Genomic DNA, 53,102 nt, shown 5'->3' with positions numbered 1-53,102 from the left:
CTTCTTCTTCTTCTTCTTCTTCTTTAGTGTTTATTGGCGGTTGGCAAACCAACTTGTAGGTGCATTACCGCCACCAACTGGACTGGAGTGTGGACAAGAGACTAAGCAGAAAACAATAAACAAAACAAACAAAACAAAGAACCAAAACTCTAGATTATTTTACATTTATCAATTTCTCTTAGAAACGTAATAATCTCACAATATATATTGCCTGATGTTTTCCCTAACAGCCCTGAAAGTGACAAGTCATGGAATTTTTCTTTCTTCAGTGTCTGGAAAAGCACATTTCTCTGAGTACTATATTTCCTGCAAAGCAGTAAAACATGCTCAACCGTTTCTGGCTGGCTACAGTGTATACACTTTCCGGTTGGATGCTTTGCTATTATACTTAAAGTATGATTGAGACCTGTATTATACTTAATGTATGATTGAGACCTGTATTATACTTAAAGTATGATTGAGACCTGTTATACTTAAAGTATGATTGAGACCTGTATTATACTTAAAGTATGATTGAGACCTGTATTATACTTAAAGTATGATTGAGACCTGTATTATACTTAAAGTATGATTCAGACCTGTATTATACTTAAAGTATGATTGAGACCTGTATTATACTTAATGTATGATTGAGACCTGTATTATACTTAATGTATGATTGAGACCTGTATTATACTTAAAGTATGATTGAGACCTGTATTATACTTAAAGTATGATTGAGACCTGTATTATACTTAAAGTATGATTGAGACCTGTATTATACTTAAAGTATGATTGAGACCTGTATTATACTTAAAGTATGATTGAGACCTGTATTATACTTAATGTATGATTGAGACCTGTATTAGACTTAATGTATGATTGAGACCTGTATGACCTATTCTCATCCGAGAAATGACATTTTCCTCCCTTCTTTTAAACCCTACCTTCCTTCCATCCCCCACATACCTTTGAATTTTATAAAGATGTCTTCCTGTATCACTAAGGTCCCAATGATCTTGCCATGTTGTTTGTGCATATTTCTGAATGAATGTTTGAACCTCCGCTTTGCTGAGTGGAACTTCTATGTCTATGTTCATACTTCTGAGTGTTTGTTTGGCCAGAATATCCACCTGTTCATTTCCCTCCACACCAACATGAGCAGGAACCCAGATGAAACGAGTTGCTATGCCTTTGATTTGCATTTGATATAACATTAGAAATATTTCATTTATGATGTCCATTCTAGATGAAGATCTGCCTGATCGTATACTCGATAATACTGAAAAGCTGTCAGATGCAATTACACTGTTATGTATTTCTTTCTCCTCTATCCATTTCAATGACAGTACCAATGCCAACAACTCTGTGGTGTATACTGACACATGGTCTGTTACCCTTTTCTTTATATGTGTATTACTCACTGGGATATACACTGCTGCCCCTGCACGCCCTGTCTCTGGATCTTTGGAGCCATCTGTAAATATGATTGTTGAGTCTGAGTGATATCTTGCAAAGTGATTCTGGACTATGCGCCATACTGGTAGTTCTTTCTTTCCCTTTAACTCCTCTCGTATATTGAGGTCTGCACTTGGCAATGGGAACAACCAGGGTGGAATGGACGAGATTGGAGCTTTGGGGCAATACTGTATTTGATTCAAACCTATACTTGCTGCTTTAACATCGCCAATCCATCCAAAACTTGTTAAATGTGACTCATTGTGCTCCCAGCAATCTTTCAAAAATACTTTTCGCAGGATGACTATCACTGTGCCCCTGAAGGTTTACCCAGAATGCCAACATTAACTTCACTCTTCTTTTCCTTAAAGGCATTTCTCCCATTTCCACCTGTATTGCTGATACTGCAGATGTTTTAAAAGCTCCACTACAAATTCTCAGGGCCTGAGCTTGTAGGACATCCAGCTTTTTAAGGTTTGATTCTGCTGCTGCCATGAACGCTATACACCCATAATCGAATACAGGTCTCATGAGTGCCCAATATATATTCAGAAGTGATGACCTACTCGCTCCCCACTCCTGCCCCGCCAAACACGAAGTACATTGTTGACCTTTTTACATTTATTTTGAACTTTTCCTATATGACTGCTCCATGTTAGCTTTCCGTCAAACCAAACACCAAGAAATATTATTGTATTAACCTGTTCAAGAGGTTGCTCATACCATTTTAACGATATAGGAGCAATGTTCTGCCGTTTTGTAAAACAAATGACCTGCGTCTTAGCTACTGACAGTTTGAATCCCCATGTATTTGTCCATTTCTCCACTTCAACTATTGCAGCTTGTATTTTCTTTCCAACATGTGCTACATTGCGGCCTTTTGCCCACAAAGCCCCATCATCTGCATACAAAGATTTCCCCACACTTGGATGAACTTGATTAAAGATGTCATGTATCATTATATTGAGCAGCAACGGACTACACACACTACCTTGCGGAGTACCATTTTCCACAGCATAAACACTTGAATATTCTGCACCTACTCTTACTTGTATTTTCCTGTCCAGTAAAAAAATTCATAACCCAATTATATGCTTTACCACCAATTCCCAATGATTTGAACTTGATTAGTAGTCCTTCCTTCCAGAGCATGTCATAAGCCTTTTCAATATCAAAGAAGACTGCAATCACTACTTCCTTGTTGGTCTGTGCTTTCCTGATGTCTGATTCTAAGCACAATATAGAATCCATTGTATTCCGACCCCTCTGGAACCCACTTTGATATGGGGACAACAGAGCTTTACTTTCTAAGATATATGTTAACCTTTCTGTAACCATTCTCTCCATGATTTTGCATAAATGAGATGTCAGGGCAATAGGCCTGTAGCTAGATGGATCTGAAGGCTCTTTCCCTGGCTTTAGGATGGGCACTATTATCGCTTGTTTCCACTCTGAAGGAAGTTGGCCAGAATCCCACACCCTATTAAACAACCTTAACACAATGACTAGAGAGTTATCTGTCATGTGTTTCAGCATTTTGTAACAAACACCATCTTTCCCAGGAGTGGTTTGTCGAGCACTAATAATTGCTCTTCTCAACTCAAACGTACTAAAATGCAGCGACGTGCAGGGGGCAGAGCCTCCCCTGTCATACTCCAATGTAATGGAAAAACAACTAAAGAAAAACTAAATAGTAATAATAATAAAATGTCTCCACTGATATGTGTTGTAAATGTGATTTCTGTTTGATTCCAATCGCTTTTTATAGTCAAAATCAGCAAATTTGTCGAGCTCCGCTACAACTACGGGTAGCGATGAGAAGTGAGGCAGGGACGAGCTCTGCCTCTCGTAAGCCCACAGTAACTGGCTGGAGCGTGGGCACTAATTTAACGCGGGCACTTATTTTGTGAGCACGCTCAAGCCAGTTACTGTGGGGTGAGGTGAGGCACAGATGAGATCTGCCTCACCTCAGAATGCGTCACCCCACAGAAACTGGCTGGAAAGCGGGCACTAAGCGCATGCCTGCACCATCTCACTGTAGGTCACCAATGTAATGTTTGTAGATCCCTTTATTACATTTATCCTCGCCATCCATAGTCTCTAAATAACTCATTTCACGTATATATGATATTTAGGCTCGCTGGTCTCATCATACAACGGCAATGAAAAAAGCACCAGGGGAGGCAGCCATAACCTCTGCCGCACTGAAGGGGGCGCACGTGAGCCCACAGGTTCTTGTTGCTACTGTTATTTTACGCAGAGACGGTAGACCCAAACAACAAACTAGACTTTTGAAACTACAGAAAGATAAGGAGGACTTTTACAAAACAGTAAGAGATTGTTGTCCAGAAGGATAGCATGGACTTCATCTTCAAGTCAAGGTAAGACCCCAATTGTAATGAAAATGGGATCTTACTAAGAAAGAACAATCCAATATTTAGATGTTGGGTATCCTTTTGTTGAACGGTCTTTTTTAAATGAATCGAAGCATCAGACTAAAAAAGCTTTTGAAAATAACCGAATATTTCGATTAAGGTAAAAATATAATATTTGTAAATCTGACTCTGAAAGAGTCAGTGCCTCACCAGCCATGAACCTCACTGCACGTCACTGCTAAAATGCAGGTCCAACTGATCCCCTAACACTTCTATTCTATCCAATATTCTCTGGTTTTCCATTCGTGTATTATTTCTGCACTGCCTGGCTTCCTCTGTAAGGTTATCTGAACTATGAACTTTCCTAAATGTTTGAGCTAGAAGTTCCGCCTTTCCTAAGTTTGTGACAGCCATTATGTCCCCTCAAAACTGGCAACTCATAATTCCTTCGAATTCCCCCCATTCTCCTAATCATGCCCCAAACATCTGCAAGCTGTACTTCTCTTCCAATACTATTGCAATATTGCCTCCAAAAAGTGCGTTTTTGCATTCTTATTGTTCTCCTTACTATAGCCTGGGCCCTTTTATCCTGATTCAAAGCTTCCTGAGAATGGAGTTGTTTGAGTTGCCTGAATGCTTTATTCCTGTCTTTAATGGATTTACTACATTCACCATTCCACCAGGGTACACTCTTGGTACGCCTAACTCCTGCAATTTCCGGAATTGTTTCTTTAGCTGAATGAATGATAACCTTAACCAGCTCATCATTGAATTTATTTATATCATCATAATTTTCCTCTTGAAGTGTTTTACATCTATTCGTACTTACAACTTGGAAGGCATCCCAATTAGCCTTTCCCAATTTCCATCTAGGAATTTTCTTTTCCTTTTCAAACCTTATGTTGGTCCCAACTTTAATCATTACCGGATAATGATCGCTGCCCACTGTAGTATGCTTTACCACATTCCATGTACTTATACCTGCTAAAGCACTAGATACAAATGTCAGATCGAGTACTGCTTCTATATTCTTCGTGCAATTATATCGTGTTCCTTCTCCAGTGTTAATACACACTAGCCCGAGGTCATCTATAAATTCCTCAACTACTGCACCATTTGCATCTGTGCTACTGCTTCCCCATAGCGAGCTATGTGAATTAAAATCCCCACACCATATTACTTTGTCTTGCAGTGAACCCCCAGCATCCTCTAATATACTTTGATCTAATTTCCCACATGGATTATAATAATTTACTATATCTATAGGTCCTCTATCATTCCATACCCTTATAACTATTGCTTCATGATCTTTACAGCTCAAATCCGGAGGTACTTGTCATCACTGAGTCTTGGCTGAAGAAGAATATCCCAGACTCTGACATCGACATCGCTGGTTATAATGTATTTAGGCAGGATAGATCATCTAAAGCTGGTGGAGTAGTTATATTCACAAAGCAACACCTCCAGTGTTCTATCGCCACTAGTAAATCTGTCCCCAAACAATTTGACTTACTTATCGTAACAATTAAACTGGCCAATAACTCTACACTGACAGTCGCTGGCTGCTATCGCCCACCCTCTGCCCCAGCATATACCCTACCTGCTCTCAGCACCCTCCTGGCACCCCACACTCATTCTGAGTTTGTGCTACTGGGGGATCTAAACTGGGACATGCTCAACCCTCCTGCACAGGTCCAAAAACAATGGGACTCTCTTAATCTCTCGCAGATTATCCTTACTCCTACACGGTATGACACCAAAAATCCAGAAAAAGCCACCCTCCTTGATGTCATCCTCACAAATAACCCTGACAGGTACAAAACTGGCGTCTTCTGTAGCGATCTCAGTGACCACTGTCTTATTGGCTGCATTCGTAATGGTGGCATAATTAAACAGCCAGTTCTTACCACTCACAGACGAATACTGAAACATTTCAACGAACAAGCCTTCCTCTACGACCTGGCTGCTATCAAGTGGGACAGAATTAGCTTGATCCCTGACATCGATGCTGCATGGTCCTTCTTTTATGACTCCTTTAGTATGGTAATCAATAAACATGCTCCCATACAAAAAATGAGGATAAAAAACCGATGCAGTCCTTGGTTTAACCGAGATTTAGCTGAACTGCTTCACCTCAAGAACTCCACCTGGCGCAGGGCTCGTCACTCAAAATCCCACGACGATTGGCTATCATTCAGGAGAATTAGAAATAAATCTATACAGGCTATCCGCAAAGCCAAGGTTGATTACTTCCATAATCAATTCAACCTCTGTGGATCCAATCCAAGGACATTCTGGAAAACAGTGAAAGAGATGGAGAATAAACCCCCATCCTCTCATCTCCCTAACTCCCTCGTTATTGAGGACACAGTAGTCACCGGTAATGAACGCATAGCAGAGCTCTTTAATCAGCACTTTGTTAAATGTGGGAACCTATGTGGCTCTATAGCGCCTCCTAAGCCCCCCACCAACACTCCGCCACCCAGCCCCTCTAGCGCAGCCCCATGTCACAGCTTCTGCCTACAGGAAGTTAGTGAGAACGATGTGCTGGAGGTCCTTAGCAAACTTGACCCCAACAAACCTGCAGGTCTTGATGGGCTAGACCCCTTCTTTTTTAAAGTTGCAGCCCCGATTATTGCAGAAGCTATCTCCCACCTTTGTAATCTGTCCATACAGACAGCGGTGCTACCTTCTGCCTGGAAGGCAGCCTCAGTGCAACCTTTGTTTAAAGGGGGAAACCATGCTGACCCCAACTGCTATCGTCCAATATCCATTCTACCCTGTATAGCGAAAGTGTTCGAAAAGTTAGTTTGCAAACAGCTAACATGGTTTCTGAAGACTTACAACATACTATCTGACATGGAGTCTGGGTTCCGTGCAGGACATGGGTGTGAGACGGCGACTCTCAAAGTCCTAAATGATATCATCAATGCCCTTGACTCCAGACAATACTGTGCTGCCATTTTCATCGATCTTGCCAAAGCCTTCGACACTGTAGATCACCAACTGCTTCTGGGAAAGCTTAGATGCATTGGTGTCACTAACCAATCGATAGCCTGGTTTGAAAACTACCTGTCCATGCGCAGCCAGTGTGTAAAATCTGAAAATCTGATGACACAGCCCCTATCCATCTCTAAGGGAGTACCTCAAGGCTCTATTCTAGCACCCATCCTATTCTCAATATATATAAATGACATGGAGAAATCAGTGGGCAACTCCTCTATCCACCTATATGCTGATGACACGATTCTGTACACTGCTGGCCCTTCCCCGGATACTGTCCTGGAAACTCTTCAGGATAGTTTTCAGAGAATCCAGTCACATCTCTCTGCCCTTGGCCTGGTCCTGAACACCACTAAAACCAAGATCATGTGGTTTGGCCGCAGTGGTGCCTCCCAAACTGGCACTATTGTGACCGCCGATGGCCGGGATCTCGAAATAGTTAAATCCTATAAATACCTTGGATTTTGGATTGACAGCAATCTGTCATTCTCAGAACATCTCTCCAAAGTTCAGACCAAGGTTAAAGCTAGACTCAGCTTTCTATATAGGAATCGCTCCTCATTCACTTCATCTGCTAAACTCTCTCAGGTCCAGATGACTGTCCTTCCTCTGTTCGACTACGGTGATACCATCTACCGCTCGGCGTAAAAGGAGCTCTCGATCATTTAGATGTTCTGTATCACTCCGCCATCCGCTTCGCCACCAACGCCCACTACAGGACACACCACTGTGACCTGTACTCTCTGGCTAACTGGCCCTCTCTTGAGACCAGACGCAACATCCACTGGCTGATGTTTGTTTACAAAACACTCCTAGGCCTCACCCCCTTCTACCTCACACAATTACTGCAAATCCGCACACCCCCGACGCACAACACCCGGTCAGCTACAAGCATCCTGTTAAAGATCCCCAAAGCCCATACATCCTTTGGCCGCTCCGCCTTTCAGTTTGCAGCAGCTGATAGCTGGAATGTCTTTCAAAAAACTTTGAAAATGAAAACCTTTGTCTCCCCCCGCACCTTCAATGTCACTATTATTGACACCCTGGTACACACATGTAGCTGCTTTGCCTGATGCTGATTTTAATGACTGACTGAACCACAGCAATATTGTTTTAGAGTTTTTATATGTTTAACTGCTATGCCTGTCATCTTTGCTCTATGTGTTTGTGTTGTCTCCTGGGTTCTGTAGTGCCCGGAGTCTGTCTTTTTATTTATTTTTCCTCCCAAACCCCATCCCCTCAGGAAGCCTTTGCCTCTTGTCAGGTCATCATTTTAAATAAGAATTTGTTCTTAATTGATTTTCCTGGATAAATAAAGGTTCTACTACTACTACTACTACTACTTTACTTACATGCATAACTTTGTAACTTATACCACTCTGTATGAATGTTGCAACTCCTCCCCCTCTGCCAGAGTCCCTATATCTCGTCTAACTGAAGTATATCCCTTCACAATACAATCCAGTTGTGGTTTCAGCCATGTTTCCTGAATACAAAGAACATTAGGTTTCTCTCCCAGGTTGTCAATATATTGTTTGAACTCTTGTCCATTTGCAATTAAACTTCTAGCATTCCACTGCAGTACAATTACCACCATCAGGATGATCCAGTCCATGTCTGAGGTTGTTGGACGTCATCATTGCGGATATCTTTCACGTTTCCCCAGTGCATCCCTTTCACATCAAGGTACTTTTCAGCTAATTTGACAATTATTTTGATTCTTTCATTCCGGCTTGTAGTCTGCGCTGAACAGCCATAAACAGTACAAACTCTCTTTTACTCACTATCAGAGTGTCCTCCTTCAACTTAACACAGTTGTGGACTTTTCCTGTGTCTTTGCTCTTATTGTTGTTTCCCATTTTAACCTGCGTTCCTCCTGAAACTGTCTTTGCTGCCTCTGCATAGCTAACTCCCTGCGTCATCCTGACTCGCTGCACCTCTTCTGCTTTCTTGCCAACCTCACATCCCCGGTACGCTGAGCTATGCTCCCCTCCGCAATTGCAATATTTCAGCTTTGCCCCTTCTTCGCATTTGCCGTATTCATGATCTCCACCACATCTGCCACACCTTTGTTTTCCCTTGCACACTGCCGCCACGTGTCCAAATCTCTGACATTTAAAACATCTTAGCGGTGGTGGAACATACGGTCTCACATCATAACACATATATCCAATAAGTCTCTTTTCCGGAAGCCTTTTTTCATCAAAGTTGATCAGAACCAAAAGACTATCTTCTTTAATCCCATTGCGGTTTGCTTTTGATAGCTTTGTTCGTTATTCTCGCATCCAGGAGAGAAGCCTTAAAAAAGGAGACTAATGGAGTCTCTGAAAAGGTTCAAATGGGTACTTTAATTAAAATGGCGAGGTAATGTTACAAGCAGAAGATGGTTCAGAGAGAGGGAAGAGAAAAGCTCCCTCTCTGTGTGTCGGCCGAGCAGAAGAGGCTCTCCACACATTCGTCTTTCCCGCTTGCTGGCTGTAAGCTCCTCCTTTCTGGGGGCTGTGGTGACATAGGGGACTTCCCCCCTCGTTGTTCTGTGTCCGATATTTCGTTAAACAGAGGATTTCGACATTTTACATTCATTGCTTACGTCCACATGCCTTTTCTCCTCCTTATCTCTTTCATAACTGTATATGTAATAACGGCGTCAATAGCCACTTTAATGATACTAATGGATGGTAGTCCCGGATGTCGTCATGAAGGATTTTCAGAATAAAAGCTTGGTATTAAGATTGTGCGAGAACTTCCGTTTTTTTTCAGAATAAAATAGCATTTAAACTGATGGTATGTTCTAACTAAATTATACCATAAAACATTGATTTTAATTTCTAACACTTTCATGCGTTTGACATCACTTATTTTTGCATTTGTTATATTCCCTTTCACATCATCAGCTGCTATTCTGACGGGGATTCCTGTCACAACTCCCCTGACTAGCTTTCTACCACTGAACAGTGAACATTCCACTTTCTTACCCTCCACGGTACTCATCTTTATTGCTCTCCCCTGTTGCTCTCTATCCCTACATTTGATCAACATTGATCCATTCCTCAATACTTTAGCATTCATTACCTCCTCGATGTCTTTACTGATGGATTTAGTTAACCGTATAGGGTTCCACACGCCGAACGAAGCTCCCTCTTGTGCAAGTTTCACAACCACCATGAATTCCTGTTGCCTATTTCCGACTACTCTTTCTCTCCTTTAGGATGCTTCAAAAGTTGTATAATTTTGCAAGGACGCCAGGACCAGTGAACAATTTGACATTCTGGAGTCAATGGGTTAAAATTGTCCAAGGTGCTCGCTAGCGTCACCTATGAAAAACCCATTTCGGAATACATTTACAAAGTCGCACTGTAAGTCCGTTTGACCTGACATTTTGCACACTTATCTAGGTGGACCTGCTCTACATTTGGTCCTCTTGAACCTCTAAGCTCCGCCTACTTTGATTTTTTTTTATTAGCATAATCTTCAAAACAGTGAAATATTCACTTAAATTTCAATTTAAAGTTTTTCGACGCCAAACTTAGTATACAGCATTGGTAGAGGGTCACACACATAACCCTAGGAAATGAGCATGTTTAGTTGATAAATATGGCCACCAATAATCAAAACGTATTTTCAAAAAGGCGGGGCTTCGAAAGAAATGCTCATAACTCATCAACAATGTATCCAAATATCACAGATGTTGGTGGACGCAAAACTTTGGACACACGTCACAGCCCACGACCTTTTGGACAATGTAAAAAAAAAAAGAAAAGAAGCTCAGTTGCACAGACATTCCTCATGGAATTGCAGACATATTTCTAGATGGCTTCCATTACCCCCAGAAAGTCAGCCATTTTGAAAAATGTGCGCATTTCCAGCGTCAGTAGAGTATACATTTTTGCGAACTCTTCCTAGGGAAATGATCGAAAAAATTCAAATCAAAGACAAGTTCAGCCCATATCCAATGTGATGCAAAATTGCAAAGAAAATAGTTGCTAGCTCAATCGGGGAGATCGTAAGCTAACAGCGAATATACAATTTTTGAAGATTTAGATGTCACAAATTGCTCCAAACTACTCGCATAGTTTTTCCGATATTCACGAAACACAGTATACACATTGCTATTATGATTGCACACATATTTTAAATTGCCTTCCATTAGCCTTACTTAGGCTAACGGAGAATGTACAATTTTTGACCATTTATATGTCAAATAAGCTACTGAGACCAGCCTGTCTGCCTGGCGCATCAACTCTCTCTCTCACACACTCACACACACACACACACACACACACACACACACACACACACACACACACACACACACACACACACACACACACACACACACACACACACACACACACACACACACACACACACACACACACACACACACACACACACACACACACACACACACACACACACACACACACACACACACACACACACTGTTGGCAAGTCTGTTGACTGTTAGTCCAGCAAGGCCCTCTGCTGGCGGCACATTCAATTACAACAGACACCTATACACTCCACAACACACACATACAGCTCCTAAATCATATAATATATATCAGGCTACAGCCCTTGTATATTTTATTATGTGAAGCAATATATGGTTTCATGAAAAATATCTACTGTTTATTTGTAGATATCTACTAAAGCATACAAGTATTAGTTCATTCAAAGAAAGGCTACATCATGCCTGTGATTTGGCCCGTGAGTCGCTCCGGACCGCCCAGTTTAAAATGAAAGCCCGGTATGACAAAAAGTCAGTTGTTCAGGAATTCCAAACCGGTGACCGAGTATTAGTTCTGCTACCGAACTGGTTGGTTCGGCCCTGCAAGCAAAGTTTTCCGACCTGTATGAGGTGGGCCGTAAGCTCAGTGGAACGGATTATAAAATCGCACTCCGGATCGTAGAAAAAAACGTGTGTGTGTCACATAAACATGCTTAAAATGTATGTTGATTGTAAAAGTGGCGCCGCTCAATCTCCGATAGTAACGCCTATTGCCTCTGTGTCTGTTAATCAGCCACAGTGATGATGGGCTGAGCGACAGGCGCGCTTCTGTGTCCTGTGCGCGCCTCGGTAATTCAGCGATATTGTCCAACCTGAATGAATTTTTAGCACATCTGTCCTACTCGCCCTCGGCTGATATTCGCAGGCTTACTCACACACAGCCACACAGACACAGGAGGAGGAAGAAATATCTGCACACAAATTACATAACGACCCAGGGTCGTAACAGTTACCCTTGGTTATAGCTCCTCCAGAGAGACCTCTCTCCTCTAAATCAGTGTATCCTCGGTTACGGCTCCAACAGACTGCCTCCTCGATAATCGATCCTTGATGAGCCTTAAGAGAAATGTGTTTTCCTTCAAGACGGCGCCCCGACATCCATTTCCGGGTCGCTGCCGGAGGATCGCGGAGTCGAGGACGCGAACATTTGAGAAATGACAAACGGCTCATTTCAGAGGACTCGCGTGTGTCGACTTGACGCCGAGCCGACCAGCCCCGACAGGCGCAAAGATGTGAGGGCCCGTCCACAACTGTGCATGACTGTGACCGCAGTTTTAATTAGTTTTATTATTCAAATTTAAAATATATTTTCAGTGTTTATGTATTGATCACATATATTTGTTTTTCTGTCTACAGCCATATTTATACATTTATTTGGGAGTGTGTATGGATAGTCTTTATATATAATTTTTTATTTATCTATGTTTAATTGTATTGTTTATATATATTTATGTTTATTATTTATTTGTGATGTTTATATTATATTATATTTGTGATATAATTTTAGTCTTTTTTACATTAGGTTCTAACTTTTTAATATATTTGTTATATATTTAGTTTTATTGTTTAAACCTTTATTATCATCTGTTTTAAATATTATACGTTTTTATGCAGTTTTATTTTTTTTCAGTGTTTTTTTCAATAAATGTTTAATTGTTAGTGTTTATATATGTAGTATATTTTTGTATCCTTACCCAGGTTGAACCTATATTATTATTGTCTGCAGGTAGAGACTGTGAGCAGGTCAACCCGTTGGGCGAGTCCTCTCCGGACGACCACCGCTCAGAGGGACAGGGGCGCCCCGGGACAGAAACAAACACACCTCCAGCTGCAGAGAGGGGTATCTGATGTAGCGTCTACTAATTTAAATAATGATTCACTGACAGATTAACATAACATCATAACACAGAATATAGATGTGTGAAATGGGTTGGTACTACCTTTATTTTTGGCATATTTTGAAAATGTAACTCATAATTATTCATAAGAACAAACCGCAAACATTGTCAAATAAATAAAAATACTTCCAGTGGACTGAGGAGGAAGGGTGATACTTTATGTTATTATAACATGTGTTTATTTGGCATATAATACTATAATAACTGATATTAAATACATTAATAATTATACATAAGCACTGGATGGAAATTAACGGCAAAAATAGGTAATTAATAAAGAAATCATTTCAAGCAGACTTCCACATGTCTTGGTACTTCCCGTTTAAATGTAATTGCTATTATTTTGCATAGCCTCGCCAGCTTAATCAAACTTTACTGACAAAATAAACAGTTGCTAAGCTTTTAAATTAACTGTTAAGCTGTCACAGTTGTTTGGAGCTGCTGCCGGGTCTGCTTAAAAAAACACAACAAGAATCTTTTTATAATTCCCCTCACTGCCTGAACGTAGACACAGGTCCGCACTGTCTGACCACAGGGGGTTAAACAATAGCTAACGTTTATTAGCTAAACAGCAATAAGTGGTGGTGCACCAGGGGCTACAGTGCGGGCCGCCAACAGCAATGTAAGATAGTGTCGGTGTTTCGGGTCGGAGCCGGATCCCAGCTGAACAGCTTGTGGGACACAGCAGGAAGAAGTTTTAACACAGCGAGTCCTTCCTTTTCAAAAAGAGTTCACTTTATTAACAACGATTCTTCAAAAGCATCAGGATGAAATGTAACTCACATTAGCTAGTGATATCAACTAAACGATAAGAGATCAGCCGTTGCTTTTTCTTGTTCAAAGGGAGATTCACTTTGGTTTTTATGTCTATGTTTTTGGTCACAAACTGAGAAACCAAATGGCTTCTCCCATGTGAATTCTCACGTCTCTTCAGACTGTCTTTCAGGCGTAATATTTTCCCACACTCAGATACACCCATGGGTACAACTTCAGATACAAATGAACACATAATGAAATATGACCCCCGGTTTGATGATTGACAGGTCACAGTACAATGGGAGCTATCTACCCTTACCCACAATTTAAAGTAATTCACACAGACCATCTCCTCTTTACTCTTCTCTCTGTGAGGAGCAGCAAGTTCAGCTTCAGAACAAAGTGAAACACAAACAATGGCATCAAATATTATTAATATGTCAGGTAGTAGCCTAATCTCAGAGTGTACCAGAATGCAGGGCCGATCACGCAGACTGCGTGGGGCCTCACCTCGCTGAGGGGGCCTCATCTTGCGGAGGGGGCCCCTCAACTGAGCGCACCGTTATGCGGCGCAATTAGTGTAAGCGCGGCACAGTATTGCTGCTGTGACACGGAGGGCTTCATCATATGACTTTGCGTGGGGCCACAAATTGGCCCCTGCTGGGGTTGGGTTTTCAGCATGTGTGCCTTTTTATGTTATACAGTTGAGCTTTGATTCCATCATCTCATTTAACTTTTTTAAAAGCATACTTTAGTTCTGTGAAGGGATATAAGGGATATATGCACTGTACTTCACTTTAATTGATTTTGTCTGCTGAAAAGCAAATAAGCAAATGTCGGATCGCGATTTAATGACAAAGGAAAAAGGTGCGTCCCGAGGCCTGACCAGTTGAGAACCACTGGTTCAGAGTGTTTAACCGGAATAACAGATCTTTCCAATCAACACTGATTTCAGGGTCAGGAGAAGCTAAAGTCATGTTCTTGGCTGGCTCTGGTTCTTTGTCAGTGTCGCCATAAGTGTTGGTTACTTTGGTGTCATTAGAGCACAATGGACTTGTTTCTGTGCTTAATATTTGTTTTAATGCACATTCAGACTTGACTTAGAGCAATGATATTTTATCACACTCAGAGCAGGTATCGCGTTATACACACTTACTGGGACTAACTCAAAGAGTTTAAACCTAACAATAATCACTGTCTTCAGAGTCAGGTTCAGGCCTCTGTGTAAAATATTTATTACAGACTGAGCAACCAAATGTTTTCTCTCCTGTGTGGATTCTCATGTGCCGATTTAAATGTCCTCTGTGTAAATGTTTTCTCACAAAGAGAAGCTGAATGGTTTCTCTCCTGCACTACATCTTGAATCGATGACAGGGTCTTGTTTATTTGTCTGAGAGTTTGAACCTGGTTCCCTGTTCTCCATCCAATCAGCCCTGTCTTCAGTGTCAGGTTCAGAAGAGTCTTCTGGGTTGTCCTCAGTCTCTGGTTGTAAATGTCTCTCTGGATCTGAGTTCCTGGCTGGTTCTGGTCCTCCACAGTCCTCTCCATCAGCTTCTGTTTCCAGGTATTCAGCTGAGCTGCTGGCTGGAGGCTCTGCCTCTCTGTTCTCCTCAGTTTGAGTGTGAGGAAGCTGTGAGGACTGACGATCAACACACTTATGGATTTTGACCCGATATCTCCGGGTGAATCTTTTGTCACAAACTCTGCAGCTGAATGGTTTCTCTCCTGTGTGGATTCTCATGTGTTCCTTTAAATCTCCTCTCCGTGCAAAATATTTCTTACAAATTGAGCAGATGAATGGTTTCTCTCCTGTGTGGATTCTCATGTGTTTCTTTAAATCTCCTCTCTGTGCAAAATATTTCTTACAAATTGAGCAGCTGAATGGTTTCTCTCCTGTGTGGACTCTCGTGTGTTTCTTTAAATCTCCTCTATCTGCAAAAGATTTCTTACAAATTGTGCAGATGAATGGTTTCTCTCCTGTGTGGATTCTCATGTGTTTATTTAAATCTCCTCTCTGTGCAAAATATTTCTTACATATTGAGCAGCCAAATGTTTTCTCTCCTGAGTGGATTCTCATGTGCCGATTTAAATTTCCTCTCTGTGTAAACGTTTTCTCACACAAAGAGCAGCCAAATGGTTTCTCTCCTGCACTACGTCTTGAATCACTGACAGGGTTTTGTTTATTTTTCTGAGGGTTTGAACCTGGTTCTCTGTTCTCCATCCAATCAGCACTGTCTTCAGTGTCAGGTTCAGAAGAGTCTCCAGGGTTGTCCTCAGTCTCTGGTTGTAAATGTCTCTCTGGATCTGAGTTCCTGGCTGGTTCTGGTCCTCCACAGTCCTCTCCATCAGCTTCTGTTTCCAGGTGTTCAGTTTGTCTTTGATGAAGCTGAGAGGACTGAGGTTTCTCTTCATCATCTTCACTCTTCACAGGGACAGGAGTGAATGTGGACTTGGTGATATCAGCCTCCTCCAGCCCCTGAAGCTGCTCTCCCTCCTGACTGCTCCAGAGTTCCTCCTGTTCCTCTTTAATGTGTAGGGGGGGCTCTGGGTCCTCCTGGTCCAGACTGGAGCTCCACTCCTGCTGCTCAGGGGGAACCTCTTCTTTAACCACCACCAGCTGCTGGACGTCTGCAGGAAACAGGAAACACATATTCAGAGAAACTGTAGAGTATTAGAATTTAAAATCTAACCACGATTAACACTTCTTTAACTTTGCAGCCCTTATCCATTCCTTATTTGAAATGCTTTTCCAGATCGGTCGGCCGTTCACGGAGTGTGAGGCAGTAGCCTTATAGTTTGTGACCTGTCTCCAGAGTCGTTAGCTGAGAACTGGTGTTGGGGTTTCTCAGAGTAGTCGTTTAGCATCTCTCACCGCCTCGCTAAACCTGTACTTGGACTCATACCGGTGCATCTCAATAAATTAAATAACATGGAAAAGTGAGTTTATATCAGTAATTCAATTTATAAAGTTTAAATGTATACATCACATAGATTCATCACACACAAAGTGAATTATTTTCCAGCGTTTATTTGTTTTAATCTTGATGATAAAATGAAAGCCAAAATCCAGCATCTCAGAATATTTTAATAATACATAAGACCAATACAAAAACAGATTTTTTATTAATATAGAAATGCTGTCCTTCTGAAAATCATGTTAATGTGTATGCATTCAGTACTTGGTTGGACCTCCTTTAGCTTGAATAACTGCATCAATGCGGCACAAATCTCTCTATTTCAGCGTGATAAACCGATGAACTGCTGCCTTTGTGCGTCAATATGTGACGGGTTGGGAGCATGGACTGTATATACACTGAACAAAAATATAAATGCAACACTTTTGTTTTTGCTCCCATTTTTCTTGAGATGAACTCAAAGATCTAAAACATTTTCTATATACACAGAATAACCATTTCTCTCAAATATTGTTCACAAATCTGAAAAAATCTGTGACAGTGAGCACTTCTCCTTTGCCGAGATAATCCATCCCACCTCACAGGTGTGGCATATCAAGATGCTGATTAGACAGCATGATTATTGCACAGGTGTGCCTTAGGCTTGCCACAATAAAAGGCCACTCTGAAACGTGCAGTTTTGCTTTATTGGGGGGGTCTGGGGGGGTCCGAAAACCAGTCAGTATCTGGTGTGACCACCATTTGCCTCACGCAGTGCAACACATCTCCTTCGCATAGAGTTGATCAGGTTGTTGATTGTGGCCTGTGGAATGTTGGTCCACTCCTCTTCAATGGCTGTGCCAAGTTGCTGGATATTGGCAGGAACTGGAACACGCTGTCGTATACGCCGATCCAGAGCATCCCAAACATGCTCAATGGGTGACATGTCTGGTGAGTATGCTGGCCATGCAAGAACTGGGATGTTTTCAGCCTCCAGGAATTGTGTACAGATCCTTGCAACATGAATTATCATGCTGCAACATGAGGTGATGGTCGTGGATGAATGGCACAACAATGGGCCTCAGGATCTCGTCACGGTATCTCTGTGCATTCACAATGCCATCAATAAAATGCACCTGTGTTCGTCGTCCATAACATACGCCTGCCCATACCATAACCCCACCACCACCATGGGCCACTCGATTCACAACATTGACATCAGAAAACCGCTCACCCACACGCCACACACGCTGTCTGCCATCTGCCCTGAACAGTGAAAACCGGGATTCATCGTGAAGAGAACACCTCTCCAACGTGCCAGACGCCATCAAATGTGAGCCTTTGCCCACTCAAGTCGGTTACGACGACGAACCGGAGTCAGGTCGAGACCCCGATGAGGACGACGAGCATGCAGATGAGCTTCCCTGAGACGGTTTCTGACAGTTTGTGCAGAAATTCTTTGGTTATGCAAAGCGATTGTTGCAGCAGCTGTCCGAGTGGCTGGTCTCAGACGATCTTGGAGGTGAACATGCTGGATGTGGAGGTCTCGGGCTGGTGTGGTTACACGTGGTCTGCGGTTGTGAGGCCGGTTGGATGTACTGCCAAATTCTCTGAAACGCCTTTGGAGACGGCTTATGGTAGAGAAATGAACATTCAATTCACGGGCAACAGCTCTGGTGGACATTCCTGCTGTCAGCATGCCAATTGCACGCTCCCTCAAAACTTGCGACATCTATGGCATTGTGCTGTGTGATAAAACTGAACATTTCAGAGTGGCCTTTTATTGTGGCCAGCCTAAGGCACACCTGTGCAATAAGCATGCTGTCTAATCAGCATCTTGATATGCCACCCCTGTGAGGTGGGATGGATTATCTCGGCAAAGGAGAAGTGCTCACTATCACAGATTTTTTCAGATTTGTGAACAATATTTGAGAGAAATGGTTATTTTGTGTATATAGAAAATGTTTTAGATCTTTGAGTTCATCTCATGAAAAATGGGAGCAAAAACAAAAGTGTTGCGTTTATATTTTTGTTCAGTGTATAAATGGACGTAGGGTCACCCATAGGATTCTGCAGAGTTGCCGAGAAGACCTTAGTAGGCGGAGTCGGCCACTAACGGCTCGACAGTGACGTCAGAGTTCAACTCCCGCCTGTTCCAGCCTGCTCCAAATAACGGGTGTTTAGGACATGATTGTGCAGCCCTGATCAATCATTAAATTGTGAGAAGAGGCAGAGCCGAGGCGGGACCTGCTGCTACCGAGCTGGAAGTTCCAGAGCTAGCTGAAGCTACCAAGCTAAGCTAACATGCTCCCCATCTGCACACTGCCGTCGCATTTTACGTTTCTAAGGTAAGCGGACATGAAACTATTCAGCAAAACTATAAATAATAATCTAAGTTATTGAGTTTTTAGCATAATACTTCAGAATCTTAAAACCCCTTAACGTGTGTATTAGGGGTGTAACGGTTCACAAACATTTCGGTTCGGTATGTACCTCGGTTTTTAGGTCACGGTTCGGTTCGGTACGTTTTCGGTACAGCAGAAAAAATTATCACAAAAAAAAATATATATTTTTTTAAATGATTATTAAACTGTAAATAATGTATTCACTCAAATAAATACAAAATATAATAAAATAAACATTAAGGTGCAGCATTTCGATTAACTGAAATAATCTGTATTTGAACTTTACTGTACTAGTACTCACAAAACATGAACTATTAGTTTTGGGTTTTTAATTATTATTAAACTGAATATTCACCAGGAATGCAAACTCATCAGGTATGAAAAAGGTGACAAGGACCTGAGCCCCTCGACCCCACGGAATATCGGCTATAAAATGAGGAATAACAGGATGTTAGCAGTCAGAACAACTAAAGCAGCAGTTAGTAATAACAGAAACGCCAAAGAGTCACATCTAATAGAAATATATAAAAGCATTTTTTTTAATTGTGTAGCAGTCAGTTTATAATTCTGGCAGCACTGTTGAGCATTTTGAAAATTTATTTGCATGCCTCTGTTCAAGGCTTAGTCTTTGTATCTGTATAGCCACTGGTGTTAAGTAACTACGTTTTTAAACTCAACAAGTACTATACGTGGGTACAATTTTGAGACACTTGTACTTTATTTAATTATTTCAATGTTTTGCTACTTTGTTCTTCTTCTCCACTACAGTTCAGAGGTAAATGGTGTACTTTTCCTCCACTACATGTATTTAATACCTTTAGTTACTTCACAGATGTGGATGAATGATGTGAAATCTAATCAAGTGTTAAATCAGACTTTAGTTCCACCTGGAGTAAATTCACAAGCTACCCTGCAGTATACAAAGTCATTCAAACTAGCTGCACCTTTACCAGCTTTGAGAACACTTTCATGATCAATCATTATAAAACACATCATATATATTATTCTGAAATGGACCAATCTGCACAACGACTACTTTTACTGTCGCTACTTTCACTATATTTTGATGAGAATACTTTTCTACTTTCACTTGAGGAACATTTTGAATGCAGGACTTTTACTGTAACAGAGTATTCCTAAACTCTGGTACTTTTACTCAAGTACAAGACCTGAGTACTTCTACTTTTACTCAAGTACAAGATCTGAGTACTTCTACTTTTACTGTCGCTACTTTCACTATATTTTGATGATAATACTTTTGTACTTTTATTTGAGGAACATTTTGATTGCAGGATTGTTCCTACACTCTGGTACTTCTACTTTGACTCAATTGAGTCAAAGTAGAACTACTCAGGTTTAAACCGGAGTACTTTTACTTTTAGTCAAGTACAAGATTTGAGTACTTCTACTTTTACTCAAGTACAAGATCTGAGTACTTCTACTTTTAATCAAGTACAATATCTGAGTACTTCTACTTGTACTCTAGTACAAAATCTGAGTGCTTCTGCTTTTACTCAAGAACAAGATCTATACTTATACCACCTCTGTTTATAGCCTATGAAAAAAACTATTAGAAAACGAAGGCTAAAGCTAACGTTGGTTAGCAGATAGTGACAATGTATGCTAGTTAGCCAGCTCAACGATAATATTGCGACAGAAAAACTGTTCAGTGCACATCACGCTCTGCCGCTCTGCTCTGAACGGCCCGTTCTAACAGCTGTTCACCAGCGGTGCAGTCTGTGCTGTGCCACAGTGACTCCCGACCACACAGTTAATATTAACGAACGCACCCGTAGGTAATGTAGCTGCTGAAGCTAGACCATCATCGCGGCCCCAGATTAATCCGGGTCCCGTTGCGTGGAAGTCGGAAACAGTACCGAAGGAGTGGCAGACCGGGGTGGTGGTTCCCCTTTTTAAAAAGGGGGATCAGAGGGTGTGTGCCAATTACAGAGGCATCACACTACTCAGCCTCCCCGGGAAAGTTTACTCTAAGGTACTCGAAAGGAGGGTCAGGCCAATTGTCGAACCTCAGATTGAGGAGGAACAATGCGGATTCCGTCCTGGTCGTGGAACGACGGATCAGCTTTTTACTCTCGCAAGGATCCTGGAGGGGGCCTGGGAGTACGCTTATCCGGTCTACATGTGTTTTGTAGACTTGGAGAAGGCGTATGACCGAGTTCCCAGGGAGTTACTGTGGGAGGTGCTGCGGGAGTATGGGGTGAGGGGGTTTCTACTCAAGGCCATCCAATCTCTGTACTCCCAAAGCGAGAGCTGTGTCCGGGTCCTCGGCAGTAAGTCGGACACATTTCCGGTGAGGGTTGGCCTCCGCCAGGGCTGCGCTTTGTCACCAATCCTGTTTGTAATATACATGGATCGGATTTCGAGGCGTAGTCGTGGGGGAGGGGGTCTGCAGTTCGGTGGACTAAGGATTGCACCACTGCTTTTTGCAGATGATGTGGTTCTAATGGCTTCATCGGTCTGCGACCTTCAGCACTCACTGGATCGGTTCGCAACCGAGTGTGAAGCGGCTGGGATGAGGATCAGCACCTCCAAATCTGAGGCCATGGTTCTCAAGCAGGAAACCGATGGACTGTCCACTTCAAGTAGGGAATGAGTCCTTACCCCAAGTGAAGGAGTTCAAGTATCTCGGGGTCTTGTTCTCGAGTGAGGGAACAATGGAGCGTGAGATGGGCCGGAGAATCGGAGCGGTACTGCAGTCGCTTTACCGCACCGTTGTGACGAAAAGGGAGCTGAGCCAGAAGGCAAAGCTCTCTGTCTACCGGGCCATTTTCGTTCCTACCCTCACCTATGGTCATGAAGGATGGGTCATGACCGAAAGAACGAGATCGCGGATACAAGCGGCCGAGATGGGTTTTCTCCGCAGGGTGGCTGGTGTCTCCCTTAGGGATAAGGTGAGAAGTTCGGTCATCAGGGAGGGACTCGGAGTTGAGCCGCTCCTCCTTCGCGTCGAAAGGAGCCAGTTGAGGTGGTTCGGGCACCTAGTTAGGATGCCATCTGGGCGCCTCCCTAGGGAGGTGTTCCAGGCACGTCCAGCTGGGAAAAGACCAAGGGGTAGACCTAGGACCAGGTGGAGGGATTATATCTCTTCGCTGGCCTGGGAGCGCCTTGGGATCCCCCAGTCAGAGCTGGTTGATGTCGCCAGGGAAAATAAAGTTTGGGGCTCTCTGCTGGAACTGCTACCCCCGCGACCCGACCACGGATAAGCGGGAGAAGATGGATGGATGGATGGTAACCAATTTTAGTGAACAATGCCGACAAACAGCTTTGGTTCAGTCCACCTGTCTTTGTCCGTCATTCTTGTATGTAACTGCGAAACCAAAATGTTCACAAAACGGAGACTTCAATGATGCTGGAGGATTTTCGAGCTCAACTTTATCTGTGTTCGCCATTTCGACAGTTCCTCAAATTACTGACTACATTTGAACGCATCCCTGTGACCAGCTCTCATAGTATGCCTCTCGTCCAATGAAATGACTTGCTCGCTCTATGACGCGTTGCAAATTACTCTGAATGCTGCGACGCAGCACCTGAGATTACTTCCAAAAAGTTGTTCACGTTCTCAATTTTTTACGTTTAACGTTATATTAGTTCGGTACACATGTGTACCGAACCAAAGGGCCAGTACCGAATAATTTCGGTACGGGTACGTGTACCGTTACACCCCAAGTGTGTATGCAATTGTGCTAAATTCAACACTGGAATCAAGCAAATATTAATATGTTTGCATGATATTAGTTATTTGTATTTTGATATCACTTAACTATACGTTTAATACATTTAAGTCAAGCTAAGGTACATGTGATGGTAGCTAGTTAGTGCTCTTACCTGTGAGGCCTCCTCCAAACAGCATAATAACCAGACTGTATCATTAAAACTAAGTACCAGTTCTAGATCCTTGACTTTAGACAAACGATTCAAAAGACAAAATGTATTTAAAGACCAATCTTTATTTGAATGTGCCTCTTAACCTGAGATATTAGTTATACAGTAATAGTATTGACAATCTAAAAAAACTGAGCAACTCAACAGTCAACTTTATGTTTGTTATTGTCTAAAGCATTTATTATTTTCATTTTCCCAATCTCATATTCAGTGTGGACGGATTGAGACAGCATGGTGTCCAGAGAGCTGCAGAGACTTCAGGGAGAAACCTCCGTGTGATGGACGTCCTGTCTGTTGGTTTGGAGAGGACTGAGGGTCTTTCCTCAGCGAGGAGGACCAGGCCTGATGGAGGAGCCCATGCTGGGCAAAGCTGATACAGCAGCAGCAGAGACTTCAGGGAGAAACCATTATTCTTACTGAAAATGTTAGATTACACATTCACATCTGACTGAAGATTGGCCCCATTTATTTGTGACGTTGCAAACTCTGCGGTACAAGGCACAAGTGATGTGAAGCTCATAAAGTGAGGCAAATAGAAATAATCAGCTGATGGAGTGGAGATGTGGAAATAGGTGCATTCGATCAGCTGACTGTGTTTTCACAATAAAAGTAGTTTCTTAGTGAATGTCCTGTACTGGTCTTAAAATCTCATAACATCAGCTTTTAATGTTCCTCTTGGATGTTCTTCTTGAACCTCAGAGAAGGAGAAAATGTTGTGTCTTTCAGTCATGTCCTTTCCTAACAAAAATCACATCAAACATAAAACATATTATTGCAGAACAAGTGTGTTATTTATGAAAGAGGTGTGTTTGTGTGTTTAGGGGCTGTAGATATAAATATTTTGTAATTGTAATGATTTTTTTTTTATTTCAACAGTGAGCTACAAAGACAATCAGATTATGAATGAACAGTATGAAAATCATCAACATTGACATGTTAGTATCAAAATAATATTTAACTGTTATCAAAACGTAGTTCAACTGTAGAAGTTGCACTACTCTGTTGTCTCACTGAAAGAATAACTTTTACCACGTTTTTTTCAGACAATATTGAGAGATAAATAGTAGCAGTTCTCACTATGTGTTAAATATCTTTGCCTTCAATACATTAAATTAGAAAGCTGACAAAACCATATTTCTTTAGCCTTTATTTATACAGGTGTAGATCTCATTGAGACACAAGGTCTCATTTTCACACAATCATATTGCTTGTTAACATCTAAATGTAACCTTTTGCATGGAAAAAACCCTCAACTTAACTGATGTGTAGGTGATCTAGTATTTAGTATTGTTTAATGGAATGTATATCAGTGTATTCAAGTCAATACTTCATTCATTTAAACCAATATCTTTCTTGATTCTTTGTACAGGTGCTGAAGTTCACTGCTGTGAGGAGTCCAGTTCTGTCTCTCACTCTCTGGTCCAGCCTGTCTGCATCACCTGGACACCTTAAACAAACAGATATATATGTAAAGTACCATGTGTACAAACAATATAACTGATTCTCTTCTGTTGAACATGTTGGATTGTGTATTGTCCGAGTCAGGGTCCTTTTTATTTTACTGTAACTTTGGAAGTTATGTTACCAATGCTTACTGTTTATTTGATACCCATTTGGTAATGAAATTAATAAAAACAACAAGGTTTGGGTTCGTTCTTCAGATGACTGTGACGTTAACGTGTAAGCTCAATAATGAACTCCAGCTCAACCAACCATATTGTAATATCTAACCTAATCATCTTGAAATATGACATTATTATTTGTAATATACACACATCTTATTGTGAGGTTGATTTCACATACACTACTTCGACATGAGCTTGTCTACATACTTGAGCATAGCCAATTTAAATTAACCTTAGCGATGCATACAGTTCCTACCTACATAATAAAATATCTCTCTAAGTTACAAGGATGACCTTATTTTATAACCTCAAACAGAAGCCGTTTGTTCTACAGTATTATCCCACTTAACGCTTAACACTTGTCTATTTCGTTTTAACCTTTATATATACAGTCTATGGTTTTAACTTGGAGACTACTATTAGCATCGTTAGCACCGATGTAGCTACCACTCACTTACACTTTAACCCAAGCCTTAACATTCATTACGTAGCTGATTCAAATCATAAACACATCAATAAGTACTCGAATTTCACTTACCGTAAAAACCGCATTCATGCACCGTCTGTTTCAACCGCAGAGCGAGTCACAATAGTCCGATATATAAGCATGAAGAACAAACAACCACGGCCGGCTTCAAGTTGTGTTCCCTGGATGAACTGAGCAGGCAGAGTCCCTGTAGCTAGCTTCACGGAGCAGCTTGCAGAGAGACGAGAAGCTAGCAGCAGCAGTCACTTGACAGAGCTGTCACTCAATGTGACCACGCCCTAATATATGCATAACTTTAAGGTTTAATATTAATTAAACAGATGAGTTGAGAAAAAATGCACCCCCCACACAGTAGTCATGAAGGGGGAATCTAACTATACAGAGAATATGGTTTTTTGAACCACGATGTAAACATTTTTATTTCTGCTGTAAAGTTGGGCCTTTTAACATGGGGGTCTATGGAAATGACTCCCTTCTGCAGACTGCTCCTACTGGCCACTAGATGAACTGCAGTGTGTGGCACTTCCGTATTGGCGTCCCGGCTTTTCCCCAGAGTTTGCCGCTTGGTTAATACCATAGACTGTATATATAAATGGACGTAGAGTCCGTGACGTCACCCATAGGATTCTGCAGAGTTGCCGTGAAGCCCTTAGTAGGCGGAGTCGGCCACTAACGGCTCGACAGTGACGCCAGAGTTGAACTCCCGCCTTCTCCAGCCTACTCCAAATAAGGGCAAAGAGGCGGAGCCGAGGCGGGACCTGCTGCCACCGAGCTGGAAGTTCCAGAGCTAGCTGAAGCTACCAAGCTAAGCTAACATGCTCCCCATATGCACGCTGCCGTCGCATTTTACGTTTCTAAGGTAAGCGGACATGAAACTATTCAGCAAAACTATAAATAATAATCTAAGTTATTGAGCTTTTAGCATAATACTTCAGAATCTTAAAACCCCTTAACGTTTGTATGCAATTGTGCTAAATTCAACACTGGAATCAAGCAAATATTAATATGTTTGCATGACATTAGTTATTTATATTTTGATATCACTTAACTATACATTTAAGTCAAGCTAAGGTACATGTGATGGTAGCTAGTTAGCGCTCTTACCTGTGAGGCCTCCTCCAAACAGCATAATAACCAGACTATCATTAAAACTAAGTACCAGTTATAGATCCTTGACTTTAGACAAACAATTCAAAAGACAAAATGTATTTAAAGACCAATCTTTATTTGAATGTGCCTCTTAACCTGAGATATTAGTTATACAGTAATAGTATTGACAATCTAAAAAAACTGAGCAACTCAACAGTCAACTTTATGTTTCTTATTGTCTAAAGCATTTATTATTTTCATTTTCCCAATCTCATATTCAGTGTGGACGGATTGAGACAGCATGGTGTCCAGAGAGCTGCAGAGACTTCAGGGAGAAACCTCCGTGTGATGGACGTCCTGTCTGTTGGTTTGGAGAGGACTGAGGGTCTTTCCTCTGCAAGGAGGACCAGGGCTGATGAAGGAGCCCATGCTGGGCAAAGCTGATACCAACTGCACAGGCCTAGTCGGTCACTTTATTTGACTAAATGTGTTTAATACATTTAATAGGTTTACACCTTCTGTCCATATGTGCTTTTGGTTCACATTTCAATAAATTGTATTTGTATTTGCTCTCCTTTTGTCTATTATTCTTACTGAAAATGTTAGATTACACATTCACATCTGACTGAAGATTGGCCCCATTTATTTGTGACGTTGCAAAACAAGGTACATGTTGTGAAGCTCATAAAGTGAGGCAAATAGAAATAATCAGCTGATGGAGTGTAGATGTGGAAATAGCTGCATTCGATCAGCTGACTGTTTTTACAATAAAAGTAGTTTCTTAGTGAATGTCCTGTACTGGTCTTAAAATCTCATAACATCAGCTTTTAATGTTCCTCTTGGATGTTCTTCTTGACCCTCAGAGAAGGAGAAAATGTTGTGTCTTTCAGGCATGTCCTTTCCTAACAAAAATGACAGGAAACATAAAACATATTATTGCAGAACAAGTGTGTTATTTATGAAAGCGGTGTGTTTGTGTGTTTAGGGGCTGTAGATATCATTATTTTGTAATTGTAATGTTTTTTTTTTATTTCAACAATGAGCTACAAAGACAATCAGATTATGAATGAACAGTATGAAGTTCATCAACATTGACATGTTAGTATCAAAATAATATTTAACTGTTATCAAAACGTAGTGCAACTGTAGAAGCTTGCTCTGTTGTCTCACTGAAAGAATCACTTTTACCACGTTTTTTACAGACAATATTGAGAGATAAATAGTAGCAGTTCTCACTATGTGTTAAATATCTTTGCCTTCAATACATTAAATTAGAAAGCTGACAAAGTCATATTGCTAAATATCTAAATGTAACTTTTTGCATGGAAAAAACCCTCAACTTAACAGATGTGTAGGTGATCTAGTATTTAGTATTGTTTAATGGAATGTATATCAGTGTATTCAAGTCAATACTTCATTCATTTAAACCAATATATTTCTTGATTCTTTGTACAGTATGAAAAAAGAGTCTTTGTACCTGAGCTGAAGTTCACTGCTGTGAGGAGTCCAGTTCTGTCTCTCACTCTCTGGTCCAGCCTGTCTGCATCACCTGGACACCTTAAACAAACAGATATATATGTAAAGTACCATGTGTACAAACAATATAACTGATTCTCTTCTGTTGAACATGTTGGATTGTGTATTGTCCGAGTCAGGGTCCTTTTTATTTTACTGTAACTTTGGAAATTGTGTTACCAATGCTTACTGTTTATTTGATACCCATTTGGTAATGCAATTAATAAAAACGTCAAGGTTTGGGTCCAATTTAAATTAACCTTAGATGCATACAGTTCTACCTATATAATAAAATATCTCTAAGTTACAAGGATGTAACCTTATTTTATCAACCTCAAACAGAAGCCGTTTGTTCAACAGTATTATCCCACTTAACACTTGTCTATTTAGTTTTAACCTTTATATATACAGTCTATGATTTTAACTTGGAGGCTACGATTACAATCGTTAGCACCGATGTAGCTACCACTAGCCACTAACTAACCCAAGCCTTACCATTCATTACGTAGCCGATTAAAATCATTAACACATAAATAAAGCACTCGAATTTCACTTACCGCATTCATGCACCGTCTGTTTTAACCGCAGAGCGAGTCACAATAGTCCGATATATAAGCATGAAGAACAAACAACCACGGCCGGCTACAAGTTGTGTTTCCTGGATGAGCTGAGCAGGCAGAGTCCCTGTAGCTAGCTTCACGGAGCAGCTAGCAGAGAGACAAGAAGCTAACAGCGGCAGGCACTTGACAGAGCCGTCACTCAATGTGACCACGCCTTAATCTATGCACAAACTTTAAGACCTAATATAAATAAAAGGGTCGCGTTAGAAAACAATTCACTCACAGATCCATAATCATGAAGGTGGAATCTAACTATATCGCTAATAAAATGAATGGAGCCAGTGGTAGAAACATGTTTTTTTCTGCTGTAAAGTTGGGCATTTTAACATGGGGGTCTATGGAAGTTGCTCCTTTCTGCAGCCATCGCCTATCGGCCAATATATGAACTGCAGTGTGTGGCACTTCCGTATTGGCTTCCCGGCTCTACCCCACAGTTGCCGCTTGGTTAATACAGAGTCTAAAGAGTTAGAGAGAGTGAATAAAGAGGGGACAGACCTGCTCTGTGGATCTGAAGCTGAGGCTGTAAAACAGCGTCCAGTAGTTTCCGGTGTCTCTCGTTCTCCTGTTTTGAACGAGACAGTTCCTCCTCGTACTCTGCTATCGTTCTTTCAAACAGAACAAAGATGTCTTCAGCAGCCGCAGTGAGTCGCTGCTTCACCAACGAGAGCAGCACAACACTCATGTTTACTAAATCACCACTTCCCGTTTCTCTCACTCTGTGTTACCAGCTAGCATGCTAAGCTAGCATGCTAAGCTAGTTTATGGAGTCCGAGCTAAAGAATTCAGAAGAAAGAGCACAAAGTCAGAGGTTCATCCAGACACACAGACGATGGATGGATCAGCTGCTCACACACACTTCCTCATATCAGTAAAAACGAGAGAGAACCCACGAGACGCGATCTGGTTCCGTTAGAAAGAGCGGGACCATCACTTCCGGTGCATCACTTCTTCTTCTTCTTCTCCTTTAGTGTTTATTGGCAGTTGGCAAACCGAATTGTAGGTGCATTACCGCCACCAACTGGACTGGAGTGTGGACAAGAGACTATGCAGAAAACAATAAACAAAACAAACAAAACAAAGAACCAAAACTCTATTATTTTTACATTTATCAATTTCTCTTAGAAACGTAATAATCTCACAATACATATGGCCTGGTTTTTCCCTAACAGCCCTGATCGCGACAAGTCATGGAATTTTTCTTTCTTCAGTGTGTGGAAAAGCACATTTCTCTGAGTACTATATTTCCTGCAAAGCAGTAAAACATGCTCAACAGTTTCTGGCTGGCTGCAGTGTATACACTTTCCGGTTGGATGCTTTGCTATTATACTTAATGTATGATTGAGACTTGTATGACCTATTCTCATCCGAGAAATGACATTTTCCTCCCTTCTTTTAAACCCCACCTTCCTTCCATCCCCCACATACCTTTGAATGTTATAAAGATGTCTTCCTGTATTACTAAGTTTGTGTTGTGTTGTTTGTGCATATTTCTGAATGAATGTTTGAACCTCCGCTTTGCTGAGTGGAACTTCTATGTCTATGTTCATACTTCTGAGTGTTTGTTTGGCCAGAATATCCACCTGTTCATTACCCTCCACACCAACATGAGCAGGAACCCAGATGAAACGAGTTGCTATGCCTTTGATTTGCATTTGATATAAAATTAGAAATATTTCATTTATGATGTCCATTCTAGATGAAGATCTGCCTGATCGTATACTCGATAATGCTGAAAAGCTGTCAGATGCAATTACACTGTTATGTATTTATTTCTCCTCTATCCATTTCAATGACAGTACCAATGCCAACAACTCTGTGGTGTATACTGACACATGGTCTGTTACCCTTTTCTTTATATGTGTATTACTCACTGGGATATACACTGCTGCCCCTGCACGCCCTGTCTCTGGATCTTTGGAGCCATCTGTAAATATGATTGTTGAGTCTGAGTGATATCTTGTAAAATAATTCTGGACTATGCGCCATACTGGTAGTTCTTTCTTTTCCTTTAACTCCTCTCGTATATTGAGGTCTGCACTTGGCAATGGGAACAACCAGGGTGGAATGGACGAGATTGGAGCTGTGGGGCAATACTGTATTTGATTCAAACCTATACTTGCTGCTTTAACATCGCCAATCCATCCAACACTTGTTAAATGTGACTCATTGTGCTCCCAGCAATCTTTCAAAAAATACTGCTGATACTGGAGATGTTTTAAAAGCTCCACTACATATTCTCAGGGCCTGAGCTTGTAGGACATCCAGCTTTTTAAGGTTTGATTCTGCTGCTGCCATGAACGCTATACACCCATAATCGAATACAGGTCTCATGAGTGCCCAATATATATTCAGAAGTGATGACCTACTCGCTCCCCACTCCTGCCCCGCCAAACACTGAAGTACATTGTTGACCTTTTTACATTTATTTTGAACTTTTCCTATATGATTGCTCCATGTTAGCTTTCCGTCAAACCAAACACCAAGACATCTTATTATATTAACCTGTTCAAGAGGTTGCTCATACCATTTTAACGATATAGGAGCAATGTTCTGCCGTTTTGTAAAACAAATGACCTGCGTCTTAGCTACTGACAGTTTGAATCCCCATGTATTTGTCCATTTCTCCACTTCAACTATTGCAGCTTGTATTTTCTTTCCAACATGTGCTACATTGCGGCCTTTTGCCCACAAAGCCCCATCATCTGCATACAAAGATTTCCCCACACTTGGATGAACTTGATTAAAGATGTCATGTATCATTATATTGAGCAGCAACGGACTACACACACTACCTTGCGGAGTACCATTTTCCACAGCATAAACACTTGAATATTCTGCACCTACTCTTACTTGTATTTTCCTGTCCAGTAAAAAAATCATAACCCAATTATATGCTTTACCACCAATTCCCAATGATTTTAACTTGATTAGTAGTCCTTCCTTCCAGAGCATGTCATAAGCCTTTTCAATATCAAAGAAGACTGCAATCACTACTTCCTTGTTGGTCTGTGCTTTCCTGATGTCTGATTCTAAGCACAATATAGAATCCATTCTATTCAGACCCCTACGGAACCCACTTTGATATGGGGACAACAGAGCTTTACTTTCTAAGATATATGTTAACCTTTCTGTAACCATTCTTTCCATGATTTTGCATAAATGAGATGTCAGGGCAATAGGCCTGTAGCTAGATGGATCTGAAGGCTCTTTCCCTGGCTTTAGGATGGGCACTATTATCGCTTGTTTCCACTCTGAAGGAAGTTGGCCAGAATCCCACACCCTATTAAACAACCTTAACACAATGACTAGAGAGTTATCTGTCATGTGTTCCAGCATTTTGTAACAAACACCATCTTTCCCAGGAGTGGTTTGGTGAGCACTAATAATTGCTCTTCTCAACTCAAACATACTAAAATGCAGGTCCAACTGATCCCCTAACACTTCTACTCTATCCAATATTCTCGGGTTTTCCATTCGTGTATTATTTCTGCACTGCCTGGCTTCCTCTGTAATATTATCTGAACTATGAACTTTCCTAAATGTTTGAGCTAGAAGTTCCGCCTTTCCTAAGTTTGTGACAGCCATTTTGTCCCCTCTGCTCAAAACTGGCAACTCATAATTCCTTCGAATTCCCCCCATTCTCCTAATCATGCCCCAAACACCTGCAAGCTGTACTTCTCTTCCAATACTATTGCAATATTGCCTCCAAAAAGTGCGTTTTTGCGTTCTTATTGTTCTCCTTACTATAGCCTGGGCCCTTTTATCCTGATTCAAAGCTTCCTGAGAATGGAGTTGTTTGAGTTGCCTGAATGCTTTATTCCTGTCTTTAATGGATTTGCTACATTCACCATTCCACCAGGGTACACTGATGGTACACCTAACTCATGCACTTTCCGGAATTGTTTCTTACCTGAATGAATGATAACCTTAACCAGCTCATCATTGAATTTATTTATATCATCATAATTTTCCTCTTGAAGTGTTTTACATCTATTCGTACTTACAACTTGGAAGGCATCCCAATTAGCCTTTCCCAATTTCCATCTAGGAATTTTCTTTTCCTTTTCAAACCTTATGTTGGTCCCAACTTTAGTCATCACCGGATAATGATCGCTGCCCACTGTAGTATGCTTTACCACATTCCATGTACTTATACCTGCTAAAGCACTAGATACAAATGTCAGATCGAGTACTGCTTCTATATTCTTCGTGCAATTATATTGTGTTCCTTCTCCAGTGTTAATACACACTAGCCCGTGTTCATCTATAAATTCTTCAACTACTGCACCATTTGCATCTGTGCTACTGCTTCCCCATAGCGAGTTATGTGAATTAAAATCCCCACACCATATTACTTTGTCTTGCAGTGAACCCCCAGCATCCTCTAATATACTTTGATCTAATTTCCCACATGGATTATAATAATTTACTATATCTTGAGGTCCTCTATCATTCCATACCCTTATAACTATTGCTTCATGATCTGTACTTACATGCATAACTTTGTAACTTATCCCACTCTGTATGAATGTTGCAACTCCTCCCCCTCTGCCAGAGTCCCTATAGCTCGTCTAACTGCAGTATATCCCTTCACAATAAAATCCAGTTGTGGTTTCAGCCATGTTTTATTGAATACAAAGAACATTAGGTTTCTCTCCCAGGTTGTCAATATATTTTTTTAACTCTTGTCCATTTGCAATTAAACTTCTAGCATTCCACTGCAGTACAATTACCACCATCAGGATGATCCAGTCCATGTCTGAGGTTATTGGACGTCATCATTTAGGATATCTTTCACGTTTCCCCAGTGCATCCCTTTCACATCAAGGTACTTTTCAGCTGATTTGACAATTATTTTGATTCTTTCATTCTTTCATGCTTGTAGTCTGCGGTGAACAGCCATAAACAGTACAAACTCTCTTTTCTCACTATCAGAGTGTCCTCCTTCAACTTAACACAGTTGTGGACTTTTCCTGTTTCTTTGCTCTTATTGTTGTTTCCCATTTTAACCTGCGTTCCTCCTGAAACTGTCTTTGCTGCCTCTGCATAGCTAACTCCCTGCGTCATCCTGACTCGCTGCACCTCTTCTGCTTTCTTGCTAACCTCACATCCCCGGTACGCTGAGCTATGCTCCCCTCCGCAATTGCAATATTTCAGCTTTGCCCCTTCTTCGCATTTGCCGTATTCATGATCTCCACCACATCTGCCACACCTTTGTTTTCCCTTGCACACTGCCGCCACATGTCCAAATCTCTGACATTTAAAACATCTTAGAGGTGGTGGAACATACGGTCTCACATCATAACACATATATCCAATAAGTCTCTTTTCCGGAAGCCTTTTTTCATCAAAGGTGATCAGAACCGAAAGACTATCTTCTTTAATCCCATTGCGGTTTGCTTTTGATAGCTTTGTTCGTTATTCTCGCGTCCAGGAGAGAAGCCTTAAAAAAGGAGACTAATGGAGTCTCTGAAAAGGTTCAAATGGGTACTTTAATTAAAATGGCGAGGTAATGTTACAAGCAGAAGATGGTTCAGAGAGAGGGAAGAGAAAAGCTCCCTCTCTTGCCCCTTTCACACCAGCGCTTTTTCAGCTCCGGCTCGGAGCTGGAGCCTGAAAAGCGCCGGTTTTTCCTGTTCACACCGCAGCGGCGCCGTCTCTTAGCTCCGGAATCCGGTTCACTTCCAGCTCCAAATTTGTTTCGGTCTAGAGGCAAGAGCTTCGGAGCTAAGAGGTGGCGTCGCTTACGTCTCTCTTACGTCGAGGCGTGCAGGAAACTAAACCCACCTCCCCTGAACATGGGTCGACTGTCATGCCTGCCTACAAGCAGTAGTGCTTATAAACATACTTTATAAAGTCAGGCAACACTAACCAGGCTTCGTGTGATTCTGTTTATTTGTACCTTACTTTGACCATCCGTTCATTGTTATTGATAATTGTGGAGAGAGGCAGAAGTGTTGTTTTGTATTGTAGCAGCTATCGGATGGAATCAATACATGGGCTGCACAGGTTGTCGTGTCCGACTATCACAAGTAGAATCATAATAAAAATACGCCTGTAAAATGTGCCTGTAGAAAACGGTTTATGCCACAATAGGATAGCAATAGCAAGTAGTCAGTTTAGCTTCGGTTGCTATGCTAACATCACCCATTTTATACCAGAGAAACTTTCATAACAGCGTTGTGATGCCAAACAGCGTCAATTCAGACTGACACTGATTCAGGGGAACTGGGGATATGTATCAGCTGCTTGTGTGAGTTGGACAGTGAATACTTTAGAGTGGCCACTGCAGTGTGAGCTAACCGGGAGCTAACGGGAGAATAAACTCCCGTGGAAGAGCAGCCAACACTTCAGCGGTCGGTAAATGCCGCAGAAACACATTAATAAACAATGAACCACGGCACTCTGGAGAAAAGCATAAGGTTGGAGAAGTCGTTATTTAATTTAATCTGGCTTCGTGTGATTAAAAGCAACACGATCATCGACACGACGCAGTTCCCCGTTGTTGTGAGCGCCGTAACGCCATTGGGGAAAAAAATCAGCGATGTAAACGGTGACGTCATGACGCAGCAGCAGCAGCACCCAGTCGGGCTCTGGGCGGTGTGAACAGAGCGGGAGCAGAAAAGGGAAACTGGAGCTGAACCAGAAAAGCTCTAGCTCGGAGCTAGAAAGGGAAAAGCGCTGGTGTGAAAGCCGCATCAGTGTGTCGGCCGAGCAGAAGAGGTTCTCCACACATTCGTCTTTCCCGCTTGCTGGCTGTTCGCTCCTCCTCTCTGGGGAGTGTGGTGACGTAGGGGACTTCCCCCCTCGTTCTTCTGTGTCCGATATTTCATTAAACAGAGGATTTCGACATTTTACATTCATTGCTTACGTCCACATGCCTTTTCTCCTCCTTATCTCTTTCATAACTGTATATGTAATACATGTTAACGGCGTCAATAGCCACTTTAATGATACTAATGGACGGTAGTCCCGGATGTCGTCATGAAGGATTTTCAGAATAAAAGCTGGGTATTAAGATTGTGCGAGAACTTCCGGTATGTTCTAACTAAATTATGCCATAAAACATTGATTTTAATTTGTAACACTTTCATGCGTTCGACATTACTTATTTTTGCATTTGTTATATTCCCTTTCACATCATCAGCTGCTATTCTGACGGGGATTCCTGTCACAACTCCCCTGACTAGCTTTCTACCACTGAACAGTGAACATTCCACTTTCTTACCCTCCACGGTACTCATCTCTATCCCTACATTTGATCAACATTGATCCATTCTTCAATACTTTAGCATTCATTACCTCCTCGATGTCTTTACTGATGGATTTAGTTAACCGTATAGGGTTCCACACGCCGAACGAAGCTCCCTCTTGTGCAAGTTTCACAACCACCATGAACTCCTGTTGCCTATTTCCGACTACTCTTTCTCTCCTTTAGGACGCTTCAAAAGTTGTATAATTTTGCACGGACGCCAGGACCAGTGAACAATTTGACATTCTGGAGACAATGGGTTAAAATTGTCCAAGGTGCTCGCGAGCGTCACCTATGAAAAACCCATTTCGGAATACATTTACAAAGTCGCACTGTAAGTCCGTTTGACCTGACATTTTGCACACTTATCTGGGTGGACCTGCTCTACATTTGGTCCTCTTGAACCTCTAAGCTCCGCCTACTTTGATTTTTCTTTATTAGCATAATGTTCAAAACAGTGAAATATTCACTTAAATTTCAATTTAAAGTTTTTTGACGCCAAACTTAGTATACAGCATTGGTAGAGGGTCACACATAAAACGCTAGGAAATGAGCATGTTTAGTTGATAAATATGGCCACCATTAATCAAAACGTATTTTCAAAAAGGCGGGGCTTCGAAAGAAATGCTCATAACTCATCAACAATGTATCCAAATATCACAGATGTTGGTGGATAGCTTCAATCTGTCTTGGGGAATAGGCACAACAAAGTATTTTGATTTTGGACTTTAGGGGGCGCCAAAAACATCACAAATGTATAAATCAAGAACGGATGGACGAAATAATCTTTTTTTTTTTTTAGACATACTCTGGGGGTGAGTCTGAACTGAGATTCAAAGTGTCGAAATGAATGACGAATGTGGGCGTGGCCTATACTCTTTTTTTTTAATTGCAATGCGCTTAAATGTGCTTCGGACGCAAAACTTTGGACACACGTCACAGCCCACGACCTTTTGGACAATGTAAAAAAAAAAAAAAAAGAAGCTCAGTTACACAGACATTCCTCATGGAATTGCAGACATATTTCTAGATGGCTTCCATTAGCCCCGGCCCCCAGAAAGTCAGCCATTTTGAAAAATGTGCGCATTTCCAGCGTCAGTAGAGTACACATTTTTGCGAACTCCTCCTAGGGAAATGATCGAAAAAATTAAATCAAAGACAAGTTCAGCCCATATCCAATGTCATGCTAAATTGCGAAGAAAATAGTTGCTAGCTCAATCGGGGACGTCGTAAGCTAACAGAGAATATACAATTTTTGACAATTTACATGTCGCAAATTACTCCAAACTACTCGCATATGGTTTTTCCGATATTCAAAAAAACGCTGTATACAGATTGCTCTTATGATTGCGGACATATACATACAGGAAGTTGACCATTTTTTTAAATGTGCGTTTTTCATGCATTTTAAGCACATTTTTCGACCTCCTCCTTGGTAAATGATCAGGAAAATTACAATACAGTAAAGGTTCAGCCCATATCCAATGTGATGCAAAATTGCAAAGAAAATAGTTGCTAGCTCAATCGGGGAGATCGTAAGCTAACAGCGAATATACAATTTTTGAAGATTTAGATGTCACAAATTGCTCCAAACTACTCGCATAGTTTTTCCGATATTCACGAAACACAGTATACACATTGCTATTATGATTGCACACATATTTCAAATTGCCTTCCATTAGCCTTACTTAGGCTAATGGAGAATGTACAATTTTTGACCATTTATATGTCAAATAAGCTACTGAGACCAGCCTGTCTGCCTGGCGCATCAACTCTCTCTCACACACACACACACACACACACACACACACACACACACGCACACACACACACACACACACACACACACACACACACACACACACACACTCACACACACACACACACACACACACACACACACACACAAGTCTGTTGACTGTTAGTCCAGCAAGGCCCTCTGCTGGCGGCACATTCAATTACAACAGACACCTATACACTCCACAACACACACATGCAGCTCCTAAATCATATAATATATATCAGGCTACAGCCCTTGTATATTTTATTATGTGAAGCAATATATGGTTTCATGAAAAATATCTACTGTTTATTTGTAGATATCTACTAAAGCATACAAGTATTAGTTCATTCAAAGAAAGGCTACATCATGCCTGTGATTTGGCCCGTGAGTCGCTCCGGACCGCCCAGTTTAAAATGAAAGCCCGGTATGACAAAAAGTCAGTTGTTCAGGAATTCCAAACCGGTGACCGAGTATTAGTTCTGCTGCCCGTTGTTGGTTCGGCCCTGCAAGCAAAGTTTTCCGACCTGTATGAGGTGGGCCGTAAGCTCAGTGGAACGGATTATAAAATCGCACTCCGGATCGTAGAAAAAAACGTGTGTGTGTCACATAAACATTCTTAAAATGTATGTTGATTGTAAAAGTGGCGCCGCTCAATCTCCGATATTAACGCCTATTGCCTCTGTGTCTGTTAATCAGCCACAGTGATGACGGGCTGAGCGACAGGCGCGCTTCTGTGTCCTGTGCGCGCCTCGGTAATTCAGCGATATTGTCCAACCTGAATGAACATTTAGCACATCTGTCCTACTCGCCCTCGGCTGATATTCGCAGGCTTACTCACACACAGCCACACAGACACAGGAGGAGGAAGAAATATCTGCACACAAATTACATAACGACCCAAGGTCGTAACAGTTACCCTTGGTTATAGCTCCTCCAGAGAGACCTCTCTCCTCTAAATCAGTGTATTCTCGGTTACGGCTCCAACAGACTGCCTCCTCGATAATCGATCCTTGATGAGCCTTAAGAGAAATGTGTTTTCCTTCGAGACGGCGCGCCGACATCCATTTCCGGGTCGCTGCCGGAGGATCGCGGAGTCGAGGACGCGAACATTTGAGAAATAACAAACGGCTCATTTCAGAGGACTCGCGTGTGTCGACTTGACGCCGAGCTGACCGGCGACCCTCCCCGACAGGCGCAAAGATGTGAGGGCCCGTCCACAACTGTGCACGACTGTGACCGCAGTTTTAATTAGTTTTATTATTCAAATTTAAAATGTATTTTCAGTGTTTATGTATTGATCACATATATTTGTTTTTCTGTCTACAGCCATATTTATACATTTATTTGGGAGTGTGTATGGATAGTCTTTATATATCATTTTTTATTTCTCTATGTTTAATTGTATTGTTTATATATATTTTATATATTTATGTTTATTATTTATTTGTGATGTTTATATTATATTATATTTGTGATATCATTTTAGTCTTTTTTACATTAGGTTCTAACTTTTTAATATATTTGTTATATATTTAGTTTTATTGTTTAAACCTTTATTATCATCTGTTTTAAATATTATACGTTTTTTTCAGTGTTTTTTTCAATAAATGTTTAATTGTTAGTGTTTATATATGTAGTATATTTTTGTATCCTTACCCAGGTTGAACCTATATTATTATTGTCTGCAGGTAGAGACTGTGAGCAGGTCAACCCGTGGGGCGAGTCCTCTCCGGACGACCACCGCTCAGAGGGACAGGGGCGCCCCGGGACAGAAACAAACACACCTCCAGCTGCAGAGAGGGGTATCTGATGTAGCGTCTACTAATTTAAATAATGATTCACTGACAGATTAACATAACATCATAACACAGAATATAGATGTGTGAAATGGGTTGGTACTACCTTTATTTTGGCATATTTTGAAAATGTAATCATAATTATTCACAAGAACAAAGAGCAAACATTGTTAAATAAATACAAATACTTCCAGTGGACTGAGGAGGAAGGGTGATCCTTTATGTTATTATAAAATGTGTTTATTTGGCATATAATACTATAATAACTGATATTAAATACATTGATAATTATACATAAGCACTGGATGGAAATCAACGGCAAAAATAGGTAATTAAAGAAATTATTTCAAGCAGACTTCCACATGTCTTGGTACTTCCTGTTTAAATGTAATTGCTATTACTTTGCATAGCCTCGCCAGCTTTATCAAACTTTACTGACAAAATAAACAGTTGTTAAGCTTTTAAATGAACTGTTAAGTTGTCACAGTTGTTTGGAGCTGCTGCCGGGTCTGAACAAAAAAACATTGCTTATAGTGAAAACCACCCTTGAATGATGGGATGGGAGATTTAGGAATCCAAACTATAACATATAATAAGTACCCTGTTTCAAGATTGATGCAAAACAAGTGAAGTTTGACCTTTTTAGAGAGGATTAGCAACAAAAAAAAACACTTCTGGGGTCATTTGGGTGCATTTGCCATATCTCTGGAACCCAGTCGTCGATGTTGGCGATTGACACCTCTTTTGAACCATTAGAGCCAATAGAATAGAGGGGGAGTTCCTAAATCCACCTACACGTTACCATTTACGAGTGACAGTGATGCGCAGCCAGCATGCCCAAACCGAAAGCTATGTTACACTCTGAAAACTGAAAACGCCTCATTGCCATAAATATGATGATGGATTATCAGTAATCATTTCAAAGGGAGACAGAGACATTGGATTAACCTTCAGCACCATTTATCTAAGTTGTAATGCCATTGAACAGAACTTTTGATCAGAAAACAGCAAAGGTATTACACTTAGATCGTTGTTGAATTAGATGAGCTTTATTCAATGGTCCAGACGACATACAAAAAGGAGGACACATTTCTTCGCTTCATGGTAAAATAAAGTTATCAGTCTCAAAAAGAACATAAATAACACGGTCAAAAGACTTTTCCGCTTCCCCGTCTCATCACCATCAGCTGTGTCCAACAACCTACCATATATAGGCATATACCCAGGGCTGCACATAACTGGTGCGCAGGTGCGCATGCGCACCTCCGCCAAAAAAAGAGCACTGGGTCATTTGAAAAAAGGCGCAGTTGCGTACCAAAATTGAGAGAGAGAGAGAGAGAAGGGAGAAGAGAAAAGAAAGGAGAGAGGAGAGAGAGAAAGATATTTGCGAGTTGCATATGAACTCAGAGCCGGTCCGTAGCACTGGCGTTATAGATGTTCGCCTAGGGCGCCAGATCTGGGGAGGCGCTGCGCTGGTAGCTCTGGGAGGGAAAAAAACATTTTTGACCGTTGGGGCTCATCCTAATTTTCGGCCTTGATGTAACAATATTCATAATTAAGTAAATGTAACAACACCCTTTTCACCCCGGTTACACGTTTCATTTGCCCTGTACGATGGGCGCTGTAAGTGATGAAAATGGAGGATGTTGGCTTATCTGGCAACCGCAGCTCACAGCCAAAGTGCGAGTGAGCGAGGGAGAGAGAGAAGGGCGCACCGCCCGGTGTTGTTATTAGAATCTGGTGCTAGCTGCTCTAACGGATATAAGAAGAAGATGTGTCTACAATAATGTGGAGGGAGAGTCCTCTCCAGTCAGACTGAGAGGCTGATACTACAGTTCAGTGAGGTAAAGGACTCTTGAGTGTTTAGATAGTTCACTTTAGTCTAAGTTCAAACAGTTTGGTCACAATTTATGTAAACACATATTTCCAAGGCACTCCTTTATAATTATTGGGATAAACAGGTTTGAAATAATTCCAATGTATACTATAGGACAGTAACCAAAAATATCCTTTAAAACTGGAGAGATAAAAAAAAAATGCATTTAAATAAGATATGAATGAACAACACAAATAAAATAAGTTACATTCATTTGTTATTGGCTATGGTAGGTTATTGGTTATGTTCACATACTTATTTGATTACATCCACTCGTCTAAGATGACAACAGAGACTTTCGACCCAAAACCAGCTGTTGACTTGTGGATGCAAGCAGCTAATCACAGACTCAACCAGAGAGAAAGTAGTAGGCCTACATCATCAGCTACCATGTCTGACAGAGAGGAAGACAGTGAGGAGAACAGTCAGGAGGGTAGTGATGACAGCTTGTAGGATTACTGCTCGTGCTAATGTTGTCTTGTGTTCACCTCTGCATGTGTGTTCTGTGTTCACCTCTGCATGTGTGTTCAGCGCGTGTGTCTGGCAAATAAAGTCAAGACCCCCTCAAAAGTTACGGTTTATTTCATTTTAAGGATGAGCACCAAGCAACATCTCCAGGTGCTCCTTTGAGAACCAGGGCAAAAAAGTTATGTGCACCCTGCATATACCCATGCACGTGATACTGACGCACATATCAAAACAAATAAGTGATCCTTTAATTAATAAATGTTAAACTATACTCACAAAAATACCTGATAAAATACCTGATAATTAAGAGTTTAATCTAATTTATATTATTATTATTTATATTATTATCAAGCCTAACATTCAGACAATAACAACAAAAGGAAAATGGCTCTAACATACCAGCCCCTAATTGCTTATTACATAGCAATTACCAATAATAATATATCAACAAAGTCATTTTAACAAAACATATAAGATCCATCCGTAGCATATCTGTAAACTCAAGTCCATAGTACATTGTATACTTTCAAGTCCATGTAAGACCAGTACTGAGTGTGTAGGTCTAGTACTAATTGTCTGTAATGATCTGCGTTCAAAAGGCAGCCTTTGATGGGGTAGGAGACCAAGAGTCTAGTCCTTTGGTCTAACAGTTAGAGGTGCACGTGACTGAAAGGCTAAGGCTTAGTAGGCTCAGTCTGTTGTCTCCAGGAGCAGACACAACTTAGTTATGGGTCTTTCAATGTTTTAACCAGGACACACCTAACAAGTCATTTTGAACCAGGAAGGGTCTTAACTACATGTCCCAGGAGCCAAGTGTTCCTCGTGCGTTCTCATCAACAATGACGACCAGGTCTCCGGGGTGAAGTTTCTTTTGATAGTATTCCAGTTGGGCTGTTCTTGCATCAAAGGAAGGTATTCCCTGGTCCAGCACTTCCAAAACAGGTCAGCAAGGTATTGCACCTGCCTCCTGGCTGAAGAGTTAGCAGCTGATAGCCAGTAACGTTGAAGGAGTTTGGAGAGCATGTGACCTGAGTGAACAACTTGATGATGTATGCGGCTTGGTATCAACTTGGAAATATGAGAATGTTTAAGTAAGAATCATTGGATGTTTGACCTCAGTTGGCGTAGCCATCTTTGTAGTTCTTCTTCCAACTCTCAGAATCCCAGCATCAATAATAGGGTCCAGCTTGTATAGGAAGCTTCCTCTATTGCACTGTTTGGCTTTTTCCAGCAAGGCAAAATCCTCTTTGAAATGCTGTCTCTGCTCGTGGCCAATAATGGCTTTTTCAGCATTTTTCGTGTCCTCTACTGCAGAGGTTCTCAATTGTTTTTCAGCCAAGGACCCCTTACAAGATAGAGAATACACCAAGGACCCCCTCATTCTGATTTGTGATTTTTGGCTATATAAATAAAAATTGACTTGACAGGTATGTCCCTTGGAATAATCTGACGTAGCCTATTTTTTCCACTTCTATAGTCTTAATTATGTGAAAGAACAACACAAGAGAAATGTATTAGAAAGATATTAGATATGTATTAAAAATATTTGCACCATCTCAACACAGAATACCCATAAAACAATCAATCAATTAGCTGCAAGTAACACTGTACCTACAGAAAATATCAAAGGGAAATCAAGAGAAAAGTGATAATTTGAAGTGCATTTCAGAACACACACACACACACACACACACACACACACACACACACACACACACACACACACACACACACACACACACACACACACACACACACACACACACACACACACACACACACACACACACACACACACACACACACACACACACACACACACACACACACACACACACACACACACACACACACACACACACACACACACACACACACACACACACACACATAAAGATAACACATCAAGTGTTTCACTCTTAGTTCAATGATTTATAAAAGTCAAATCACAAAATAAATGCAGGCTATAAACAATTGAACACATGCCTGCATTGCAACATATATCAAGTAAATTGCAAAACAACTGCAACTGCATTGCTACAATCCCAAACCACTACTTGTAATGGCAGCCAGCTCTGGACACTATTGGAGTGATGCAAGGCAGTCCATGAAGCTGATTGCTTCTCTCTGCAAGTGAAGACACGCAAGGTGTGGCCCTTAGTGTGGGTGGGACCTTGGACATGCTGTGTGATGTTAAAGCACTCCAATAGTGACAGAAACTCAGCGGCAAAGGTGCAGGTTCTGGAGTCCACGTGGATGTTAAAATCACCTAGCAGTAGTGTGGATGGGGACATGGAGCAGATTGAGGTGAGAAGCTCAGACAACTCAGACATGAATGACGTGGAAGGTTTGGGGGGGCGGTAAATGAGGACGACCTGCTGCTTTGAGGGCGCAGCCACTGAGAAGGCAATGCACTCAAATGAGATTGTATTCGTCACAAGCAGCTGTTTGACAGGTATATCTGCTCTGTGGATGACTGCCAGCCCACCACCACGACCAATGGAGCGGGGCTGTTGGAGATAAGCATAACCTGGGGGGGTGGCTAGGTTGAGTGTGAGGAAGTCCTGTTGGTTTTGCCATGTCTCAGTGAGGCAGAGAAAATCCAATTTCCTATCAATGATGATTTCATTAATAAGTGATGCTTTGTTGTTAAGGGAGCGGGTATTTAACAACATGAATGTGTGGGAGTTGTTATATGTTGCAATGGCTGGTAAAACAGTGATGCCATCAACACAGGCCAAGGGCTTCAGGTTAACACTGCACACGTGTGGTTTGTTGTGATGACGTAGGTGGGCGGTGACGGGGCGCCGGGACCACACAGTTGGGATAGTGTCAGCTGAGCCGGTGTAAACAAACCCACGTTTGGAACCTCTGTGGACATACCTGGGTCTGCCAACTCGTAACAGCCCGAGGTATTCAATGACTGACAGACATAGAGGGGGTGTAGTGAAGTGGTTGATCCTAAAAAGTTGCGAGGCGGAGTAACGAAGCATCACGATGGTATGATGCTAACGTTAGCACAGCGTTAGCTGTGGTCGCGGATCGGCCGGGAGAATGCGCTATCAGCCAAGAGTACAGATGAACCAGGACAGCAGGCAGCCTGTCCAGGAAGCGACTCAAGTACGGACAGCACTGAGGAGAGATGGTGGAAGTTGAAGACGTTTGCCGCAGAGGAGCACCGGTGGTGGCCAGAGCAGGCTAGCCTGAGCAGGTAGAACTAGGCTAGCTTCTGATCGCCGTCAGACTGGCTGGGTGGAGAGGACCGTTGTTGTGTATTTTGTGGCAGAACAAAATCAAACAGCAGCTAAGCAGGTGATACAGTGAAGCAGGATCGGGATTCAAAACGGGAAAATGAGACGGAGAATCGGGCTTGTCGTCAGATGGAGCCACTAACGTTAGCGATAGCGTTAGCCCTGAAGCAGGAGCAACATTAGCAGGTGTATCAGGGTGGACAGGTCGGAAGCGGAGCAACCGTAAAAAGTTGCGATCGGGTGTTACAAAAGTGTCCAGAACAGCGTGTGCAAGCCACTGAACGTATGGAAACTGAGGTAGAAACGTTGGTCCAAAATTCGGCAGATACATTTTCGGACAGAGAAGCGGCGAACAGACAACGCCAGCGTCCTCTCTCTCCAAAAGTGTTGCGTCACAAAAAAAAACAAAAAAAAAACTAATGAATCTGAAAACTTTTCACGGACGCCGTGGCAGAATGCCACGGACCCCCGGGATGTCGCGGACCCCACTTTGAGAACCACTGCTCTACTGAAGGTCTTAAGGCCCTGACACACCAGGCCGATTTCGGCCGTTTTCGTTAGTCGGAAGACGAAGCGTGTCCTGTCGCCCAAACTCAATTTGGTGTGTCCCGCACCGTCGGCCGTGACACGCCTTATTTGGATGTCTTTAGCATCTGAATAGAGCCATCACAATGTGTCTACAATGTGCCTCTCCCTCTCGACCACACCCCAAACTAATGGCACACACATTTCAGGGTATTGTTTTGTTATGAATGCTTAAAACAGTTTTAAGAAGCCATGGTATTAAATCCAACTAACTATGAATTTATTTAAAAAAAATTAAGGAACGTCCGGTGGCCCCCCGTTTTCGATGGACGAGAGTGAAAATGGAACGCACACGCTATTTGTTGTTTGTTTATATCACGGTCTGTTCTTCTTCTCTGTCTTCCGGTTGTTGCCTCTTTTGAATGACGAATACACACTACCGCCGCCTGCTGGTAAGGAGAGTTATTGCCACTCACGCACTGAAGTCTTTGCGGTGTGTTCCCGTGCAACACATGGCCAAGACGCAGGAGAACACGGCGACGCAACAGCCGGCGTCGGCGAGTCCTCTGGTGACTGCTTGGTGTGTTAGGGCCTTTAGTGCATTAGCTGAAGGCCTTTTAAGCAGAAGCATCTGATCCTTCAGTCTCTTTCCTTTATCCTGCTTTACTCCAAGATCAGTGGAGCAATCTTTCCTCTTTTCTCTCCTCTGCAGGAGCTTTCGGTCATCAGCTGACATTTGTCTTTCCTCTTCATAGTCGTTTTCTGGAAAGTCGTTAATATATTGTCTTTCACTAGGCTTCTCAAGGTGAACAATTGAGGTCCTGTTCACTACTGCCACAGGGTTTTCATCATCCGGATCTGTGGAAGCATTAGATGGACCATTAACTACCCATCCTAACAGTGTTTTCACTGCATATGGGCCATTTCCTTGGGTATTTATAACTTTCCATTGTTCCATAGCCTGAAGTCCCACGTCAGCATCTAATTCTCTTATTTGGATTTCCTGCAGATAAGGCCATTTCTTGAGGTCCACCTGGGTAAGAATGTTTCTTTTGGTAACAGGGATTTTGTTCTGACAAGTTTATATATTTGCCATCTTCCACATTGCCCACTTCTAGACCTGTTACCTCAAAACTCCTGACTGTTTTCTCTGTTGCCATTGTTTGACGAAGGACTTCAGTTCTCCGTCCTCTAGCACCAAGCTGCCTCATGAGCCCCTCTGTGCAAAATGTGTCGGTACTACCAGGGTCCAGGAATGCATAGGTCAGTATACTTTTATTTCCATGGCAGAGTTTCACCTTCACTGGCACTATGGCAAGTATGCTGTCTTTACCAGCCCCAATTCCTTCACCTTCTCCTACTGAAACAAGAGCACTGCTGATGGATGTCTCATCAGGCCTTGCTCCCCCACTCTGCTGCTCTGCCTTACCATGTTTAAAGTTCTCAGTTTCAGGCTTTGAAGATCTTTTAATGTGCAGAATAGTTGGATGTTTAGCATGACAGATTTGACAAGTCATTCTCCTGTTACAGTTCCTGCTCAAGTGCCCCACCTTCAGGCAGCCAAAGCATAGTCCTTTCTCTTTCAGAAACTCCATTTTTAGCTTCATGAGATATTGAATGTATTGTATGGCATTCAGCTAAAGGATGCATGCTGGTACAAAAGGTACATGAGGTGTCATTGTTAGTGGAGGAAATGTAGCTTTTAAGAGGGGATTTGTCTTCTTTGGGTTTCTCTGCATGGCTGTCTGACACTATAGCCACTGTGGTAGCAAAACTGCTTCCCTTGCACTTATTTCGACTTAAATCAGCAGGAGTTGTAATGAAAGTCTTTGTACTGTTAAATTGATGATCGTGAATGTCACCAAAGAGAGGGTCTTGAAGTATTTTAGCTTGTCTTTCAATAAATACAACAAGGTCATGCAATCTTGCTCTTTGACGGCTCCGATCCAGAATGTAGCTGCTATTCTCCACTTCTCCCTTAGTTTGTAAGGTAGCTTTGAAAGAATGAGCCGTAGGTTGGATGGCAGGTCCAGCTCCTCCATGTCCTGCAGATCCCTCATTGCATTACAGCAGCCTCTCAGAAAAAGTGCATAACAGTGCAGTGACTTTCCATCCTCTGCCTTTATAGTGTTCCAGTTGAGAGCTTTTCCCATATATGCGTTTGCTATCTTGAGTACATCTCCAAAAAGCACATTTAGCCGTCTCTTAGCTTCAGCAAAGCCACTATTAGCATCCATATGAAGGCAGCTTCTCACCAGTTCTCTGCAGGATCCCGAAGTATATTGTTCCAGGTAATATAATCGATCCTGGTTACTGGTGGTTTTCTCCTCAATGCCATGTTGAAATGCCCTCATACATATTTGATAATTCAGGGGATTGCCATCAAAAACTGGGATTTCTCTGCTGGGCAGTGATGTTTGTTTTTGTTGAAGTACAAGTAAATTAACAATATCATTTTGTCTCTGCATCACAGTCAAGAAATTGTTATTATACATTATTATTTGTCCCTGTAATTCCTGCATCTCTAGCTGTGTGTTGAGAGCTTTTGTTTGTAGCCTTTATTTAACCAGGTGAAAGCCCCTTGAGATCAAAAGATCTCTTTTTCAAGGGTGACCTGCAGGACATTAGTTACACATGTAACATAACATGGTTTGTATTACCAATATTTTCTGGTAGTTTTGGTTGTTGGTATAGAAGCCTTTGAAGTGGTGTTTTGGGAATAGGTCCAAACTCAGCAAAGGTAATTGGAGAAGGCTCTGCATCCATTGACATATCTGATTTTACTCTGTAGCTTTTTAAATAGTCATTCATGCTATCATATTTCGCTTGTGTTGGATTTTGTGAACCAGTCTCAAAATGCTCCAGGACTTTCATGTTTGCATCAGATTCAGCTAGGCTCACTTCCATTTCCATTCGTTCAGATTATTGAAGTAACCTGTGTTCCCAGTATCCAGCTATGAGTTTGCTTAAACATATGTGTGGGCTTAATTACTTTGTATCAAATAGTAGCAGTCTGTATAACAAGAAGCTGGAAATATGAGAAGTGAAACATTTGTGTTAAGAGTAGTGGAGATGTGAGAGATGAGATATCCTTATTTGGACACGGCGTGGCAAACATCTGGAAGGCAGCAGAGTAAAATGTGTGTGCGTTCTGTCAAAGAGTCCTATATATATATGTTTTCTGTAAAGTTATACTATTTCTCGCATTGCTGTAGGACTGCTTAAGAGCAGAGGTAATGTTTTCTTTGTTAGTATTGAAATTAAAGTAACTTACTTGTATTAGCCAACTATAAACAATTATATCTTAGACATATCTTAAAAATGCCAAGGGTGTGTGGAGCTGTGTGTATTGAACTGATGGGTGAGGGGGCTGGAGAGAAGGAAGTCTATGCAAAATACCTCAAACTTAAGAGACTCTTATTTCAGGGTCGCCTCGGCTGGCTCGTGCTGATTCGTTGCGACAGGCCATCGTTTTTGTATCTCCCAATGGATGACTGCTATGGGAGGAGCATCGGACACAACTCCTCCCGTTGGAATTGCATGTATCCCTGTTGTGTCCTTGGTCCGGTTTCTTTTTCCTCCTGCTGCCAAGATAGTAAGATCAAACAGCACTCGGACCAGAGCAGGGGTACCCCTTTAAAGTGTATTGTTGTTTTTTGCCATTAAAACAGATTATTGTTTATTGTTTATCCTTTATCCTGGTGTTTCGAATTCCTTCTTTTATAATTTGACCAGCTCATCAAGGGACGCGCGGAGCCGAGGTGGGCTTCATACCACCGTCCTCATTGCTCCAACAGGATCTAGCTTGCAGTTGAGCCTTTTCAATTTCAAATGCATGCTTTTCCTTTAATCCTGCTGCCCGGGCAAGGAGGGCAGCTCTTTCTGTGGCTATTTTGAGGTGGGTTGAGGAAGCAGAATAAGTTGTTGATCCTGCTTTTGAGCTCCTCCTGGCTGATGCATTGGAAACACTGTCATGGGGTTCAATCAGTATCTGAGGATCCATTTGAGAGCTTTTCCACATCCTTAAGGAAATTCGTGAATGCAGACATGTTTGGTTCATACCAATCCATTCTCTCAGTTTCCCTTATTTCCTCAGATAAAAGCATTTGAAAAAGTCCATGACACTCCATGAATTCATTGAGTAACATCTTGAACATTGCAACAGCTTTATCCACCTTTTCCATATTTCCCCCTTGCACCAGTAATGCTTTAAATTCATTCATTCTGCGGGTGCATGCTCCAAGTTTTCCTATTCGAGAGTTTTAAATCTCTCCTCTGCCACGGCAACATTAGCTGGAGGATTATCAGGATCCATTGTTTCTTTTTCTTTAATTAATCTACATGAAATAAAGTCATTAATATTTCCAAGAACATAGTGTGACTCACAAAAATACCTGATAAGTGAGAGTTTAATCTAATTTATATTATTATTAAGCTTAACATTCAGACAATAATAACAAAAGGAAGATGGCTCTAACACTCTGGATCTGAGTTCCTGGCTGGTTCTGGTCCTCCACAGACCTTTCCATCAGCTTCTGTTTCCATGTGTTCAGCTGAGCTGCTGGCTGGAGGCTCTGCCTCTCTGTTCTCCTCAGTTTGAGTTTGATGAAGCTGTGAGGACTGACGACCAACACACTTATGGAATTTGATGTGATGACTCCGGTTGAATCTTTTGTCACAAACACTGCAGCTGTATGGTTTCTCTCCTGTGTGGATTCTCATGTGTTTCTTTAAATCTCCAATCCCTGCAAAAGATTTCTTACAAATTGAGCAGATGAATGGTTTCTCTCGTGTGTGGACTCTCGTGTGTTTCTTTAAATCTCCTCTCTCTACAAAAGATTTCTTACAAATTGAGCAGCTGAATGGTTTCTCTCCTGTGTGGATTCTCATGTGTTTCCTTAAATATCCTCTCTGTGCAAAAGATTTCTTACAAATTGAGCAGATGAATGGTTTATCTCCTGTGTGGATTCTCATGTGTTTGTTTAAATTTCCTCTCTGTGCAAAAGATATCTTACAAACTGAGCAGCCAAATGTTTTCTCTCCTGTGTGGTTTCTCATGTGCCGATTTAAAGTTCCTCTCTGTGTAAACGTTTTCTCACACAAAGAGCAGCCAAATGTATTCTCTCCTGCACTACGTCCTGAATCACTGACAGGGTCTTGTTTATTTTTCTGAGACTTTGAACCTGGTTCTCTGGTCTCCTTCCAATCAGCCCTGTCTTCAGTGTCAGGTTCAGAAGAGTTTTCAGTGTCAGGTTCAGAAGCGTCTCCAGGGTTGACCTCAGTCTCTGGTTGTAAATGTCTGTCTGGATCTGAGTTCCTGGCTGGTTCTGGTCCTCCACAGTCCTCTCCATCAGCTTCTGTTTCCAGGTGTTCAGTTTGTCTTTGATGAAGCTGAGAGGACTGAGGTTTCTCCTCATCATCTTCACTCTTCACAGGGACAGGAGTGAATGTGGACTTGGTGATATCAGCCTCCTCCAGCGCTTGAAGCTGCTCTCCCTCCGGACTGCTCCAGAGTTCCTCCTGTTCCTCTTTAATGTGTGGGGGGGGCTCTGGGTCCTCCTGGTCCAGACTGGAGCTCCACTCCTGCTGTTCAGGGGGAACCTCTTCTTCAACCACCACCAGCTGCTGGACGTCTGCAGGAAACAGGAAACACATATTCAGAGAAACTGTAGAGTATTAGAATTTAAAATATTACCATGAGTAACACTTGATTAACTTTGCAGCCCTTATCCATTCCTCATTTTAAATGCTTTTCCAGATGCCCTGGAGTTTCAGGACAACAGGTGAGTTAGTACTCTAGCTGATCAAAAAACGTAGTTTCACTGCCGCTTAGCAAGGCGTCGGCCGTTCACGGAGTGTGAGGCCTTAGCCTTACAGTTTGTGACCTGTCTGCAGAGTCGTTAGCTGAGAACTGGTGTTGGAGTTGCTTCTTAATAAATTGAATATCATGGAAAAGGGAGTTTATATCAGTAATTCAATTTATAAAGTTTAAACTCATACATCACATAGATTCATCAGATACAAAGGGATTATTTCCAGCGTTTTAATCTTGATGATTGCGGTTTACAGCTAATGAAAGCCAAAATTCAGCATCTCAGAAAATGTGAATATAACATAAGACCAATACAAAAACTGATTTTTTAATAATATAGAAATGCTGGCCTTCTGAAAAGTATGTTAATGTTCCTGCTGTCAGTACTTGGTTGGACCTCCTTTAGCATGAATAGCTGCATCAATAAGGCGTGGCATGGAGACTATCAGTCTGTGGCACTGCTGAGTTGTGATGGAAGCCCAGGTTGCTTCACTAGCGGCCTTCAACTCGTCTGCATTGTTGGGTCTCGTGTGCCTCATCTTCCTCTCGACAATACATAGAATCTCGACAATAATAATTCTCCAAAGTCTGACTTTTTCCCAACATTTTGACTTTTTCTAAAATGCTGCAAAGTCAGCAACATTCTGACTTTGCTTCTCAGAATCTTGACTTTTTTCTGGAAAACTCAGAATAATTACTTTTTTCTCCAAAGTCTGACTTTCTAAAATGCTGAATTTTTCAGAAAATCTAAAAATTCTGACCTCAGAATTTTGACTTATTTTTTAAACCACACAATTCTGAACTAGACATTTTCCGCAAATCCCATAATAACTTAATTGTCCAAATCCTGACTTTTTTTCTAAAATGCTGAATTTTTCAGACAACCACTTCTTACAACAAAGGTATGCACAAGACAATTTCTGCTGCGACATTCAGGCGGTAGGGTCAGAAGACAACATGAGAGCATGGATCCATCCTGCCTTGTATCAACGGTTCAGGCTGGAGGTGGTGTTGTAATGTTGGGGGGGATATTTTCTTGGCATACTTTGGGCCGCTTACAACCAATTGATCATCGTCTAAACGCCACAGCCTACCTGAATATTGTTCCTGACTATGTCCATCCCTTTATGACCACAGTGTACCCATCTTCTGATGCTACTTCCAGCAGAATAACACCCCATGTCACAAAGCTCTAATAATCTCCAATCGGTTTCTTGAACATGGCAATGAGTTCACTGTTCTCCAATGGCCACAGTCACCTGATCTAAATCCTATAGAGCCCATTTGGGATGTGGTGGAAAGAGAGATTGGAATCAGCCGACAGACCTGGCAAAATCTCTGAGGAAAGTTTCCAGCATCTTGTTGAATCTATGTCACAAAGAATTAAGGCAGTTCTGAAGGCAAAAAGGAGGTCCAACCGCTTCTAATCAAAAACTGTATAATTACTCCAGAAATATGAAAATGGTGTCAAATAGAGTGTCAGATGGCAGAGACAACAATAAAGAGTCTAAAGAGTTGGAGAGAGTGAATAAAAAGAGAGTTAGTAAAGAGGGAACAGACCTGCTCTGTGGATCTGAAGCTGAGGCTGTAAAACAGCGGTCCAGTTAGTTTCCGGTTGTCTCTACGTTCTCCTGTTTTGAACGAGACCAGTTCCTCCTCGTAACTCTGCTATCGTTCTTTCAACAGAACAAAGATGTCTTCAGCAGCCGCAGTGAGTCGCTTGCTTCACCAACGAGAGCAGGCACAACCACTCATGGTTTACTAATCAACACTTCCTGTTAAACACAACTGTTTCTCCGTGTGCTTCAGTCTCTGTTGAACACCCACTGGTTTCTCTCTGAAGGCTTCAGTCTTCTGTGAACACCCCACTGTTTCTCTCTGAAGCTTCCCAGTCTCTGTTGAAACACATGTTCTCCTCTGAAGGCTTCAGTCTCTGTTGAACACCACTGTTTCTCTCTCGAAGCTTCAGTCTCTGCTTGAACCACACTGTTTCTCATCTGAAGCTTCCCCGTCTCTGTTGAACACAACTGTTTCCTCTGAA

The 53,102-nt window shown here is 41.7% G+C and overlaps 2 protein-coding genes across 2 annotated transcripts; both read right to left on the bottom strand.

The window, feature by feature from the left end:
• Window positions 1–13,717: 13,717 nt before the first annotated feature.
• LOC117546304 (zinc finger protein 771-like) lies at window positions 13,718–29,225 on the bottom strand. The gene is made up of 3 exons (XM_034216491.1): window positions 29,155–29,225; window positions 28,794–29,071; window positions 13,718–16,388 (listed from the first exon to the last, which is right to left on the bottom strand). Exons 2-3 carry the CDS (start codon window positions 28,978–28,980, stop codon window positions 15,079–15,081), a joined length of 1,497 nt encoding a protein of 498 aa, XP_034072382.1. The 5' UTR covers window positions 28,981–29,071; window positions 29,155–29,225; the 3' UTR covers window positions 13,718–15,078.
• A 19,444-nt stretch (window positions 29,226–48,669) lies between these two features.
• On the bottom strand, window positions 48,670–52,682 carry LOC117546302 (zinc finger protein 32-like; the record flags this gene model as incomplete). Its single annotated transcript, XM_034216490.1, has 2 exons — window positions 48,670–50,882; window positions 52,622–52,682. Coding segments are annotated over 2 exons (1,221 nt in total), but the record flags the coding sequence as incomplete, so codon positions are not given.
• Between the last annotated feature and the right edge of the window lie 420 nt (window positions 52,683–53,102).

This window comes from Gymnodraco acuticeps, unplaced genomic scaffold (genome assembly GCF_902827175.1).
Source record: "Gymnodraco acuticeps unplaced genomic scaffold, fGymAcu1.1, whole genome shotgun sequence".
NCBI classification, from domain to species: Eukaryota; Metazoa; Chordata; class Actinopteri; order Perciformes; family Bathydraconidae; genus Gymnodraco; species Gymnodraco acuticeps.
Note: the sequence above shows the minus strand (reverse complement) of the source record. Positions and strands in the feature narration are given on the sequence as shown.

Coding starts and splice junctions, on each gene's coding strand:
- LOC117546304 (XM_034216491.1), bottom strand. CDS start 28,980: ATGAGTGTTGTGCTGCTCTCGTTGGTGAAGCAGCGACTCACTGCGGCT. Junction 16,389..28,793: donor GCTTCAGATCCACAGAGCAG/GTCTGTCCCCTC, acceptor TGTTTCCTGCAG/ACGTCCAGCAGCTGGTGGTG.